At 32.9% G+C, this 56,893-nt stretch overlaps 4 protein-coding genes across 4 annotated transcripts; 1 reads left to right on the plus strand and 3 right to left on the minus strand.

Moving 5' to 3' along the window:
• Positions 1-523: 523 nt before the first annotated feature.
• On the plus strand, positions 524-2,004 carry LOC126657093 (uncharacterized). Its single transcript, XM_050351719.1, has 3 exons — positions 524-906; positions 994-1,498; positions 1,699-2,004. The coding sequence occupies exons 1-3, from the start codon at positions 524-526 to the stop codon at positions 2,002-2,004; spliced, it is 1,194 nt and encodes a 397-aa protein (XP_050207676.1).
• Positions 2,005-18,515: 16,511 nt separating this feature from the next.
• LOC126655609 (peptidyl-prolyl cis-trans isomerase FKBP62-like) lies at positions 18,516-22,814 on the minus strand. The gene is made up of 11 exons (XM_050349847.2): positions 22,499-22,814; positions 22,329-22,415; positions 20,856-21,116; positions 20,604-20,759; positions 20,322-20,516; positions 20,131-20,223; positions 19,746-20,044; positions 19,505-19,651; positions 19,278-19,405; positions 19,049-19,169; positions 18,516-18,787 (listed from the first exon to the last, which is right to left on the minus strand). The coding sequence occupies exons 1-11, from the start codon at positions 22,683-22,685 to the stop codon at positions 18,737-18,739; spliced, it is 1,725 nt and encodes a 574-aa protein (XP_050205804.1). The 5' UTR covers positions 22,686-22,814; the 3' UTR covers positions 18,516-18,736.
• Positions 22,815-27,212: 4,398 nt separating this feature from the next.
• LOC126657645 (FK506-binding protein 2-like) lies at positions 27,213-29,300 on the minus strand. The gene is made up of 6 exons (XM_050352356.2): positions 29,191-29,300; positions 29,038-29,087; positions 28,751-28,813; positions 28,136-28,226; positions 27,870-27,974; positions 27,213-27,488 (listed from the first exon to the last, which is right to left on the minus strand). The coding sequence occupies exons 1-6, from the start codon at positions 29,240-29,242 to the stop codon at positions 27,397-27,399; spliced, it is 453 nt and encodes a 150-aa protein (XP_050208313.1). The 5' UTR covers positions 29,243-29,300; the 3' UTR covers positions 27,213-27,396.
• Positions 29,301-49,328: 20,028 nt separating this feature from the next.
• LOC126657814 (pentatricopeptide repeat-containing protein At3g25210, mitochondrial) lies at positions 49,329-51,139 on the minus strand. Its single transcript, XM_050352597.2, has one exon. The coding sequence runs from the start codon at positions 51,066-51,068 to the stop codon at positions 49,917-49,919; it is 1,152 nt and encodes a 383-aa protein (XP_050208554.1). The 5' UTR covers positions 51,069-51,139; the 3' UTR covers positions 49,329-49,916.
• Between the last annotated feature and the right edge of the window lie 5,754 nt (positions 51,140-56,893).

The following is a 56,893-nucleotide window of genomic DNA, read 5'->3' on the forward strand; positions in this document are numbered from 1 at the left end:
TTCAATTTTTGTTTTAATTTATAATCAGTTAATTTATAAGCTGTTTAAACCTAAAATGACCTCGATTTTATTCCCACCGAATAAAATCGTAAACCTAGCCGTAGAGTTCCCGTCCCGTGTGTTCAAGCGATTGAATGACACGTGATTGTACAGTTTGTAAAGTTCGCAAAACTGGTCCTCCCGTAACTCGATCACGAAAATTATATATGTCTAGTAGCGGTAGAAAAATATTCGGTTGTTTTCCAGCGTTTGTTCTCCGGGTGGATGTATAGTATATGTTATGTAACGCTTATTCCTCGCGGAATATATAATTAGCGTTACACCACATATGCTAAGTATCGCACTGAAGGAGAACGACGCCGGAAGGCTGCCGAATATTTTTTCCGTTGCTAGGCATATATCGTGGCCGAGTTAAGGGGCGCCAGTTTTGCGAATGGGATAGGTCCATACCTTTAAAGAAGTCAATTACATTGACTTTGTTATTTCCGAGCGAAAACCCCTCCTAATTATCCGTGCTACAGAAATGGATACAGACCGAAGTTGGATGTATAGACGGCTCCAGGGCAGGTTGCTATACCCAGGCTTTACCGAGCGCGTGCAAGAGTTTGTTAATTTCGCTTTACGCCATCCCGCGTGTATGAGTGGGCCCCAGATTAAATGCCCTTGTCCTAAGACAAGATGTAAAAATACGGGTTATCGAGACGTCGAAACGGTGAAACTACACATTCTGCAGAAAGGGTTTGTGGCAGATTATCAAGTGTGGGTTTTTCATGGGGAGGGAAATGTTTTAAATCCCCGTCCCGTTGCACAGCTACCGGAGTATGACGTTGACATGGAAAATGAGGGGGGAGACGACTTCAGCTCCGTTCAGAGAATGGTTATCGATGTTGCCGGTCCAGAAGTAGTGTTCACGGAGGAGGAACCGAATAACGAAGCTAAACATTTTTATGATATGATGCGTGCGGCCGAAGAACCTGTATTCCCCGGTAATAGCAAACACTCTCCGTTATCTGCGGCTGTTAAAATGTTGGACATCAAATGTCGTCACAGTGGCTCAGTAGCTTTAGTAGATGATGTGACCGAATTTATACAAGAGCTACTCCCAGAGGAGAACAAGATGCCAAAGAACTTTGCTAAAATAAAGAAGATGGTTAGAGGTCTTGGGTTGCCGGTCGAAGTTATCGATTGCTGTTTGCGCAACTGCATGATTTACTGGGGGTCAGACGCGGATTTAACGCGATGTAAAATTTGCGATCACGAACGGTGGAAACCGCCCCCTAAAGGAAATTCTGTGAAAAGACGAGTTAACGTCCCTTATAGGAAAATGTTTTATTTTCCTATAACTCCGAGACTGCAGAGACTGTACGCTTCTAAAGCCACCGCCAAGCATATGACGTGGCACGCAGAACACAAAATGGTTGATGGAAAGATGTGTCACCCGTCAGACTCCCCAGCATGGAAATATTTTAGTGAATTGCATACAGAGTTTGCGGAAGAAGTTCGAAATATTAGACTAGGCCTGTGTACTGATGGGTTTCAACCATTTGGGCCTTCGGGCAGAATTATTCATCATGGCCAGTAATTTTGACACCCTACAATCTCCCCCCAGGGATGTGTATGAAAGATGAGTTCATGTTTTTAACTGTTATTGTCCCTGGGCCTCGAAATCCTAAACATCAAATGGATATTTTCCTGCAGCCGTTGATAGCTGAGCTGAACCACTTGTGGGAATTTGAAGTCCAGACATTTGATGTGCACAGGCGACAAAATTTCCAATTGAAAGCGGCACTTATGTGGACGATTAATGATTTTCCCGCTTATTCTATGTTATCTGGCTGGAGCACATCTGGGAGACTAGCTTGCCCACACTGCATGGAAAATACAGATGCTTTCACACTTAAAGGGAGTAGAAAACAGTCGTGGTTTGATTGCCACAGGAAGTTCTTGCCTCGTGGTCACATATACCGGCGTAATACCACTGATTTCCGAAAAGGAAAACCGTAAATAAAGAATTTAGTCGGCCGAAAACCGGTGAAGAATTGTTGGCAGAGGTGGACCATTTGGGTTTTATGAAGGCATATGAAATTGGGGCTGGGACAAATAATGCGGCGAAGTCGACAGATTATGGTTGGAATAAAAAAAGCATCTTCTGGGATTTGCCGTATTGGAAAACGAATCTCATTCGTCACAATCTCGATGTCATGCACATTGAGAAAAATGTATTCGACAACATTTTCAATACTGTACTAAATGTTCCCGGGAAAACAAAAGACCATGCAAAATCTAGAGAAGAGTTGAATGACATATGTGATCGGCCTGAGTTAGCAAAAGACCCGATTACTGGGAGATTTCCTAAGGCGCTGTATGCTTTGGATAAGGACGGAAAAAAAGCTTTACTTGAGTGGATTAAGTCAATAAGGTTTCCAGATGGCTACGCGTCCAACTTGTTCAGATGTGTCGATACAGTCGGTCTGAATATGCATGGAATGAAAAGTCACGACTGCCACATTTTTATGCAAAGACTTCTGCCAATCGCTCTCCGTGAGCTATTACCGAAGGAAGTGTGGGAGCCTTTAACAGAGTTGAGTATCTTCTTTCGTGAGTTAACTTCCACGTCTCTAACAGAGAAAGATCTAGATCGTATGAGGCTGGAAATCCCAAAGATATTATGCAAGCTGGAGCGTATTTTTCCGCCCAGCTTTTTTGACTCCATGGAACATCTACCTGTACATCTTCCGTACAAAGCTATGATTGCGGGTCCGGTTCAGTATCGCTGGATGTATCCATTTGAAAGGTAATGTCACTGAAGTTTCTCAATTCTGTGTATCAGTATATTAACATGTAATATATACTAATTATGACTTGTGGAATCAGATATTTTAGAAAACTGAAAAAAAAAGTCGGCAATAAAGGGAAGGTGGAAGGAAGCATCAGTAGCGGATACTTGAATGAAGAAACCGCAAAATTTGCAGCTTATTACTTTTCAGAAGGTGACCCAATGGTGCCTGAGCGGCTGCAAAGGAATGAAGTTTGTGACATTGAAGTCAACGACGATGTAGACAGACTATCTATTTTCAAGCCGCACGGGCAATCAGTGGGTGCGTGTCGCAAGAGATATCTTGAAGAAGCTGAGATTGTTGCTGCCCGGACATATGTTCTGTTGAATTGTTCATAAATTGAAAATTACAGAGAGTAAGCTTTAATACAGCTGTCAATGTAATACTCCCTCCGTCCCGTAAAGATAGAAAAAGTACCACCTTTTTTTGTCCCATAAAAATAGAAAAAGTGGAGTTAGTTAAGTCAAAAATTATCAAAATACCCCTAAATGCTTATCATAAAACATTAAATGCATATTTTGAAAAGATAAAAAAAAGGAGTTGTAAGTGCTATATTTAGTAAAGTGGCTTTGGAAAATATACATAACTAATTGATTACAAAGGGTAATTTAGACAAATTATCACAAGTTACCTATAAATAACTACTTTCTTAATTCTTGTAAAATGGGTGCTTTTTCTATCTTTACGGGACGGAGGGAGTAATAATAATTATTCAGGTTCTAATTATTGTTATCTTCTTCACTAAAGGGTCTCGAGGGCGAGTTGCGTAGAGGAAACCCCGAAATCAGCACCTCGCAAATTGAAGCGAAGTTCGAGAGTGACTTTGCCTTCTGGTTCGAACAATATGTAAGTATTTTACAAAATATTTTTTGATTTTGTTCAATAAAAAGTCTCGATTTATAATACACTTTAACGCTACAGGTGCAAGATCCAACTGTCTGTACCAATCCATTCATTCTTAGTCTCGCTAAAGGACCTCTTAGATCAGTCAGAACATTTAAGGGGTATCGTGTAAACGGATACAAGTTTCAGACTCAAGCTTATGGGTAGGAACAACTTACGATGAATAGTGGAGTGTGCGTGAAGGGAACTCAATATGTTGATAGCGAAAATGACTTTTATGGAGTTCTGACCGACATAATTGAGTTAGAGTATCCGGCGCTTCCAATGAAGACGACTGTCTTATTTAAATGCGAGTGGTTCGACCCAGCGCCAAATTCCGGCACAATTAGTAACAAAAAATATAACATGGTTGATATTAATAACAGAAAGAGATACAATAAGTATGAACCATTCATCTTAGCCGAACAGGCCGACCAAGTTAATTACCTGCCATATCCGAGTAAAAGAAGGGATAAATTACATTGGTGGGCAGTTTGTAGGATAAAGGCGCGATCGGAACTTGACATGCCCGATGGGATTATCTCGGCCTTTTAAGATGAGATAGAAGAAAATCCTCTCGTTGTTGCAACGGACGACAATCCGACATGTTTGGCTGATCAAAATGGAGTAGCTGAAGAAGATGCGTTGTTCGTGCCTCCTGAAGAAGAAACAGAATTAGATGAGTTCATCGCAATCTCATCAGACGAAGATGAAAGCGAAGAACTTTAGTTGTGTACAGTAGATTTTATGTATTAATTAGATTGTTTCTTAATTATACTTATGTTTCTGAATTATATTATTCAAGTGTACTTTTTGAATTTGAATTCATATTAATTATTTGTTATATGTTTCACGTATGAATGTATAATTCTTGATATAATATGTTGTATAGTTGTGGAACAATTAAGCTTGACATGTTTACAGGTATGAGAGGAAGAGGCTCAGGCAGAGATTCAGGCCGAGGACGCGGACGGGGTGACCCTACCGAGCCTGATGTCGAGGAGCAGCAGCAGGGGCAGGCTGAAGGACCTGTTCAGCCTCTGCAGCAGCGTGAGCCTGGTGAGCCAGCAGCTATTCTAGACGACCAGGGTAGGGCGATGGTTCGCCCGGACCGTAGCTGGTTACAGCATAATTTTTTAATTTTTGTATATTGTAATATGTAATTAAATGTGTATTGAAAGTAAATTATGCTTATTAAATCACAGGACATTGTTGCTGGACTCTGGGCCTGTTTCTAGGGCTATACGGGACATTTTCAGACAATGCTGGTTCGAGACTGGATCAGCATGGCGCTTTCTGACAGCGGACCAGAGAGAGTTCTATTTTCAAGAATATCATGTAATTAAATTTTTAGTTTCTTATATTTAAGTTGTGATTTTTGTGAATTAAATGCTAACTCGCATCTCATGTTATTACTTTTGCAGAAAAAGTTTTGGTAGGATACGTCGGCCTACAGCGAGGGGCTCATCAGACAGATCTTTATGACCTACGCAGCCACTCGGTACAAAGATAATATCCACAAAATGAAGAAGTTGAAAGCTAAGCACACATCTGTGAACCAGGAAATCTGGGACGCCTGGAATGCTTTTTGGGACACAGAGAAGGAGAAGAAAAAGTCAGAGACAGCCCGGGCAAACCGGATGAGCGAGCCGGCAGGTGCTGGTACTGGACCTGTCCGCCATACCGGGGGATCTCGCTCCGCAATCAAGCATATGGATGTGATGGTTTGTCTCTAAATTCAGTAATTAAAAACGTATTTGGTTTTAATTTAATACTAATGAAATTGTATTTTCTGACAGGCTAAGGAGCTCGGCCGGGAGCCGACTGCGACGGAGTTGTACAGTCGCCTTCACTCAACGAAGGCTGACAAGAAGCCGGTCGACAAGCGGGCTCAAGACATGACTGTAAGTCGCACATTGAAAGTTTATACGTATTAAATATATTAGATTTGAATGTTAAATTATATAAGTTGTTTGGACTTAACGTTTGTGTAATTAGATTAAAAGTATTTGTTGGTTGTGTTATATTGTAATTTATTTGCAGGACTTCCCTGAAAAATGGGTGATGTTGATATTATAGCGGAAATGCTGCCGAAATTTCGTTAGAAATTAGGATTATCTAATTTAATATATTTTTTTATTTGTTATAAAGCTAAATTAATATGTTTGTTTATAACTATTTTGTAGGATGCCATCGCTCAGAGGCTCGCTGCCGCGACATAGTCGCAGACCGGAGAGGGTAGCTCTGCAAGTCCAGCGGAGGTGAACGAGACACAGCTGTTTCTAGACATTGAGGGCGTCAACAAGAAGCACCGGGTGTACGGTCTGGGTTCGGCGAGCAGCAGATATGCAGGCCCGAGCAGCAGGACGCAGCAAGGCAGCTCTTCCAGGACGTCGCAGCAGACAGAAGAGGAGATTGATCGCCGTGTTCAGGCCGGCATTCAAGAGGGTCTGCGGGAGGTTGAGCAGAGGCTAGCAGAGAAGCAGAGACAAGAGTTGGCGGAGCAGCTGGCGGCTGCGCGGCGTGAGCAGCAGGAAAGCATGGCCCAGCTTATCCGTGAGGAGGTCGCGAGTCTGATGCCTACTCTTCCTGCAGAGTATCGATCACAGTTTCCCCCTCCTCCGCCAGACGGCGACGACACTACAGATTTGTAGTCTTGTTCTAGTTTACTTTTCGAACAAATTGTGGGTTTTTTCTTTCAGATGTTATATGTATACTTTAATATTACTTATATATATATTCAGTGTTTGTTTCAATTTATTGTGATTTATGAACGTATCAATGTTACTGTATTTAGTAGGTGTAAAACGACAGGAATAAACGTAAAAATCGGCTGAAAACAGCAAATTTCTGCCAAAAAAGCAGTGCAATTGGCGACGGAATAAATTAAATAGCGACGGATAATGGTGCCATTTCTGAGACAGAATTGGCACCATTCGCGACGGATTATAGTACGTCGCCACTTAGATAAAATAGCGACGGATATATCCGTCGCTAAGTGTGCCATTTCCGAGACAGAAATGGCACCATTAGCGACGGATATATCCGTCGCTATTTTATTTAATCCGTCGCCAATTTGTCTCAGGATCGGTCTCATCCTGAGACAAATTAGCGACAGATCTGGCAAAATTAGTGACGGATATTCTGTCGCTAATTTTGCCACGGAATTGAAGAATGGTCGCAAATTCTTTTGCGACCATTCTTGTGGCGACGGACAGAGTCCGTCGCTATTCCGTCGCTAACCCACGTTAGCGACGAAAATAGGGCCTTTAGCGACGGATAATTCCGTCGCTAAAAGGCTGTTTTCTAGTAGTGGAACGTTTTTAGAAGACTTCTTTAAACAAGATAATTATGATTATTAAAATATCATATTCGTTTTTTGAAAACCGAAGAGAAACAATTCTTAGAAACCAGGGTCTTACAAGAGCGATATCTCATATCCAGCACCGCCCTGTTTCTAATTATAATCACAACCAATTCCATTCATGGCAATTGGTTAAGTAAATCAAACGGATAAAAGGGCACAACTTTATAAAACTATGTACATGCATTATATCATATCAGAGTTAACAACAAAACACCGTTTGATACAAAACATTATTCTTAGTCTGACATCTACTGACTACTACAGCGCTACAAAGTAAAAGATGCTTCTGTACATACTTCAAAATATTATAGACTTCCGGAACAAGGATGGAAATCCAACCCTTCAAAATACTATTCACCTGAAAGGAAATTGTGAGGGGTCAGTATATGGGAATATACTAAGTGAGTTCATATAAATACCGTATAAAATTAACTAAAACATAAAATATCTTTGTATGCATCCAAATACCGAACCGAATGAAACCCTAAGTTCATTATGTTTCTTTATTAAATTTGTATTTCTTATTTATTCGATCAAAGCTTAATTATTAGGCCCAAGTCCCGGGATAGTTCCACCGAGTTAACTGGAGAGATACAGGTCCCGAGATAGTTCCACCGAGTTAAACCTCGTATCTCAATTGATGCAGTCCCGAGATAGTTCCACCGAGTTCAACTCACATCAATTATCTTGAAGGATATTCTTCATGTCTTAATATATTAATGAATATTATTTGTGTTTTATGTATATTCAGTTTATTACGACTGGTGTACACACAGTTCTATTGTTGCCCAATAGATAGCTCGTTTCATCGGATCTATATACGGGTTTTAAAACATTTAAATGCAATAATGGAATTTAAATAAATCATTTGATAAAACAAATGCAAGTATTAAAAATCGACAGTATAAATATAAACTCACAAAACACGCTATTCCAAAAACACCACGGTACTCAAACACCGTCAAGTTTCGCGAGCTCCCTGTCCTGTAGCTGCCTGCCTCGCCGGATCTATAATGATATCAAATCAAGAGACTCACTATAGAATCCTATTCTAAGATCGATTCTAGACTCAAAACACGACAAGACACAAAGCATAAACCGCCGTGCTTCAAACGTAATATTTTCCGATAAACGAATCATACTTCTTTCGCTTCTTAATACTTCTCGATTCAATTCTCCATATAGAATTTAGGTTTGCTTTACAAAACCAATTGATAATCATATTCTATCTCATTCCAAACTATTAGTCACATTTCACTCGTTTAACGTCTGAATTTCGCATTTTCGGAGTCCGGAAGTCGATATCGGGTTAAGCAATCGTCAAATTAGGTTTTCGGACGTCTTTCCCTTCAAAAATAGGGAAGTGCACGTGGTGCATCTCATTTGGGCACGTCGTGCCCCTGCACGACGTGCTCTGATTTTCGACCCTAAAACACAGGTTTAAACATTCCAAATCAATAGATTCATCAAATCATCAATCAAACTAGTCGGAAACGCAAGAAAACGCTTAAAACGAATCAAAAACGTAACTTCGATACGATCTCGCCGTAACTTTAATGTTTTAACTAAATATTCATCAAATAAACTCAAACAAACGGAGAAACGACATGCTTACCATGATTCACCACTGAAATACGATCGATTTGAGCTATAGAACGTTGAAAACGGACGAGAAACAGAGATCGAGCGACGAAAACGGTGAATTGACGAAAATGATAAGAAAATGATTTGATGTTAAGGTTTGAGGGTTCTGGATCCTTCATTCCTTAATGATGAAGGTTTTATATATTGGCTAATTTGTATTTTGGTCCTTGAAAGGCTTCAAAAGTTTCAATTTAGCCCAAAATTTATGCGCGTCCAAATTTTAAAAGGTCTCCGATTGACTTGGGATTTTTACCACAAATACTATAAAATATTTCACGGACTTTGGCGAAATAATTAGTATCTCGGGATTTATATTCTATTTTATATTAATTTTCTAATCTTTTCTCGCAAAGAGTCTTGAAAGATTCCGCGAAGAACTTATAGCCAGTTTTATGAGTATTTTAAAAGGTGATTTGAAGAGAAAAAATATATAATCGTTTTTGTTTTAAAGTGTGATGAAAAGATAAGCTTGTTATGGATTTTGGAGCAACCACTCCCATTCCCAGCGCCGATCTCGATGTCGTGAATCAGATCATGACATATTCCCATCCCATCCCCGCTTTTATGGGGAATCCTCATTCCGTCTCCATTTAATTATTAGGGATTAATCTATTCACTCCCCCTGGGAGCCCCGCATCCCTGTTTGATATTAATATAAATATTTAATACTCCCTCCATTCCTTATTACTTGTCGTTATAGAGATGGGTACACATATTAAGGAGGCAATAAATACATAAAAATATTCCTAAACTACCCTTTACAACGCAGTGTCAGTTACAGCTGTGTCAGTAACATTAATTACTAATTTTTCTCCATCATCCAAAATGTTAAAGCCGTCCGTCGGCAAACCTCTCTTGTCCACCGCCACCACCATAACTACTTCCATGTCCACCGCCACCATATCTACTTCCATGTCCACCAGCTATTCCTCCAAATTACTCTGCTGTAAATCACAAGCCTCGTTTACAATTAAAATGTCAACTTTCCAAACAAAGTTCCATGTCAATACTCAAATTTAACATAATTTTAACCAAATTAAACATGAACCCATAAACCAAAACAGAACAAAGATCAAAACCCATAAATCCAAATTCAAAAAGATTGAATCTTTAGAAAAAAAAAAGATAAAACAACACAAACCCAGTAACTAAAAACACTAACCAACATACAAGTTTGGTTAAAAGAGCACAAATCTCATGCAGAACATGATCAGGAAGTTAAGACTTAAGTGGATAAATTAATTTTCTTCTAAGGCAGGAGCAGTTCATACTTGGAACGAAAAAGCCACCTTGGAGTATCTTCTTTTGATGAATAGAGATAAAGGTTATTTTAGGCAAAAACTAGCTTTAATGTTTAAAACGTCATTTATTTGGGAATTTTTACAAAAGTCTAGAACGACATCTATTGTGGAATGGAGGGAGTAATTTTTATGAAACATTTGAAAAAAATATATGAATTATTCAATATCAATAATATTCTATAATTAAAAATTAAATTATTCTAAAAATTAATTATTTAAAATATTCAGCAATTTTAATTATTAAATTAAAATGCTTAAAATAAAATAAATAGTTTTCTAATTTTTTTCTCTTCACTTTGCATCAATTATGATTCCTCCTCCTGTAACATCAAATTAATATGCATTTAGGTTAATTCAATAACTTATTGCTTCAATATAAAAATAATTAAAAATAAGTTTATCTTGTCATTTGTATCATATTCTTCATAAAATGTCAATAGTCGGAATAGGTCGTTGAACAAGAATCCAAAAAATTGAATTAATAATTGAGAAAATTATGATAAATACTCCATTTTTAAAAATAATTTGATTTCTTATTTCAATAAGGAAAAAATAGAAAAAATATCTCACCATTTTAATGTTTTTATTTTTTTACTCTAAAACATGTTTATATTATAATTATACATACTATTTATTAATTTTTTACTCTAATTATATTTTTCTTACTCTCATATTATAGCTGTCATTTTTTAATATTTCCCTCTCTTTTTCTCTCTCCTCTTTCCTCTCTTCTCTTCTTCTTCTTCTTCTTCTTCTTCTTCTTCTTCTTCTTCTTCTTCTTCTTCTTCTTCTTCTTCTTCTTCTTCTTCTCTGCATCTTTTTTCTTCTTCTTTATTTCTTTTTTGCTTCTTTATTTTTTTCTTTGCTACGCCTCCGTCGCTGTCCCTTCACCACTCCACCGCCGTTCTTTCATCGCATTTTCGCCGTTCTTTCATCGCTCCGCCATTTTTTATATTTAATTTTGGCAATTTTCCCTCAACTTGTGGTGATTAATATGATTTGCTTTAATTTTCAGATCTAAATAAATTACTCTTGAATTTTCTCACTTTTAGATCTAAAAATTTGCATTAAAAACGATTTTATACACAAAAATTGATTTTCTGCAAAAAAAAAAAACAACTTTTGATTATCACATGAGTATCATCACTGCATTATCATGTAAGTATCATAACACTGCAGAGAATTTTTTTTTTTTAAAAAAACAGCCTCTGATTATCATGTTATTATCACTATATTATCATTTCGTTATCATAACACTGCAGAAAAAAAACCTCTGATTATCATGTTATTATCATAACATTATCATATAACACTACAGTGTGATAATTAGATGATAATGAAGTATGATAAGGTTATGATAATTGGATGATAATGTACATGAAAGTATCATCACAGTATCATCTAATAATCTACTACATACGATACTGACATGATAATAAGATGCCAATGCAATATGTTACATGCTAAGGTGAAGCTGTGATAATCATATGATAAGGTGATATAGCGATAATCATATGACAATGTGATTTTGTCTTATATTATCCAGCAGTATCATCACATTATCATATAATAAATTGCTACATACAATACTGATAATAACATGATAATAAGATGTCAATGCAATATGATACACTGATAATAACATGCTCAGGTGAAGCTGTGATAATCATATGATAATGTGATACTATGATTTTTTTATTTAGTTCATATAATTTTTGAATATGCTATTAATATAATAAGATATTTAAATAGTAACATATATTTTTAAATTAAAAAATATTTGATAATACTGAAATAAAGGAAAAAAAATATTTAATTTATTGGTAATGTGTAATCTGCATTTTTGTTAATTTAATAAATAAAGAAAAAAAAGAATAAAAAAATATTGAAGAACAAAAAAGGAATAAAAAATATTGAAGAATAAAAAAAGAATAAAGAAAAGAAATGACCAAAAGATTGATAAAAAGAGAACAAAAGAAATGTTGTCTGTATAAAATAAATAAGGCATGTGCAATTTGTCGGGGAAAGAGAAAGAAAGAAAGGGAGAGAAAAAGAGAGAGGAAAGAGATAGAGAGAGAAAAAGAGAGAGTTGACAGTGTTTAATTATCAGAGTAAAATCCTAACTATTAAAATATTGGGAGTATAATTTTGAAAGAGCAAAAATTATGATGTATTTTTATTAACTTTTCCTTATTAAGGTATAAAATCCTATTATTTTTATATTTTAGATAAATTCATAAATCTCTCTTAATAATTAACTTCAAACTAAGCATGTATTTGTACAAATAATAAACTAAAATTTATTTAACTCGAAATTAAATTATCCAAATATCTTTGCCAATTTTGTGCACACATTAAAGCTTTTATTGTGTTTGGATGAAGTCAATTACGATGTGGACTTACAAATCTGCCACTATACCTGTTCATGGGTTTGGGTACCCGGCCCGCCCGCCCAGGCCCGTCCTCTTAGGGCCGGGCTTGGACACCAATATTTAGTCCCAAGCCCGGCTTGGGCCTGAGCCCGAAAAAACCCTGCTTTTTGATGGGCGGGCTTGGGCTTTCAATATCATAAAAAATAAACGTAAGCCCGCCCAAACCCGGCCCGAGCCCGAAAAAAGAGTGTATTAGGGCCGGGTTTGGGTAGTATATTAAAAGGCCGAACCGGGCTTGGGCGGGCTTGGGCTTGCCTTTAAAAAAGTCAAGTCCGCCTAAGCCCGGCCCATGAACAGGTCTATCTGCCACTCGTACTAAAAGCTGATTATGAAGCTACAGTAGATACAGGAATGGCCAAAACATCTCTAGCAATCATTTGCAAAGTAAGGTATTTATATGCATTCTTTCACTAACTCAGTATATCAAAATCAATTTTTATGGGTATCATTCGTTCTTCCAAATAGTGATCTAACCCAATTTTAACATTTTCATTACTGGATTTAGATGCAATAAATAAGTCATATTTGCTCATAGGATTAACATCCTCAACATCAGTAACTGAAGACTGTGAAAATATCTCATATGAACTCTGAGAATCAAACCCATTATACCATAACATTTTGGATTTAGATGAATACTCAGCTAGCAAGACATAACAGAGCTTTTGAATCCTATCAATCTCCTTAATTGACCTAACAGCACCATAAATAAGAGGAAAATAATATTGTAACAGTTTGAGCTTATATCGAGGATCTAAGACAATTGTCATTCTCATAATACCATGAATCTGAGACCAATATTTATTAAATTTTTCTATCATTTTTGATGCCATAACCTCAATGTAATCAATCCCACAAGCAAGTCATCCCTTTAAAGCCATTCTAGTCTCACATATCTTGGGAAAATAAAAATTAACAGTAGGATATTTAGTCCTAGAAAATATCTTCACACTATGAAACAATTTCAATCTATCACAAATTTCTCTTGCCATTTCTCAATTTTTTTTCAACTGGTAAACATTTATAAAGAGGTTCTTGTTGCTTTAAACGACTAAAAACATTCTTATAGCAAATTACAACATTAAACATAAAAAATGTAGAGTTCCACCGAGTCTTACCATCTAATGCAAATTTTTCAATGCAAGCAATTTTTAATTGGCGAGTTATTTCTTCAAAAAAAAATTATTATCTTTTTGGTGTGGTTAACCAATAAGCAAAACTATCCGAATATTTTTCATATCAACACCTATAACCTCTAAACCATCTTTCACGATCAAATTTAAAATATGAGCACAACATTGCATATACAATAATCCACCATCTAACAAAAGTGAATCACTAAATAATTTTTCAAAAGTTCTAAAAGTGCATCATTTGTGGAACAATTATCTAGTGTTAATGTGGATTACTTTTGATCAACATTCCAATCTATTAAACAATCAATAAGCACATCACAAAGTACTTCGGAAGTATGAGGACAAGGAACGTAGATGAACCTAAAGATGTGAATTATGAAATAATCAATTCGACTTTGATGCCTTTCAATAGAAATAAAATTTACTTTATTTTTATATTTTTGATTAATTTTTAATATAAGTAAAAAGTATATAAATACATCTATGTAACTAATTGAATTGAATTTGCTCACAAAGTATAATGTATAGAAATAACTACCTGACAGTGCGACTTTGTAGAGTCCAAAAATCGGCAGTAAAATGTGTTATAATAGCCACATAGCCTTTCTTTTGACTGCTCGATGTCCACATGTATGTTGTAATAGAAAATCTACTACCCTTTTTTTCAAACAACTTCATTGTTTTTTATTTGTCAAACTCATAAATCTCCACTACATCACTTTTGACTGTATTTCGAGAAACTACCTTGAATAGAGGCTGAAGAGCACCAACAAACTTTTGAAATCCATAATGCTCAACAATTTGCAAAGAATGCTAATGTAAGATGATCATTGTAGCCAACTCCTTTCTTGCCATGTCTTGATCATAAGTATAAGTAATTAAGTACCCAATGAGACCTTTTCATCCATATTTGTGTTAGAGTTTAAGATTAGTTGCTTTATATCTTTTTTTTTTTTTTGCAATGGACAAACAACAAAGTAATCATGCAAATGTTTAGTTCCATTTTTTGGAACTAATTATGTTGTAAAAAAAGCATAAATAATAAATCCAAATAATCAGAATTCATAAGAATGAGAAGAATCCATATCTTCGTATGCATACGTTGGAGAGTAATCAACATCAAAATTAGGTAAGGAAGCAACAGACCAAACACATGTTTGAATTTGTTATGAGAAAGATCTTTAAGCTACACGCCAGAAAGATCGAGACTATTTTCCCAATTTAAATGAGCCGTCCCAAAAAAAATAGCTCGAAAGAAGTGAGAGAAGTCTTACCCTCACAATCTGAATTTTCTACTCGCATTCACTTTTAAAAGCGGATCATGGGGTACTGAACCGAGCTATAGACAAAGAAAAACTTAGATAGATAGAATAAGGCGCTCAGATATAAAAAAAAAAAGATGGCTACTTCATATAAATGATAACACATGAATTGAACTAATGTGATGGTTGAACTATTGGGGATAGCGCTAAAACATTTCAAGATGCTGCTGAAGCAATGGATCAAAAATGGAATGAAGCACAATTTACTATCAATTTGGAAAAGTAAAAAACTTCAAGAACCCTCTCTCAAATTTCAGAAAAAACTAAGAAAGCTAAAAATGTTCATTTAGCTGATGTGATAATGGAGATATCTCACTTAATTTCAAAATTTTGAGAAAGTAAGATAGATGTTTTTAGCTGTTAGGAAGCTAATAAAGGGTAACATGAAAGAGTTTTATTTGCTCATCAAATCTCTTTGTAATGATGAAAAAAAAATAGAATCGATTTCTTATTAAAAATAATAACTTTATTCTTATATTTGTGACCTATCTTTTATTTTAAAATATTTAGTTACTTCGGTCTGTACTATTATTGATGTTTTATTTTTTTTATTTTCAAGTTGATTATAGATATGAGTCTCAATATGAAATGAATTCTTTCTAACTCCCGCTTTTGGATACTCAATCCCAAACATTTTTTTTATGTCTAGAGATTTTATAAATTTTTGAATAAGTATGGGTGACTGAATTATTGTCTTAGCTACACAATTAAATTATAATAATTTCTTTTATTATTCTCTTTGTATAATTCATTCAAAATTTTTGTATTATCTAACTAAATGCGTATTGATCAAATTTGTTCTATTTTATCTTCTAGATTTTTTGTCTGATTTGCTGCCTTTATAAAACCTATATTGGGACATCGCTACCTCGTGGATGATTCACTAACTTTCAAATATCATTTTTAACTGAATTATAAAAATAAGTGTTATATTGAAAGCTGCAAATATAGGTTTATATCATCTGATAACATAGTGGTAGCACGTCATAGGGGCGAAGCAACCTCATTTGAACGGGATATCACCAAGTCAAGCGATTAAGAGGATCGGGCCGTGATACCATAGTAACGCGATAACACCATGGAAGCAGACATCAGAACAACATAGATATATCATGCTATTTTAGCACATATAAGAACCGAGGCTATCATGACGCAATATAAGCTGATGACTCGGACAGATTATGTACCGCAATAACATTTGATCCCAACAACTTCTTGGGACCATAGATGGGATTTGGCACATAAAGAATGTTTCTTGCATATTGCTTATTTAGCACAGCACTCGAGACACAATTAAAGGCTGCCACGTCAGCTAACCGTTGGGATCGAAGAAGAGACGAAATCTGCTATATCAGTGTTATGAGTAAAAATTAGGAGCTTTTCTATTGTTACCGATAGTATTGTATTTCTTTTTAGTTTGTCAAATCCGTACCTATAATTTTGTCCATGTTCTTGGAGTTGTAATGTTTTATGAACGGGTGATAGACTTCTATGCCACTCTTGTTGAGGCTTCCATATCCTCTCTCAAGATTAATCGTGAGTCAACTGCCATGTTAAATCCTCTGCTCATCAGTTTTGTGAGTATTTTAGTTTGCTTGATTACAACCCTCTTTGCCATTTATTTCCTTAAAATCAAGTCTGTTAGCACTAAAGAAGCAACTTTTTGTCTCTAATATACTTATGATTATGGACATTGCTATGGCTCCTCTTGGAATATTGAATGTTAGTTCAAATGGAAATTCCAATGATGCTTTGTTTGATATTTCAAATAATCTATGTTGGAGGATCGTAAATTGTTTTATGACGATAGAGGCTTAAGTTTCGATAGTGTTGGAAATGGAGACTCGACACAATCAGCAGTGACTAAACCTGCTCCAAAGAAAAGGAAACGAGGGATGTACATCTTTTTGGGGTGGGTGATTGAAGTTTCCTTCATTGTGCTTTTGGTACTGGTGATGGTGATTTTACCCAAAGAGGGTGATAGATACGGAAAAGTGATCGATGAAATTATCATGACACAAGTTGAGAGATTACAGCAAGGTTCTGAGTTAGCTCGATTGAGGCTGAATGAGATAGACCTGCCAGATTCAATTCTCTCTTTGGAAGGAAATTTTATACAAGCAAAAGAAAAAATGATGCTGAAAGTGAGCGTTCAATGGGGGATAATACTGCGCTCATGTCAATTCTCATCTGATAGAATTTGCTATTCCGACTGTCGTTAAACCAATGATGTCTTTGGATGCTATAATGGGGTTCCTAAAGCGGAGTTTTAAGGCAATTAGAGGCATTTGGAACCCAAGGGACAGGTCTTGAAGACATACTCAAGGAGTTGAAAAGGAAGGAGATGAAAAAGAAGAATGACATATTAGCACATTTGATGACATCTTCTGGGCCCTGTGAAAATCTTTTCAAGAAAGAGATTACAAAGTATGATCAAATATGTGAAAACAATTCTCAATATGTTGAAGCACAAGAACAATTGTTATCGCAAACTCAGACTCAAAATGATGACTTCTCTGCCACCTTAAATCTTAGACATTACATAGCATTCCGCAAGAAGTGTTATAAGCAGATACAAGTTGTTATAGCCAAATATCAAAACACAGAAGATAACATCAACGATGGGTTGAAGTTCGATATTACTCTGCATGATATAATGAACCATATGAAGCAGCAATACAATAATTATGCGATGACAAGAAGTGTCCAGTACCAGAAATTAATGGAAGCTGCACAGAGCCAAATGGGCAAGTTGATCTCTCAGGTTCGCAAAAACTTTGGTTCCTACATCTACCTTGTAAAAAAATCAGACCATGATTATGGTCAACTATTCCAAGCTGCTACCTGGGAATTTCAGCTTGATCTTTGCAGGCAATTTCATATATAAATCTTGTGGACAAAATTTCTTAAGGGGGAGGTATTATTATGAGTAAAAATTACGAGCTTTTCTATTGTTGTCGATAATATTGTATTATTTCAAGTTTATTAAGCTGTCAACTGGACGGGCATATACAGCCAAGACTCGCTCACTATATCTGCAATTGAAATCGTTGATGCTGACTTTCATGCTTATAGAATGAAATGAATTCTTTATTTTTCTCTTTAATTTCTCAAGATTCTTTTCTCCCCCATTTTCTTTATTCTACTTGAGCTCTCACCGGTGTCCGGCCTAACCTCCTCTATCTTTTCTTCTCTCTTTCGAGTGACATTTCAATATCCAAAAAAATAGTTTATAATTCATAGTTCAAAATCGAAGTTTCAAGATTGCTAATTTCTGGTCGGAATTTAGAATCCCATAATAGAATTGCATATAAATTATCAATCAAGCTTCAGTTTCATAGAATCAATATCTCATGAAATATCCATCTACTATATTTTCTTGTTTATTTCAATAACCAACCAAACATATATATGAGGCCAACAATGATGAGGTTCTTTCAATACAAGCTTATTAAGGGGGATGCTTTTCTTGCAAAAGAACAATTTATTGTAAGATTATCTAATGGCATAACATAAGACTACTCAGCTAATCAACCACCTAATGCGCAGTATACCTACTTGTAATACTAAATAGTGTCGATGCATCATGCAAGCTAAAGAGAAAATTGGGGCATTTACTTCGCGTTGTCACATTTCACACAATCGCTTTGCAAGAACATTCCATTATATCTGAAGTCTAACCTCAAATATTACCAAATAAATAACAAACATTTCTCAGAAATACAAAAAGGTAAAGCCACAATTTGTAAAGAGAAGAAACAAAGCTAGGATTTTGCTCCTCCATTTCCTAGTTGGTCATCAACGTCACTAGCTACTCATGCCTTGCTGTCTACGCTCATTGGCTCGGCTTCAGTCGATGCTGATTTCTACAAATGCAAAACAAACCAAAACGTTAGGTTTTAGCAAATAAGAGCAAAGATACAAGTAGGAACGCTAATTCAGCAACTCCGTTCAAATCCCTCAGAAGAATTATCTAGATCGCATAAAAGATCGAGTTCACAAGCTTAGGTATGATGATGGTAAACCATATAACTAGCTGCAGTTAGTTTCACCAGAAGACTTAACTTTCACCCCACCACAAAACATTTCCTATTTTCTAACTTTCCTGAGATAAAATGTATACTTACATCAGAGTCTAGAGGGCCAAGCTTATTCATCTTGGCAAACATATTGCCATAAAATTTGGCTTCTTTCTTATTGAACTCCCGCTTCTTCTCCTTCAAAGACTTGTACTCGAGCTTCACATCCCTGGTAAAAATCAAATATATACCATTGATGAGCTCCATAATATTAACATGTGCATCTTTAAGTCGTAGAGAAAATCATAAACTATTTCTTCATGTGAAAATGTCATACCTATTATCAGGCTCGATCTCAAGGGCCTTCTTAATGTCAAACTCGGCCAGATCTAAATCTGAGAGTTGGATGTATGCCTGGGCTCTTCTGTACAGAGCCTTTACATTTCTACTCTCCAACTCTAGCACCTGCAAATCACCCATATGAGTTCATATTATCAATATGGCAATTCGCAACCAAAGCCGTCAAATAAGTAACCACCACATGAATTATTGTGGTCAACTTACCTTGGTGCACAATTTTTCTGCCTCTTTGTATTGTTTCAGTTTTAGCCTGCAAGCAGCATAATTGAGGTTACAAGCAACCTTCAATGCTTTGGCCTGCTTTTTTTCCTCCTCGCTAAATGAAGTATCATACTCTATGTACTTAACAGCCTGTCCACAAAGCCATAAAATCAGACCAGTGACGACTACCAAACGCCAAGAAACAAGAAAATCACAAAAAAGAAAATCAAAAAGAGCAAATTACCTTGTCATATCTCTTTGAAGCCCGGTCATATTTGCCAGCCTTGAACAAAACATTGCCTTCTTCCTTCTTCCTACCAGCAGCTTCGATTTTCTCCTGGGTGTTCATATCCCATGATTCCTTTTCTTTCACAAAGGACACTAGCTCAACCTCATAATGAACAGTTGAGTTAGGAGGAACAACTGCCAAATCCTGCTTAGATTCCAACGAACCAAATGCATACTCCGGTGCAATGGTCACTAGTGCCACCTCACCCTTCTTCATAGCCGCTACAGCTCTATCAAGCCCCTCAATGACTTGTTCTGTCAATAAAGAACAGAGTCAGTATCGCATAAATGTTCAAATATCAATAGAGCATATAAGTTGAAGAAAAAAGACTTGTTTTTACCCTCATCTGTCTTGAACTCCAACAGATCTTCCTCATCATCATGGCCCTTCTTCAAAAACACTGTACCATCTTCCAATTTCCCAACCAATTTTACTGCAAGACATAGCAGAAGAACCCATTAGACACTGGCATCTTGGCCATTAGAAAACAGACACATTCCAATTGCATTACAATTGACATGTAGTACTAACCTTTGACAACTGAACCGTCATTTGGACGCTCATGTCCTTCACCCTCTTTAAGTATTTTCTTTATTACCTTCTTGTCATTAGTCACCTCTGTTACAGTCTTCCATGAAACCAATTCCAAGGTAATTTGAAGTGTGGCATTGGGTGGAATAGCACCTTGACCATCAGACACTGGCTTACCCTTCTCCCCAAATCCATCTGCCAAAAATTAAATCAATAAAGTGAGAACAATGCAACATAATATGTTGTAATAAACAAGACAAACTATAAAAAAATAAACGTTACATTGCGGCTTCACCGTCAGAAGACCCTTCTCTCCTTTCTTCATTGTCTTAACAGCCTTTGACAATGCCGGACAGAAATAACCCTCTTTCACAGTGAATTCCACTCCATCAGATTTGGCAACAGGAGTGCCATCCTCAAGCTGAGCTTCAAATTTAACTACAATAGGAATAATCAATGAACATAGTCAATAAACATGTTAAAGAAGGTTTCATCGTTATGCCAAACAAACTACAAGACTGAAGAACTAAATACCATGTACTTCATCAAGATCCTTGGGATTCTCCCATTTCTCTCCTTCAACAAGAATCTTCTTAAATATCCCACCATCCTTGCAGATATCCTTGACACTATTCCAGGACAGCAATTCCACATCAAACTGAAGAGTCGCATTGGGAGGAATAGTTGGTGGCGAGCCAGAAGCACCATAAGCCAGCTCAGGAGGAATGGTGAATATAGCATTTTCACTTTTCTTCATTGTCTTGATACCTAGGTCCCATCCTTTAATCACTTGGCCTGCAGTAAAAGTAGATGAAATACACACCACGAAATCATTTTTTCACCTAAAAGTAATATTCTTGTCGATAAGGAAATAAAATTCCAAGTTCAGTTGATGCATTTTGGAATTCAGAACACATATAATATGGATGCATTTTCATGCCAATACATTAATCACTCAAAATTTCCTAACGAACAGCAGCCAAGCAAATTTAAACTATAGCTTGATGAACTCACTTCAAAATCAAAAAACAGTCTAACATATGAATTTTAAGGATCAACAAACAGATCAGAGAAATAATGGAAATAACTAATTAACATCATACGACAAATAAAAGAACATTGAAAAGGTCGCTTAAATGTAAATATGAATGGATCAGCAATGAAGATTATGATCAAGGCAGGAAGGAAGAAAGGCGGCAACCAATGGATGCATTAATATAGGGAGAATTCTAGACATAACATTCAATATTAGAATGAAGCCCACGCCTTTTAGTTCAACCCCAAAGAAAAAATACAACTTTTTATTTTGTTTTCGGAGAGGTTGCGATAGTCAAATTGCAATTACTCAGACAAAGACAAGGGGCCCTCTCCTTTTAATTCCGGCTACATCCATAGCTAACCCGCCATTTATCTTCCTGCTCAAACCTTTTACTGTAATTACATCATATCCATAATAGCCAGATACTCAATAAACTCTAGTTTGAAAGAATAATGGACAGAATTCATATCTTCCAAATACTCAATAAACTCTAGTTTAACAAAATCAGTAATAAACCACGCAAAGAAAATGTCACGTTAAACATTAAAAAAAAAGCTCTAAGGTATCACACAATTCACCTTTTCAACTAAATTCTATTTACTTCTCAGCAGACTTTCTAAGCAGCTGTAACGGTAAATACAGTTTCAAAGATAGTTCAATAGCAGCTCGAGTGCAACTGAAAATAAGTAATGCCATTAAACGAAGAAGATAAACACAAGCACAGCTATCACCTCTATACTCCATAGTTAGAGTTAGCCATAAAATTCAGAACCAAAGTAGTTATACAACGCAATATCATTCGTGCAACAAACTCCTCAGCTGTCATATTGAAATATTTAATAATAAAAAATTAACAATAATTAAAATCTCCATCGCAGATGCTCATTGACTTGTTATAAAATAAGATTACACAACTATTGTCTGAGATAAACACTCTTTAATAATATAATGCAAAAAATGCTAGTTACCTTGTCCGAGAGTGAACTTAAAAGGCGTCCCTCTATCCCGACTAGAGTCGAACTGAGTTCCGTCGAGCAAAGTCCCAGTGTAATGAACTGAAAACACAAACAATCAAATGATCAGAATCACATCAAATTAAAATAAAATCAAATAAAATTCCGAATCATTAATATAATACCTTCAACTTCATCGCCGTTATCAGGAGTATCCCACCCGTCACCTTCCTTAAGAAGCTTCTTCTTCAATCCTTGAGTTCCGATCTCCTTCTCCTCGCCCACTTTCAGACCGGAGCTCACGTCGGGAAGATCCATGTCATCGTTCATCATCATTTCTTCGCCGGTCGGAATATCAAAATCGTCTTCCATTGAGTGATTTTTAGAGAGAGAGTGAACGGAAATGTTACGGAAATTGTTATCGAAGGCTTTCTTGAGCTAACGGAGTGTAAGAGTAGGGGGAATTTATAATGCGTGAGTGAAAGAGGCAAGAAATAAAAAAAGGTTCTAGAGGCTTCCAGCAGGGTTTTAAAGATGATGGGGTTTGAATAAAGGGTCGGGATGGTTCCAGAGAGTTGTTATCTGAGATTTAGTATGTTTATCTTACGGCTCATAATTTGAAGACAATTTGTGAAAAAATACTCCATTCTTTATTTTATTTGTAAATTATAATTTATACTTCCATTTTAAAATTTTATTTTTTGACTTTTTTATTTTAATATTTTTATTCATACTCTCAAAATTTATTTAAATTTGTTTTAAAAATTATTTAAACCGCTAGAAATTACTTTTTAAAAATTATTTTTAAAACAGTTATAAATTATATTTTAAGAAAAAAAATTAAAACCGTTTAAAAATATTTTTAAAATTTATTTGCACGAAGATAATTCAACACTCGAATCTTTAAATTTAATATTGAGTCATGTTTGGTCATGATACTTTAACCGGTTCAAATTCAAAAAGTGATAGAGTTTGCTTTGAAAATTATTAATATAAAATTATATATACTGATCTGGAGATTAAAAAAATTAAAACTTTCCTCGTAAATTAAATTGTTAGGAAAAACAATACGCAGACAGAAATAATAATTTATTGATAGTATAAACAATAAATAAAAATAGTAAATTCAATTAAAATAGAAAATGTAACTAAAACGAGTCGAGTCACGTGTATCACACGCTTTCCTTAAAACAGATTTTCCCTCACCGTATGTGAATTGCAATTGTTTCCCAAGATAAAACGAAACGCAACAACACTGAAGCGTTGTTCTCAACGAACCAGAATTATCGTCCGAACTCTATCACAAATAATGAAAATTTTGGAGAGGAAAATTAAAAAAAAATTGGATGATCTTTTTACATTGAAATTGATGGCTTTATATAGCCATCAAAATTCCATAACATGCATCTCCTTTATAATAAAGGAGACATGTTACAAAATTTAAATAGCAAGTTTTAAATAACAAGTTACAAAATTTAAATTGATAAGTTAAAAAATAAAAAATAAACCGGGTGTTATGTAATTTAAAAAGAAAATTAAAAATGCAAAATAAAACTTGCACGAGGCTAGTTTTATCGTTGCATTCGTGTGTACTGATCGAGCGCACACCCATTATCCCTTGAAATTGGATGATTGAATTGTGAGCCCTTAGGCTCACTAGCTTGTAACTAAGCTAATGAATAATTCAATATAAACCATATTAAGTGAAGTTTCCCAACCAATGTGGGAATGGATAATTTCCTTTTCAAATTCATTTTTCAAGGTGTGACTTTTGAGCATCAATTCTCATTCACCCTTTGAACTATTTTGAGCATATAATATACGGTTTTGATCTACTCATGGTAGATAATACAAAACCACCAAGATCCGATACTTTCGGATAGTAGGTCCATCTCAAAATTAAACATTAAAATGACAAATAATTATGTCTTTTTAACTCCCATGTTTAATATTTTCCAACAATCCCCCACATGAATGAAATTGATGAAGTAGAAAACCGACACGGATAGAGTTCAACGGTCGGATATAGCATAGGATAAGTAGGTGTTATCCTTTGAACCTTCACTCGAGAGAATATACTTAGCTTATTGGTGGAATAGTAAATTTGATTATCCTTGAACTATTTTAACCGTTTGTGTAAACGGCAATATATCTCACACAATATTCTTCCTAACATAATTTGGTTCTTATGGTTATGTTCATTTTGGCCATGAATCATCTACCTGGTTCTGTAAGAGTTTCTGAAGAATTGAGCCTTTAACAATTCTTCTCTAAAACGGCCCCACTTCTCTCTCACATAGGTGATTTCTTATTTGAGTATTCATATGAGTAACCCGCATTACTCTACTCATTCGAATCCCAATGAATTCGATATAAGAATCATTAAAAGCTAATAGCTTATCCTTTCCCTACAGGTTTCACTGTTTTGCATCATAGGAATAGGTTGGGGTAACCCCCACAGTGATCGTAATGGGTCTTTACAATTTACGTTGTTCCTTCGAACCTAGATCTTGCGATCTCCAGTCAACTAGGTTGGGTTTCTATTGTATTGATCCGTTTTACTATAGGCTTTAATCCCATTCCCCCCGATGATTTATAAACTAACTCTCGATTTAACACTTTGGTTAGCGGATCCACAATATTATCCTTTGACTTTACATAGTCAATAGTAATAATTCCAGTTGAGAGTAGTTGTCTAATGGTATTATGTCTGCGTCGTATATGTCGAGACTTACCATTATACACAAAGTTTTGTGCCCGACCAATAGCTGATTGGCTATCGCAATGTATACATATTGCTGGCACTGGCTTCGGCCACTTCGGAATATCCTCTAAGAACTGACGGAGCCATTCGGCTTCCTCTCCAGATTTATCCAACGCAATAAACTCAGATGCCATAGTGGATCTGGCAATTACAGTTTGTTTTGAGGATTTCCAAGACACTGCTGCCCCTGCTAGTGTGAACACGTGTTCACTCCAATTCTTCCAAAACCCATTCGGTCGAGACTTTTTTTCCACTAGATTTAGTGGATATTTATAGACACCTCTTTTTTAGAGATAGAAAAATGATAAAAGACTGAAGCGTTCATCAATTTTCAGAGACACTCATTCAGATAACGAATTAGCAATCTGCTGTTAGAATTCAAACGGACCATATCAATGCACATCGACAAATTTGAAGGATTTAAGCGTAATCTATCATAGTTAGCCCATAAAAATCCAAAGAAATTGTGATAAAAGTATAAAAAATTGAATTAATTATAATGTCTTAAAAGTTTATAGGCTGATTTGTAGGTTTGATGGACTAAATTGGCCAAAATCAAACATAAGTAACCTTGAAAGCCCTTTTTAGCACTTTCAAGGACTAAAACATCCTTTTTGCCGCCTTATTCATGGCATACTGATTAATACAAATTTAATTGATAATTAAAAGATCGAGTTTTAACTTAATCCTAACACATAACTCTAATTCTAATTCAACCACTATAAACAATATTATTATGAACCCTAAAAAGTGGTGGCAATTAAATTAAGCACAGAGATATACACATAATTGAAAAAAGAATATAAACCCTAATTTTTGTACACTCTTAGTTGAACCACACACACACACAATTCAATCACTTATACTGATCAAATAGAGCTTCTACGCTTTGATCAATCAAAAACACGTTGTTGCACTTTGATTTAGGATGAATTTTACATCCGGATAACTAGAATACGACCATAGGACTCAAAATGGTACTTGGTCCTCACGTCAAAGCTTCATTCGATGGGTATACTCTTTTGTGTGGCTTGGCACTTCTACCGAACATCCTACACGTGATCACCTTTTTCAACGATAACTTTACTAAATCGCCCTTATACGTAGGACATATTCCCCGTTTTGATTTCTCTATGAATGGAACATACCAAATGAAGAAGTTATAGAAGACGAGACACATAGTCTCTAGGGAGCCAACTATGCGAGCTCTCTTCGATTTGAAACCTCCTCGTAGGACTGATCTATAAGACTAATGGAATATAAGGCTATTTTTCCAACTACTTATCTCGCCAATTAGGGCATAGTCGAGGAAAACTTTGCACGTGATAGCATCGGTCACATTTAGTATACTCATCGTTGCGTAGAATATAGAGACATGGCCTCTTGGATCACCTTTCCCGTTATATGTTGGCAGAATTGGCAACTTCATGCTGGTTGGGATAGTTCTGCCATTATTTTTGCTATGAGAGGCGACCCCTTCAACTTGAGTTTCCTATATATCTAGCTCTTATGCCTTGAATTTCTTTAAAGTGAGCTATTCTCTTTCAGATATTTCTCTGCTACATATGTTACTTTACTTCCATAAGATATCTTGAAAACCAAAAATCCGAAATAGAGTAAAATTGAAAAAATTGCTACACCAAGGTGGAATTGAAAACCAAAATCAAAATCAAAATTTTTTCAACCCATTAACTTTACTTTAAACTCTATCATTATGTGAGGTTATAAAAGTAATAAAACTAAATTGAGGTATACTATGAAAATAAATTTTAAAAAAAGAGCCATTTCTATAAAAAGTGAAAAGTTAGGTCATTAATATAAAATTTTGAAATTTTAGTGATTTGGTGTAATTTTCTATTTATTTATTTTGTTCAATCCGGTTTTTGGGTTCAGTTTATAGAAGTGAACTGAAATATTTTTATTTTCTTATATTAATTTCAATCCTAAACCAAATCAAAGTTGAAGATTCGTTTCGCCTTTTGCACACATTCCACATGCAAAATACCCAAATAGACCAAGTATTTGATCCATTGCAAACAAATTGTTGCTGGCAGTTGTTAGCACCCAAGTCGCTTCCTTCTGTTTGCTTTCCCAGGACTGCAACCATACAGAATTAGCTAAATGCACATCATCACTTCTGAACAACTCCAAGATTTTCATTAACAAACGAAAGCCTGGTTAATCGAGGGAGAGAAACATCTGAAATCTAAAACTTAAACAACCAAAACATTCACTTTTGTTGATTTGTAAAGTGAAAAAATGCGACCAGGAAGATTATAACGAGTAAAAAAACTGACTAGCCACTGCCCTAACTAGTGACTAGAGGTCACTGTCACTTGTTGTATCTTCTCCATTTGATGGTTTCCCATTAACTGCTACAAGCTCTGTTTCAAATATCAGCGTAGCTCCACCTGAAATTGTCGAAACACATCATATTGAGTTAATGACAACTTTAGATATATTATATCGGTAAAAATTATATCTCCAAAAATATATTATACAGTTCAGCTCTGTAAAATGACTGAAATAGTACAAGACTATAATTTATAACTACAAAATAATGCATCGCCATCCCAAGACCCACAGTTCAGGATTTTAACAAAGCGTTCAGTCAAAGATTGAATTAAACGATCTCTTGATCAATTAGAACATATACATCTTGTTTTCAACGATGTCAAACACTAGACTACTTTACTTACCACAAGGCATCTAATCAGTAATCACCACGCTTTAGAAAGTAAATTTGATAGCAAGCTAAGAAACTAAATACATATTATGATATAGTCCATTACCAGGAATCTTAGGTGGAGAACCTTGAGCACCATAACCAAGTTTGGCAGGGATTTTTAGCTTTCTTTTCTCACCCACACACATTCCTAAGAGTCCTTGGTCCCATCCTGCAATAGTGAAATTTACGTGTCAATGATCTTGTTGATTACATTTTGCAAGAGCAGTAGTGTACTTTCAATAGCTATTTATATATGCATCACTGTATGGGATCAAGTACACAAGACTCAAGTTCGTGAAAGCACCGAGTAGGTTTCAGTGCATCACATACCTTTGATGACTTGGCCTCCACCAAGCTCAAATTCAATTGGATCGCCCCTTTCAAAGCTGGAATCAAAAACAGTTCCATCAGTGAGTTTTCCCTGCAAATTGAGAACCGCAGATGATGTAAGTCAAGAAACGCGACTGCAGAAATGGAATTAATTAGGCTTTGGTGTAAGATAGAATGGAAATAAATAGGAAAAGAAAATGATAGAGAGATACAAAGAAAGTAGTCAATTAAGTAGAACATAAATGCAAGTGTATGATAAAATCTTTTGACCTATCATCGATAAACAGAAAACAAATGATATTGACCATTTAGCATGTGCCTCAATAAGTCTTTTCCCTTCAAAAATGCTTATGTTCAAGAAAGAACTATGGAGTCGATGACCATCAGTTTCCGACTCGGTCAATTACTACATTGTCTAGAGCTAGAAAGCATTTCCAGTTCAAAGACTACAACAAACTACATTAAAGCTAATAAAGCTTTGAAAGGTTGAATTTTATCAATCTAGTCATCGCAAAAGTAACTTCATCATTCTAAAACGATACCTAGTAACCGCAAACTAGATACAGACATAATTACACAAATTAACAATCCAACTAAAGCTGCAATCACACTTACTCGGTAGTGAACTTTAATTTTATCCCCCTTATGAGCTTGGATCTCACAAGATTCAGGCCTATGCTGCAATAGTAAACACGAGACAGAATGCAGTTAATTAAGATACAGTAAAACCGCCGTTAGAAGCGACAAATAGGTTCTGATAAATGAAGCTCAAAATTAAACCCTAAAAATGTATCCGAAATTAAAAAAATAATGCAATATTTTAAATAAATCATAGCCTCATCAACACAACATTAGAGCAGTAAATATGAGATGGGTAAATTAAAAAATGAACTAAATTATACCGTAACACCAATCTGTAACTCAGTTACATCGCCTGATTTCTTTGCTGAAACTGAGAAAATGAAAAAAAAAACAGAATATGAAGAACTGGCAATTACTAACTAAACGAATTAGATCAAGTAAATGTGAAGCAAATAAAATAATTAAGTGATTACCGAAAGCAAACAAGGCTATGAAAAGCAAAATTGATGCAGAAATGAGCTTCATCTTTGCAGAAAATTTGTGTGTTGATTGGGATGGAGATGATATATATAGTTCAACTATGAAACTTTATAAACGGATCTCATATGCGAGATAATACCATGAATTGTTGACTGAAAATTGGGAGTAGGCCTGGAAGTGTTATTCATGGGCCAGGCCCATAAATTGATGGCACCGACGACTTTTCATTGACCAACAGTCCACTATCCAAGGGCTAAACTAGTTATCAAAATACAATCAGACATTTTCATTTATAAAATAAAAGAGGTATTCGCAAAATAAATCTTAACGTTTCAACTATATATCGATTTAATTTCAATATTCAGCACGTTATAAAATAAATCCCAACTTTTTCTATTTTTACATTTTGTAGCCTCAACTAATTTTTCGGCAATTTTGTCATCTTTTTTAGGCTATAAAGTGTAAGAACACAAAATGTTATCATTTTATTTGTAACATTTTTAGAATGTTAGGATTTAATATATCAATATATGTTTCTAATATGGCTGTCGCGTATGTAAAAATTTGCCGGAAAATAGTTTGGGCTACAAAATGCAAAAAAATGGAATGATTATGACTTGTTTTGTAATGTTTTGAATATTGGGATTAAACCGTTACAAAATTGAAATGGTATAATTTGTTTTTCCAATATCCCAAAAAAAAGCAGTAAAATTATTTTCGGGCATAACCTTTGAATCATCCAGCCTACCAACGAAAAAACTGATTTCTTCAAAGATGGGGGACGAATCTCCACTATGAAGAATCTGAAAGCATGAGTTTTACGGCCTCATAGCTTAACAACAACTGAATAAATTGAAAACCAAGAACAACAGTCAAAAAGAATGTCAGAAGGAGGTTTTCACACGTTCATTTGACAATCAAGTTAGTATTTTATGGAAGAAAGAAAAGATAATAAAAAGATAAGTGAATGTGAGAATAGATAAAGAAATATCTTAGGACTTGTCATAAGATGGTTCATATAGGTGACCCTCTTACCATGAGATCTTTGATTTTCATATTGATGAGGTGTTCCTCCTAGATTTTAGGCCGAGTTGGCCTTTCTATCATGGATGAAAGAAGTTTATGTTAAACGTGGATGGCGAGGGAATATGCCTCTATCAGAGAATCTTCCGCTGTCCCTATGTTAATGTGCCATATATGATTATCCCTTATATACTACATGACTTACATGTGTCTTGATTGTAAAGGGTGTGATCGTCATAGAATTTCTTGTGTTATTGATCTCTAGGCCTGAGATATAGTTAACATGTATCTCGGTATTTCCTGATGATTGTTTCTTTGGCTTGTGGATCTCCCTAGAATGAGGTTTGTGTTTTTCGAGCTTTAGCATTGGTTTGGGTTTATGAGTCGGCCCTAGTATATTGTTTGACTTAGTTAGATTTAAAATTTCACTTAGTTACATAATATACTATAATATACCATTTTATTCTCAACATTACGGGTCAAGTTTCATTTTTGAAAAATGTTGTGTTTACTTTTCTTTCTCATTTTTAACATTTCCATTTTCATAAATGCAGACTCTTAGGTAATGTATTAATTAAATCCAACCATACTCCTTCATTTTCTTCAAAATTAAAAAGTTTTCGCCGATCCACCGGTTGCCATTTCTGTTCTTCTTCTGTTGCCACTGTCATTCTTCCTCTGTTGCCACCGCCGTTGTTTTTGTGTTTTTGTTTCACTTTCAGCCGTGTTCTATTTTTATCTTCCTATCGCTGTTTTCTTTGCCGCTGGTTGTTTCTTCAAATTGGGGATGAAATTGTTGAAGCGGAGGATAAGGAGATAAGGCAGTGAGGAGGCGGAGGAGGATGGTAAAGATGGTCATGATTAGGGTTTTGACTGCACAAAGTTCGCCGGAACAGCCGCGATCAAAAATGACATAAGAGGCACAATAGACAAACGATCTACCGGCCGCCGTTGTTCTCATCTTCTGCTCACCGATTATTTTATTTCTCACAAAAATGAAATAATAATTTTCTATTGAATTCTCAGATGCCGCTCATACAACAACAAATTCTCGCCGGTCGTTTAACTGTAGTTGTTGTTTTTGTTGTTGGCATGGTCGTGGCTGTTGTCTTTTTATTTTAATTGGGATTAGCAATGATGTAAGTTTATTTGGTTTAATTGATAGGTGTAGATTGATGTTGATTAATCAATGGTTTATCTTGGATAAAATGTTGGTTGTCCTACAATGATGCTTTTAATTTTCTAATGTAATTTTTTTTTCACTAGTGTATCTGTAATGGTTTGTTGGTTAACCAGTGGTTTACTAACACCAACAATTTTTTTTTATATTGTTAGTAAACGTTTGGTTAATCGTTGGTAAACCTGTAATAAAGTTCATTTTGAATTTATTGTTAATGGATCGTGAGTAAACCATTGCCAAACTTGAATTGTGTATTTTAAACAAACTGTACTTTTAAAAAAAATTAATATAGGATAACGTTAGTCAACCGTGAGTAAATCGCTGATAAATTTATAGTTAATTAATTTTTAGTATAGCGTTAATAAATTTTTAGTAAACTTAAATTATGCATTTAAAACATAAATTATCTTTTAATTTATCGTTAGTAATTTGTTAGTATACCACTTGTTAACCAAAATCGTATTTTTTAGATTAAAAAAATATTTTTGAGAATAACAAAAAATATTTTTGCAAAAAGAAAGTACAAATTATATTTTTCATAAACAAACTTTGACGTTGTATTTTCAAAAATATTTTAACCTTTTATAGATACTTATCTAAAGAGGTATTAAAAAATTTGACGTTCCCCTAGTACGTTATCAATACCCGAGCCCATACACTCAATCAGTTCAAAAGTATTCATAATCTTATATGTTTAAATTGATGTTTAAACATCCCGATCTTGTTTAAATGATTTGAATGTTTGAAATTTAATGTCCAAATCAAATTAAAATTGTTTCAATCGACACCGTGTACTCCAAATTAATTTAAAGGCTAATAACAATTCAATTTAATCTCAGATAATTAATGACATCAAAATCATAAGTTGCTATAAAAAATAAATATATGTGTCATTAAAGATGATAAACATCTAAAATCAATTTTATTTACATTTGGCTCCAGTTTTATATTTTATCGTTAATGTTATAAAAATTTCAATTATGTGAGTACAAAATCTTTTTTTGTTTTCATACAAAAAGAATAAAATTTAAATTATTTTGTTATTTATAAGAAATCGACCACTATATGTTAACTTTCTGTCATGTGCTTGTAATGATAGTCATTTGAGCTATATGTTAAGGTTGCGTTTGGTTCAAATCAATCCCAAATTTTTTTGGAAGTCAATTGAAATTCTGCATATTTTGTGTTTGTTTTATTTATAGAATTTATTTGAAATTTTATATTATATTTTAAAATGAATCACACGGAGGTAAACATATTTTGTTATATTGACTAAAATAACCTCATTTTTTGTAAAGAAATATCTAATATCCTTTCATCTTCATCTAACACTCTGGACAAATTTTAGATTTCAAAATTTCTTTCTCTCGCAATATGAAAATCTCCTAAGCTACAATCTCTTCAACCATCTTCATCGATTTTGTTATCTTCATCGATTTCACATCCTACAACAAAGTAAGGTACAAATTTTATGGGTTTGTGTGGATTTATTTGGTTTGTTTAGATCAGATGTTAAAAAATTATTTATTTGTTGTTTCTATTTATCCTATTTCACTAATTATATAGATCTGATGAATTAGCTTGATGGTTCTTAGATTTAATCATTATAATTTATGGGTATAGATGTGAACACTATATGTTTAATGTTATGTTTAAAAGAAATTTGCAGTTAGCTATTTTTATGGTAATTTTTTAAGTTTTAGATCTTTTTTTTTCATAAATTTGTCCTTAATTTTGTTAAATTGAAAGAAAAAAGTCCAAATATGAAAAATATTTATTTACTTATCTTTTGGATTAACCACTTATATGAAATCTTATTTTGTTTTTAAAATATATATGCATAGGATCTGTTTGATTTTTAAATTGATTATGGAACATAGATATTTAGTGTGTAATATTATATTTTTGTGGTATGTGGTCTGTGTTCTGTGATTTTGTAGTGTAAGATATACTTAGATGTGTATTTTATATGTTAGGCTATTAACTGTTTTGCTACTCCAATGTCAAGAAATATGAGGAATCCACAAAGGAATGCAATAGCTACTTTTGATGGATATGCTTATTATTTAGCCTTTTTAATTCACATTTGTCGATTTATGGAGAGGCCATTGACATATTCTTATACTAGGAGACAACTTGTTCGACAAGAGCTAATGTGGCAAATAGAAAATAACCCAGATTCTAAAAATGTCATATGTGTAAGGCCTGGTGCATTTAAAGCATTAGTCAACATTTCAAAACAAAAAAAAATTCTTAGAGATACTAGATTTAGTACCGTTGTGGAACAAGTTGTAAATTTTTTTGCACATTTTATCTCATAATATAAAGGTCAGTGTTGTTAACCTTTTCTTTCATTGGAGTGGGAAAACTATAAGCCGTCATTTTCACCAAGTTCTTAGAGCAATAATATCTTTAGAAGATGAATATCTAGTGCAACCAGATGGTTCTGTAATTCCTTCAGATATAATGAATTGTTGAGGAAGACTTTATCCTTTTTCAGGTTAGTAAGTAATTTGGATGTATAACTATTACAAAAATATAACTAGTATTCTTATAAGCTTTACTTATATAAGAATTGTGTCGGTGCTATTGATGGCACTCATATTCGGGTTAAAGTTTCAAAAGGAGATGTGACGAGATATAGAGAAAGAAAAGGAGTATCAACAATGAATATTCTTCCTGCCTGTACTTTTGACGTGAAATATACCTATGTTCTACCGGGTTGGGAAGGGTCGGCTTCAGACTCAAAGATACTTGAAACTATTTTAATTAGAGAAGATAATTTGAATGTTCCTAATAATAATTTCTATAATACTCTATTTCTAATTCTAATTCTCTATCTTCAGTTAGTTGAATATTAAATCAAAGCTTCTAATTTATGTATAGGTAAGTTTTATCTAGTGGATGATGGCTATTCTTTAAAGTCTGGATTTATTACTCATTTAGAAGCACTAGATACCATCTAAAGGAGTATTTTCATCGTCCTCTTGAGTATTCAAAAGAACTTTTTAATCAACGACACGCTGCTTTGCGTAATGCGGTTGGAAGGGCTTTTAGAGTATTGAAAAAAAGATTTCCTATTATAGCTAGTGGAGCAGAGGAAAAATATGATATTGATACACTTACTAATATCGTACTTGCTTGTTGTATTCTACACAACTTTCTTATGATGTATGACCCAGATGAAGATATTTTACGTGAAGTTGATAATGAGATAATACAATTTGAAGATCAGGTGATTGGAACTGAGCATGTTAATAGAAATGTTGATGCAAAAGAAGAAGAGAGGATAATAAATAACATAGTCACATACATATGGTCAGACTATATCTTTAGACCCTAAGATTCTAGTTTGATTTTAATTTCGTTTTGTATGTTTCTAAACTCTAAAGTTTTAAAATTATGCAATTTTTTTTATTTTAAGTTTATTTGTTTTTTTTTTTTGTTTATCTTTAATCTCAACTATATTAAAATTGAATCATTTAGTTAATATATGTTATGTCAACTGTACGCACTAATTATTTGGCATGTGCAAGGTTAGTTTATGTGATTATGAATAATTAGATACTTCTTGACAATGTCTGCTTGGGGTTTACATATTACTGTATTTTCTATCTAATATATGCTCATTATTCTTATTTTGGGGAATTACCATGTTTACAGATACTAGAATTCTCCTTCAACCAACAACATTATTTTCAATTTTTAGCTGATTTTCTTGCTGTTTTTGTTATGATTTTTAGTTTTTGTTCAATTTATTTTTGATTTGTTTTATCTGCAATAGCTTATTTAAGATGATTTACTTAAATAGCTATTTGAATTGATTTGTGATTGGAGTTTTGCTGATGCACAACTTATTTTTTTTCCCTCATTTGATCTGGAATTGCTCACTGAAATTAGGCAATTGAGTTGCTATTTCTAACGACTCATGGCTTGGAGTGCAGAGCTTATATTTCAATGTTCACCATTAAATTTTCATGAAAATAATTTATTTTTCTTTCTTGATTATAGGACATCTCCAGTTCAAGGAAAAACTGCATTTTTATTGGATTGTGCATCATAATATAATCATGTTTAGCTTTCTTTAAATCTCATTTTCTACTAATGCTCTACTGAGTGATAGTTGTGCATTGTACTAATTGGTAGTTATTGGCAAAACAAATTAAACATTTGAAGTGTCTTTGGCCGATCACGATAAGTTGTTGCAACCTTATAGGATTTAAGGCTCCATTTGTTTAAATTTAACTTTTGTGCTCTTTGTTTGCTTAGCCTATGAAATTATTATATTGTTGAAGATGATGTGTCTTTATAGTTATGACTTTAGTTTATGAGGTGTATTTAGGTTTATTTCTTTGTTTGTCTAATTTGGTAGAACTATTAATTTTTTGTCTAATTTTTGTAGCAAACAAGTTTATTTATTTATTTTGTCTAATTTTAATAGAACCATTGTTGTGTTGGAATGTGAAATGGGTAGCATGGTTGCGTAAATGAATGGCTTGTTTTCTTTTTGATATGGAAGTAAATTTTGACTTGCAAAGGGCCATTCATACCACATTTTATTTTATGTAATCTAGCTTTTATATTATTCTAAGTAGATGGCTATGTCAGTGGATGATGAAGTAGAAGTTATTAGAAATTGTTTCAAAGCAACTGAAAAGTATCTTCAGTGGCTTTGAACTTTTGAAATAAGAAAAAATAATTAAAGGAAATAAGGATGAAAGACAATTCAATAAAACTGCTTGGGAAAATGTTGTTGTTGCACTTAATGTGGAGTTTCAGAAGATTCGAAAGAAAATTGGCAAAGCAAAAGCTATCAATAGATTGAAGACTATCACAAAGCTAATGAATTATGCAATTGAACTTTTAAATAAAAAAAGTGGATTTGGTTGGAATGATGTCACCAAAAAATTGAAATTGTACCAAGTGTTTGGGATAGTGTAATTCAGGTAATTACTCATCTCAAGAATTGTTACATTTAATTTTACTTTGAATTATGAAGTTAAGTTATTCAGTGATATTTTGTATTCTATGATTGGATATGAACTTGCTGAAATTGCTTTGAACCTTAGAGCTTTGAAAATTTAGATGTCATGACTTGCTTTTCTCTTGCCCTTTGTCTTCATTATTACTGCTCCTGTTACCCTTGAAGGTACCAACAAGTACTCTTTGTCTCCGTTTGGTAATGGATCTCTATTTTATTTACATCGTGATTTGATTCAATTTTATGTCTTATGTCATATGTTAATGTTGTAATGTAAATGCAGCACAATTTATACTTATTATGAACATTGCCATGATTGGAATGTTATGTTGAATCTTTTCTTTTTGATCTTATTTTATAAATAATTTAATGCTTCAAGTTCAACGTTGCTTGTTTCTTTCATTCCTTCAATTAATATTTATTACAGGCTAAAGGTCAATATTTTTTTGGTGCGCGATAAAGAACTTTATTTATTGGATGCTGCTCGTGAGCTTTTCGAGAAGGATCAACAAATAGAAAAGGTGCTGTAACTGCAAAGGAAAGAGTTCGTAAGTGGCGAGCTTAACAAAATTCTAATTTTGAGGATATTAGCGAGGTGAAAATGAGTGATGACATACTTTTGGATCAACAAGATCCTTTGAATCAATCTGTCCCACGATCATCAACTCATGATAGTATTTCTTTGGCGGATCAACCATTAAAACTACCTTCCACAGGGGGCTAAATATAGAAGAATCACATCTGATATCATTGCTAATGAGCTTATAGAGGTTACATCTTCAATGAAAGATATTGCTCAGGCCATTACAACTAATAGTCAAAAGATATACACAGCAAATGAGATCACAACAGAGTTGAAAAAATTTAGGATTGGACAAATGGGAAGTAATGGAATGTCTCGACTTTTTGAAGGATCGTGAGTGTCTGGTTGAAAGATCTTTCGCATGTGATGATGATATCAAACTTGCTTGGTTGAGGAAGAAAATGGAGGATCATAACCTTATTTGATGTTAACACTTGAAGTTTAGTTTATAACTGAGTACTAGTTAGTTAATATTACGTATCATTTTATAAATTTATGGTCTGTTTGGTTCGCCAAAAAAAGGGGAGAATGGGAATGAGAAAGGAAATGATTCTCATTATTTGTGTTTGTTTTGTCATAGTGTACTAGGGAATGAGAATGTGATTACCCTTTTAATGGGAATCACTCATTCCCCCTACCCCATGGGAATGGACTTTTAGGAATGAGAATCAAAATTTAACAAAATATTTTAATAATAAATACTCAATATAAAATTATTAAAAAAATTATTTTAAAATATTTATTTTAAAATATTTACTTGAAATAATAAAAAAAAAATTATTTTTTTTATTTTGTTTCAATAATTTTTTAATTTCTTAAAAGAAATTAAAAAAATTTAAATTTTTTATTATTTTTTTATTATTTTTTATTTTTTATATAATTTTTTTTATATAAAAACAATGAAAAAGTATTTTTTTATTAAATTTTACCTATTCCCATTCCCACACTAATTTTGAACCAAACAAAAAAATGAAAACAATCATTTCGATTCTCATTCCTTCTCATTTCCATTTCTATTCCAATTCCGATTCCCAACCTTAAATCAAACGGCTCCTTAGGTTTATTAATAGTTATGAGTACTGATATATAAAGTACTATTATTTTATTAGATTATTCTAATGAAGGTTTTTAGTTACTGTTTTGAAGGTTTTTAATTATTGTTTTGTTTTATGTTAAAAGAATTTTGTGTTGTCTGTGTGCTATATGATCATTTTTACAATGTCCAAAATTAACTAGTGTTACTTAAATGTTGTTACTCTATATTTAATATAAGGCTTAATTACTTAAAAAAACCTCACTTTATAATATTTTTTCGTTTATACCCTGACCTAGAAAGAAATTTATTTGTACCCTTTTTTTAATTTTTCGTTTTCAACTCTACCCTAAAGCACTAAATTGAACTTTTTTTATTTAAAAAAAGTTTAAAATAGTTCTTCATTTTTTAACCTATATTCTAATTAGACTTCAATATTATTAATAGCACAAAAATACCTTTGTTTTTACAAAATTAAACTTATAATAATTATTTAATTTATATTAACTATAAATAATTATTAAACACAAAACCGTAAAATTATATAATTTTTTTTGAAAAAAAATCGGATTCACATGGAAGGAGGAGCACAGATCTGCTCCTTCTTCATGTGAAGGATGACCAGATCTGTGGAGCAGGTTTGCTCCTCCTTTTCGAAGGATCCGGAAAAAAATAAAAAAAAATTAGTTTCTTTGTAAAAAAATCTGTAGCGGTGTATAAATTGGAAGAGTACGGTGTTTTGTCGGAAATATTTTTTAATTTATTTAGTTTTTTAATAAAAAATTTATATGTAATTAATTTTTTGAATTTATTTAAATATTTTTAAAGATGAAGGACTTATTTTGTATTTTTTCAAACAGAAAAAAGATGATATAACCCTTCTATTTAATTATTTTTAATGTTTTCATCCTTTAATTAATAAAATTGTCAAAAAATAAAATTTTGGGGTACAGTTGAAAACGAAAAATTAAAAAATGGTACAAATGAACTTTTTTCCAGGTCAAGGTATAAAGGAAATAATATTTTAAGGTGGGATTTTTTTTATGTAATTAGGCCTTAATATAATAAAATTATGTGAATTTATAAAATAATAATAAATAAAGTCGGACTTTATCCATATGTGTAAAAATATAATAATTTAAAAATATACTAGTAAATAATGTATGAAATTCTAAAAATAATAAATAAAAGAAAACCTTAATAAATATAAAAAGGAAATAATAAGAATAAAGGGTATTTCTGGAAAACAAGCATTCTAATCGAATATAAAATTTTACCAAACACAATATATATTTGATTCATTTCATTTCATTTAAAAGGAATTCTACCTTTAAATCCTTAGGATAAGAAACATAAAAATTCATTTATAAATGAAATTCAAATGAAATAAATTCTGTAGTAGAACTGAACCAAACAATACCTAAGTATGTGTCGTGTTATGCATCTCACATTTATTTTAGTATTTATTTTTATTTGTTACTTCATTTTTGATTTTTTCAGATTAATTTAAGACTTATTATAAATATGACATATGACGTTGTATTGTAAAAAATTGTTCTAACAAAGTTAAAATTTAATAAAAATAAATTATTTGAGCGAATCATTCCAGCTTTAAAATTTTCTTGTACAATGTAAGTTACAATATACATCCAAGATGAAACCCTATCCGCATTCTCTTCTCTTTTCTCTCTAACAAACCCTAGTTGCCTAGATTTTTTTTTCTTCGACAGCCGTCAATAGCTTAATTTTTCTATTGACGGTAGCCACTCCTTTTATTTATATTATTTTAATTTCATAGAATATAATAAATAGCCAATTCATTTTCATTTTTCTGACGAATTAAAATTTATCACGAAGCGCAATTCAATTATCAAGAAGCGACGATAAATTGAAGATCTTTCAGTAACAAAATGGATCCATCTATGAGCTATACTAGTTTTATTTATTTTTTATTGTTTGTCTTTTTTATGAATGTTTTACTTTGTCCTTTCATTAAGAAAGTTTTGTTGTCTTTTTTCTGTAAAAGGTTTGTTGTCTCCTTTTTAGAAGGAGTTGTCGTCTCTTTTTTAGAAGGAGTTATATCAATTGTTGATTGAATCGGATGTTGTGAATTTGCGGGTGTTTGGAGAAGTTTGAACGAAAAGTGATTGAAGAATGCACTTAATTCGCGAAACAATTAGTAATTTATTTTTATTCGTAAGTAAGGTCTGCGAATCAGGCAGCATGTTGTCTGTTCCATGTCAGGTCATCAGGTTTAATTTTTAAATTATCCCGAGTTTCTTACAAATGTAACTATTTCATATTCAATTTAATGAGATCCGATGAAGTCAAAAAAAAAATATACATCCAAGATAAAATATGAGATATGTTGATTCCATTTCAATCATAGTGACTAACTTACCATAAGTCTGAGCAAAAACAACAGAATTGGAAAACGCGGCGGCGTTTTCATTATCAATAATCTTTTAAAAAAGGGAAAAGGTGCAAAAATGACCCTAATGTATAGCCCGCGTCTCATGTTGGCACCTTATGTATTTCGGATTTCAAATATGACCCTAACGTCATGAAAAAGTATCAAAAATGATCCTTCTGTTAACATTTACGTTTAACGCCGTACACATTTCTGTTTAACGGCGTCTATTTTTTGTGTTTTTTTGATACTTTTTCACAACGTTAGGGTCATATTTGAGATCCGAAATACATGAAGTGCCAACAAGAGACACGTGGTATACATGAGGGTCATTTTTATACCTTTTTCCTTTAAAAAAAGTAATAAAAAATTAGGGAAAAATTGAAAACTAACAAAAAAGGGAAAATTACTCCCACAAATACGAATGTCTCATATTAATTGGGGTCAATACTTAATTAACTTCCTAAACCTTTTTTAGCACTTATTTTTTCAATTCTTTCTCACCCAACACGTGTTTTTCAAAAACATAAATTCTCAAACTCAACCATCTCTTCTCAGATCAATCATGTTTTAATCCAGAATTCTCATATCAAGCTGGAAAATTTATTGAGTCTGGCTGCACCGCTGCAAATGGAGACGAGATAACGAGCTACAGTAGCTTGATACCCATGATCTCCATAGACGAAATTGTCTTTTTTCATATTCAAATCGTGTCTTTTTTCTTTTCCAAATTTAATTTTAATTTTTCAATTTCCTGTGATTTAAAGAAAAAAAACCCAGATATTGTTGTTGTTTTTCTTTTCTGCTAATGCTGCTATTATTTTTTGCTTTTGTTTTAATTTTTCCTTGCTGCTATTGCTGTTTTTTTTACTGCTACTGTTGTTTTTTGCCTTTGATAAATCTATATACTCTATGAATATTATCAGTACATTTACTGTACGTATTCTATATTTTAAATCCTTTAGAATTGGCAACAATAACATTTATAATATATAATAATGGAAAATGAAATGATAAGTGAGACTTCATAAATTTTCAGTTGTAAGAAATTATAATATAATAAAAATAGATGCTAGAATTTCAAATAATTTGTGAAGTGAAATTTCAAACCATCAGTAATTTTCATCCTTTACATGTTATTATCGTTATTATTTTTCATATGTTCAGTATACTTTCAATGTATATATTGTATATATTAGAACATACTATTGTATATTTTCTGTATGTTTGTATTGTAATTGAATTTTTTTTTCAAAGCTCTAATTGCATAATTTATGATTGATTACTTATGCTTGTAATAATATTGTATCTTTTATGTATATTTTTTGTATGCTTAATGTTTTTTTATTCGAAAATAAAATCAATATCAATTATCAGCGTTAGGAACTGCAACATAATACCAACAACACCATAATTATCTAATTAATTACTAAAATAAAATAAACACGTCACTAATTAAGTTTAAAGTAGTAATATGTACAAATTGCTATATGAACTAATTTTATTTTAGATGATTATAGTGTTTTAGCATACTTTTTGTTTGTTTTATATAGACTGTAGTTACATAATCTGTGATTGATTGATAGTTGACATTTAAACAATAAAAAGTACAATCGCATGTTTTTTTCTACTGCAGTTTTGTTATATACTTTATGTATATTTTGTGTATTCTTTCAAATATTAAAATTCTCTATTGGTACTAGGGGTGAGCATCGGTCGGTTCGATTCGGTTCGGTTTTAGAATAGCCATAACCGACCATATCGAATTTAATAGAATTGGGCACCGAACCGTTTGTTTTTTGACCATAAACCGAAATATTTTTTTACCCGAAAATTTCGGTCGGTTCGGTTTGGTATCGGTTATTTAAATCGGTTTGCGCCATTAAAAAAAGTCTATTAAATTTAAGGGCTGATATACTTAAAAGCCTTGTCAAAAAAATTGAAACTATAAATAATAGAAACATCCATTCTCATTCATCCAAAATTGAAGGCAATAATACATACATTAATATACAAACTAATCTAAACTAAATAAATTACAAACTTTGAAAATTTGCTAAATACAAAATGGTATAAATAGAAAAATTAGAAGCCAAATTACAAACCCTGAATGAATCAATAACTAAATAAATTACAGACCCTGAATGAATCAATAATTAAACCTTTACATTCATCCAACTTCAACTGTAATATCAAAAAGCAAGTTATATATTACACTCATCCAAAAATGAAATAATAGTTAAAAGTTAGCAAAAAAATATAACTAAATTATGCCACTGCCAATTATAGCATTCAAAAAAGAGCCATTTGCAGCAGATTGGGAGCATTAATGACGAATCAGAGAATTCCGAATCATTTTCTGAATTGAAACCGATTTAAAGTAATTGTAAAACTGAAAGTTGAAGCAGTAGTTTATATTAACAATCTTGCACTTGAAAATACAGCAAGTAAAGTATCATTTTAAAGGCAGAAAATGATTTTGTTAAAAAAACAGGGGCTCAGATTTAATGTTTTTAAATCTTTATAAGGCGATGTAATCCGCACGGTGGCTAACAAAGAGCCTCATCATGCAAATATGTCAAGGCATTATGTTTCAGATTATATGAAGTGGTGGAAGCTTCATCATAGCCCAAAAACTCAAACTAAAAAGCAAGTACAAAAACAGACTTAAAGAAATTGAAAAGTTGAAAGTTCAAGTAGTTCAATTTAACAAACTTGAACTATAAAAATGCAGCAACAGCAAGCAAGTATTTACATTTTAAAGTCAGAAAATGACATTTTTAAAAAACCAGTGGCTTAGAGTTAAGGTTTTCAAATCACGATAAGGCGATGTAATCCGCACGGTGGCTAAAAAAGAGCCTCATCATGCAAATAAATCTAAGCCTTATGTATCAAAATTTTGAAGTGGTGGAAGCTTCATCATAGCCAAAAAAACTCAAACTTAAAAGAAATAAAAAGTTGAAACCAAAACAGACAGTTTAGTAGCAAATTGAAAAGTTAAAAGCCTTTAAAATAGATAGTTTTGAAGTAATGTACAAGTAAAACAACAAAGTAAAGCATTTTGAAGTTTAAAAGCAATTTAAAACTCAAACTAAAACACTACAAGCCAATACTAGTTAAAATAAATGTAAAGACATATAAGTTAAATCAAAACCTTTGTGCTTCCACCACCATGTATTTCCAGTTAGGGACAGGGTCAGTCCAGGCAGCATTAGGCATTTAGCAACAGGCAGCATTAGGCAACATCAGCAAAAATTGGCTTCCACACCAAGTTGCCACACAAAAACAAAAAGCAGCAAGAGTCCAACTTCTTAGTTGGGCAACTCTGCAATAAGAACAAACACAGCAGATTCTATTATTAGATATTTGAAGCAAATAAAGAAAACATTTCATTAATTAAAAAAAAAAGCAAAGTTGAAGCACATAACCTTGCTCAAATGGTTCCAATTCATCCAGGCACTCTTCAATCACCAAAGGGAAAGATTCTGCTCTAAGCCAATCCTGAGTGCACACCAGCGCTTCCACCAATCTTGGAGTTAAAGAACTCCTAAAGCAGTCCCGTACTCTTCCAGAAGTACTGAAAGCTGATTCAGAGGCAATAGTAGAGATAGGGACAACAAGAATATCTCGAGCCATCCTCGAAAGGATTGGAAATCTCCCTGAGTTTAGCTTCCACCACTTCAAAATATTGAATGCATCATCATTCTCAACCGTAGCTTCACTCAGATACACTTCCAGCTCAGATTTCCTACTACCACTTTCTATACTCTTATTCTGAATATCAAATTTGGCCTTCATAAGGGACATATGTTTCTTTGCAGGTGGTGGCAGGACTGTTGTTTGAGCAGAAACACCCTCTGCAGATTGACTAAGACTAACATATGCAGATGAAGTAGCATTCACAGAGGCCTTTCGATACTCAAGAAACAGACTTGTTAACTTATCATTCACAGTTTCAAACAATTTTGGACCTTAATCAGAACCAAATAAACTAGATAAAGCAAACATCAGATGTTTCATTTTGTTGGTAGGATCAAAGACATGTGAAAAAAATAATCAGAACATTCATCTTCTGAGGATCACCCCAGTATTTGTTAAACTTATCCCTCATTTTTCTGCCCATTTGCACAATTTCTATGTCCTCATTAACAAGCATTTCATCCAACATAATAGAAAGGTCACAAATTTCTTGAAAATGCATGTTGGATGTAACATACAAAGAACTAGAAATTCTTAATATTGTGACATAGAAATAAGATAGACAAGTTGCAAATTTCTTAACAGTTTCCCAATCAAAAAAATTAGGAATGCTTTCAATCATATCAGACCTAAAATTCTCATCAGATGCTTCATAACTCTCAAAAACAGACTGAAATAAGCAAGCAGTGTCAAGCATAAGGTAAGTGGAGTTCCACCTGGTTGCCACATCAAGACAGAGGGACTTTTTGGTGCCAAGTTTAGCATCAGCAATAAGGTCTTTAAATTTTTTAAGTCTAGATGGACTGTTCCTAATGTAACGGACATAATCTCTAACTTTCTTAACAGAGCTACTCATTTCTTTCAAGCCATCAGATACAACCAAATTAATGATATGTGCAATACATCTCATATGCAAATATTCACATCTTGACACATCAGTCCCCCAAGAAATCAATTTTTTCTTAAATGCAGCAATTGCAGTGTTATTATTACCAGCATTATCCATAGTCACTGTGAAAACATTTTTAAGACCCCAGCCTAGCAAGCAATTTTCAAGTGTTTTACTTATGTAATCCCCTTTATGCCCACAAACAGGTACAAGATTAATGATTCTTTTATGAAGCAGCCAATCATTATCTATCCAATGGCAAGTAACACACATATAACTAACATGTTGAATACTAGTCCATGTGTCTGTTGTGATACTAACTCTTTGGCTTCCACTTTTCAAAGTATTTTTCAAATTCAACCTTTCATCAAGAAACATTTGATAGCGATCTCGGTTAACAGTCCATCTAGAAGGAATATGAAACCTAGGGCATGCAACACTCATTAGTTTCTTAAGCCCCATACCCTCAACAAACTTAAAAGGTAGCTCATCAATGATTAACATATAAGACAGTGCTTTCCTAATGTCTTCCTGATTAAATTTCCAAGTCCCCAATTGTCCCTTCCCCTCATTTTCAGCAGGACATGCATCAACATGTTGTAGAGTTAACAAGGCTTGTCTGGTATCTTTACTATGAGGGTTCTTAAGGCATGACAGAATATGGGATCTCAGGGTAGAAGTCCCATTAATTTTAGTATCAGAGTAATAAGTCTTTGCACAATACAAGCATTAGACAAGATTAATTTTCCATTTTCATCAACAATGCGCTCAAAGTGATCCCAAACTTTAGATCTAACACTAACTTGCTTACGTTTTTTATCAACTGGTTTAGCTCCAATAGCATCAGGATTATCAACTTCTTGTTGCTGCTGAGAAGGATCAGATGAGCCCTCACCAACAGCAACATGTTGATGCTGCTGAGTAGAAGGGGGTAACTCAGGAGATGAGCCAACAACCCCCTCAACACCAACACCAGCAACTCCAAGTTGCTCAAGGTTCGACATCTGTGTGAGAAAAGAATGGCATTTAATCAAAAAATCATTTACAGACTTAGAGTGCAAATAAATAGCTTCCAAACCACTTTAAATTTTCAAGTTTTTACCATTTGATTCATCATAAATGAATAACAGTGAGATACAGGACCAAAGATTTGCATATAACAATTGCAAAGGCATCAAAAAACATGAAACAACATGCCAGTAACTAGCTTCCAACCACTTTAAATTTTAGGTTTTTACCATTTGATTCATCAAACAACAATTACAGTGAAGCACAGACCAATAGACCATGTATATACAAAACTAGTGAGGCGTCAAGAAACAAACCAATCTCATATTGAGGCATCAACAAACAAAAATTGCCAAACCAACATATAGAAACCAACATTTCAATACATCAAGATTACAAGGAATGAAGAACATACCAGTAGATGCAAACCAAACAGCAGGTAAGCAAATTAGTATTTAGGTTTTGGATCAAGTGGGTCTCAATCTCAGATTTGATCACTCATTCACTTAGTGAGTGATTCAAAGGGTCCAGGGGCTTCCACCACAAAAGATTCACTCATTCACTAAGTGAGTGAATCTTTTAACGTTTTCAGAAACATGCCAAGAAGACAAAACAACAGAACAATTTGTCAGTTTACATTCATATATTAAGAACATAAACAACAATCTGAAAAATTAAAACCCTAAATACTAATTACCTGCTCTTGTAAAATCAAAGCCAAAGCCAAAAGGGTTTCCAGAAATCCCCAGTTCAGAACATGGAATGAAAGAAAGAAAGAAACCAATCAGTTACAGATTAAATGAAAAAATCATAACAGATATAAGAACTGGAATAAACTGAAAAATGGATATCAATTATTTACCTGATAATCGCATGCAAATCAATTAATCCCACGTTTTGAACATGAAAAGGGAAAAAATTATTATCAAATAGGGCAGAAATCAAAACCCTAAAAAATAAAAGTGAAATTAAACCTCTACAATAGAGGATAATCGAAGCTATACTCACATAATCTTTGATAAACTCAGTAAGATAGTGAGACTTTAAGAGATTATCAGATTAATCTCTTTTTCAATCGAATCGAAGGTTTAAATCCTTCATTTCCTTCGATTCAAAGCACAAAATAGTTGATGAAAATGGATTAGGACTAAACGAAGATTGTATTGTGTAATATCTAAGGTTCAATCAGTGAGAAAGTGAGAGAATAGAGAGAATTAGGGTTCGAGGGTTAGGGTTTTCAGAGCGTTTTTGAGAGAGAATCGAGAGAGAGAGAGAGGTTGCGCATAGGAAATAAGGGGATCAAATAGTTTAGGGTTAGAATTTTTTAACGGAGTTTATATATGTTGAGTGTTGCGCTGCCGTTTTAGGGCATATTAGGGTAAGGGTTAAAACGACGTAGTTTAGGTATATTCGGTTGGTTCGGTTATTCGGTCTGTTCGGTTTCTGAAACCCTCAAACCAAATCATTAACCGAAATCCAAACTTCCCCTAATATAAAACCAAACCAATCCGCAATCCTCAAATACCCGAGAACCACACTGAATTTTGGTTCGGTTCGGTCCGGTTTCACGGTTTGGTTCGGTTTCTGCTCACCCCTAATTGGTACATCTTGTGTACAGTGTTGTTTTATACTTTTTGTATATTTGTTGTATATTGGTACATCTTGCATTGCTTTTATTATTGTTTTCAATGTTTTTTTTCTATTGTTTACAGTTTTGTTATATACTTTATATATACTTTGTGTATTCTTTCAGATATTAAAATTCTCTATTGGTACAATCTTGTGTACAGTGTCGTTGTATACTTTTTGTATATTTGTTGTATATTGGTACATCTTACGTTGCTTTTATTATCGTTTTCAATTTTTTTGTATACCATATGTATATTCTTTGTATACTTATTGTGTTTTTCTTTCTTAATGACCAGAAACGGAATCAATATCAGTATCATCCATTATAATGGAAAAATCAGACTATTTTTCCACCTTACGGGAAACTTGCTTCAGGAAGGCCTAAAAAATATAAAAGGTAATGAAATGAACAATAGAAAAAAAGAAGGGTATGTGCAGGGAAGGAAGGGAAGTGTAAATATTTACCTTTCCTTTATTTGTTAAGAGAATTATAAAGGAGTGTAATGGAAAGGAAAGTTAGATACTCTAATTACATATCTATCCTTTTTGTTGTTTGCTATAAATTTAAGAAAAATTGTTAACCAATTGATTGTTTTTTTTTTGTCATAATTATATAACAATAAAAATTATAATAAACATAACATTCATTCTATAAAAAAATTATACATGTAAAATATAATAAAATCACAAATCACAAATAATAAAATGTAAGTATAAAATAATCTGTTTATAAAACACAAACAATTAGCCTACTAAAAAATTTCTCAACAATTTTTTTTAATAAAAACCACAAAAGTATAAAAAAAAATTACAAAAAATATAAATATATGGATACACAAAATAATAATAATAAGACAACAACAATAATTAAACAAATAATCACGGCAATAAAATTAATAAACAAACATTTTTATAACAATTAAAAGATTAATAAAATAGCAATACATATCTTATGAAGGTGTGAGGAATCAAAGAAAATAAAGAAGAAATAAGCTGTGTTGTTATGTGCTGGGTAGGAATGAAATGAACAAAAAAAATAGTTGGTGAAAGTGGTAGTTGAAATAAGGATAAAATAGTCATAGATATTTATTAGATCATTAAAATTGTTTCACTCTTCCTTACACCACAATTTGGGGAGTAAGAAAATTGTCCAAAATTCAACGTGGACTATGGATCTTAAAGTACAACTCATATAATCATTAATAAATTCATTATTACTAATTTATTGTCTTAACACATTATAATCATCGACTATGGATCTAAAAGCCTGCAGCCTACAGGATGGAGTACTATTTTATTAATGGATTTTTACATAACCTCAATTCTGTTATTAGGGTATTATTGAAACTCAAATTTGAGGTATTAGTTTCTATGTAATAATCAGATTGAATATGAAAATTTTGATATTTTATTGAGTGTGTCTCAAGTTTAAATAATGAAGCTCAATCTAGCTCCAATCAAGTTTCCAATTCTGATTTAACAGTACCCATCAAACTCTCAGAGCAAACGTGATGTTTCACCCCTAGTTCAATTGGTGCAGTCTGAAATTCAACTTCATTACACTGTAACCTTAGTTCGATGCAGTGTTCAACTTCAAAATCTTACAAGAGAAACTCAAAACAAGTTAGCCCACAAATGCAGTTGACAGTGCCTCCCGCTATTCCGCATATAAATAAAACTTATCAAACAACCAAAATGAAAAACGGCAGAAAGACATTTTTATAAAAATTATACATAAAGAGTTTCGGAATTTCATATACATTTCAAGAAAAAAAAAATGAAATGCATAAACATATGAATTGAAAAATTTCAGTGCAACACAGGTCTTTCGATTGCAGAGAAAGTTTTTGTTATTCACTGCCATTACAATTCATCACTGATGTAACAAATCCAATCTCCTCCCCACTGTGGTTTAAGCTCATTTGAATCTTCATGAACTTCAACACCGCAACCTATCTGAAGCACCATTTGATGGCAACATTAAGCTCGCATATAAGGGTAAAGCACCGCCCGCCAGCTACCTGCACTTTCTACGGCACTATCCCCAAAAATTCATATGTCCAGCATCTGTTAGCCAGAGCAGTTACAAATCGATTCTGGCGTACTCAGACGACCATATCGAGTTTCTGTCAAACATTAATATACATCCGGCAGCTGGTAAACAAAGGATGCTGCATCCAATTCAACTGAATCTCCACATTCTGCTTGTCGTACAGTAACTCAAATCCAAAAAAATTCAAATCGACAAACAAGCGAATGAACTCATCAAATAGAGAATGAAACTCTAATCTCGATTACCAAAATGCAGAGCATTCAACAAAGTCTTATAACTCTTCTGGCTCATCAGCAAATCCCTCTTTCTAAACTCCTCAAGTAACTCAAAAGCTTCGTCGCTCTTCCCTTCTCCACAAAACCCTTCTAAAACAGTCTTATAAGTCAACAAATCAGGCGACATCGAATTCCCCAACATATCAAACACAATCTCAATCGCCTCACCAAACTTCAAATCCATCGCAAGACTACAAACCAAAACCATATAAACACCCCCGGAAGGCACCAATTCTTTCTTCTTCATTTCCTTATAAAACCCTAAACCCTGACCCACCCGTCCTTTCTCACACAACCCTTTTACAATATACCCATAAGTATACGCATTCGGCTCACATCCATACAACCCCATTTCACGAAAAACCCTAATCGCCTCATCGACTTCACGACACATAGAAAACGCCTTAATAATCATATTCAAAGTATAAGTATCAGGAATCACACCAAAGGCTTTCATTTGCTTTGTCAATGACTTAACAGCATGTAAATACACATAACAAACATGTAACTTATTAAACCTCCTAAGCAAAGCATTCAACAGCATTGCATAGCTCTCAAGAGTAGGCTTACAATCATCCGATTTCGCCATTTTTTTATAAACATCAAATGCGCGATTAAACAGTAATTTTCGACTACAACAGAAACGAATCATGGAATTGAACAGATGCACATCCATTTCGCAAGCCCCCGCAATTACCTCTTCGACTAGGGTTTCGGCGTGGCGAAAACGCTTGCCGTCAGTGAGGATTTTGATGATGGTGAAGTATGTGAGATGGCTGTGCTTGTAATTGCGTTGCTGGGCGGTCCAGCGGAATATGTCGAAGGCGAGATCGGGGTCTGATTGTGCACGGAGGGCGGTGGTGACGTCGGCGGGAGTGAAGCCGGGTTTGAGGTTTTGGGTCCAGGTTTCGAACTGGGTTTCGAGTGGGGTTTTGGTTCGGGTTCTGATTGGGAGGTTAGGAGAGTGTTCTGCTGGGGAGAGTTGGGGGTTTTGAGTGTTGGGTGAAGAGGAGATAAAGCGGAGACAGAGCGGTGACGGTGGTGAACGGAGAGGTTTTGAGTTGTGGAAAGTGGAGGTGAGCAGGCGACGGAAGGTTACCGGCGTCATTAGCGAAATGAATGCAAATTCTTCCAACCAAAAAATGCAAAATAAAATTCTCAAAAAAAAAAAAAAAAATACAAAGTAACAAAAGAAAGAGGGATAGATGCAAATTGAACAAAGGATCATTTTACCCCCAAACTTGGCACAACTATCAAAACGTCCAAAATAGAAATACCTGATCACTTTTATCCTGAACTTGACAGAACCGGTACAAAAACACCCATATGCTGACGTGTCACCTTAAATGGAGAGTGAGTTTCTAATTAATCATTATTTACTATAATTACTCAAAATTAAATATTTAATTCATCATAATTAAATTCTAATTAACCTAGGATCTTTTTTAGACTTTTTTTGAAATTTTTTTATTTTTTTTCACAACTCCGGCTAGCCGGAGAAGGGAGCTGGTGCTCCTCTTCTCATATGAGGAGCAGCAGCTCTGCTCCTTGCCAAAACGAGGACATATCCGCTCCTCGTTTTGACGAGGAACATGATGAACAGAACCATCTAGATCTGTTCATCGTTTTGATGAACGATTTGTTCATCAAAAGATGAACAGAGCCATCGTGAAATAAACTGTTCATCTTTTAATGAACAAAATGTTTTATCAAATTGATGAACAGACCCACGAGGGTTTGTTCATCAAGTTTTTGATGAACAGACTCATGGGTCTATTTATCAAGACCCATTGGTCTATTCATCAAAATCATGGGCCAATTTAATTTTTTTTTAAAAATAAATTTTTTTGGTTAAAAATTTAAAAGTTTTAATATTTCTATTGAAAATTTAGTTTGGGAGTTAGTTTGTCTTATATATAAAATTTAAGCGTTAATTTGTTATATAAAGTTTTAAATTAAAGGGATTAAATTGTTTTTTTTAAATGATTAGGTATTAATTTAAAATGTTTTAAAAAATTAGGATCATTTTGAACCTTTTTTTTTATCAAAAACCACCTTAAAAAAACCGAAACCACTATCAAAACCGGAGAATGAATCTCACTCTCTTAAGTGAGAGTGGGGAGGGGGGTTTTACGTGGGTATGTTCATCAATTTGATGAACACAGATTTTCCATCAAGTTTTTAATGAACAAACTCATGGGTCTGTTCATCAAGACCCATGGGTCTGTTCATCAAGACCCATGGGTCTGTTCATCAAGACCCATGGGCCTGTTTAGGTTTTAAAAAAAAAATTGTTAAAAATTTAAAAAATTTAATATTTCTATTAAAAATTTAGTTTGGGAGTTAGTTTGTCAAATATATAAAATTTAGGGGTTAATTTGTTATATAAAGTTTTAAATTAAAGGGATTAAATTGTTTTTTTATTGATTATGTATTAATTTAAAATGTTTTAAAAAAATTAGGACCATTTTGAACCTTTTTCTATCAAAAACCACCTTAAAAAAAATCGAAACCACTATTAAAACCGGAGAGTGTATCTCACTCTCTTAAGTGGGGAGGGGGTTTTGTACCGATTTTACCAAGTCCAGGGTAACAGTAAACTCATTTTGTTAATTTTGATGTTTTTGATACTTTTCACCAAGTTGAGGGGTAAAGAGATCCTTTGTTCGATACAAATTAGTGACCAACAAAGGCTAAATTCACCCCAACTTGGCACGAAATATCAAAATAGTCTAAGTTGGCTAAACGGATTCAAAAAAATACTAATAACAACGAAAATCAGTAAAAACACCCTTCCGGCACCAAAAGAGAGGGATAATTTGATCTAATTAATTAAACTTAATTCTAATTAGCTAAAAAATGCAAAAATCACAAGTGACAAAAGAAAAAAGGATGAATATAAAATAGTAACGAACAAAGACTAAACTCATTCTCTCAAAGCCTCAACTTGTCACGAAATATCAAAATGGTCTAAGTTCGTCATAGAGAATCAAAAACACTGATAGTAACGAAAATCGGTCAAAAAACCCTTCTGTCACAAAAGAGATTGAGATGGATTATTTAATCTAATTAGTCATATTTAATTCTAATTAACTTTAATTAAAATCTTAATTAATCCTAATTAATTAAAACTAGAGGTGGCAAATGGGTGTTTTTGGGCGGGTTTGGATGAGCTTCTTTGGGTTTGGGCAGTTTTGGTTTGGGTAATTTTGCGTTGGGTTGGGTCATGAAAACCCAAAATTACCCAAAATAGAAAGTAAGATACTTGAAATCTATATTTGAGATAAAAAGTACAAAATAAAAAAAATCAAATTGATTTTTTTTTAAAGAAAATTACTTTTCAGAAACAAATATTTTCCGGGAAAAAATAAATTTTCGGAAAAAAATATTTTTCCAGAAAAAAATAAATTTTTGAAAAAATAAATTTCCGGAAAAAAATGAATTTTCGGAAAAAAATTCATTGAAAAAAATAATTTATGGAAATTTTTTTTAAAAAAAAATAAATTATACAACTTATAAATATTATTTTAAAAATTCAAATACTCTTCAAATTGAAATTTGTTTGAACTTGATTTCATCCATTGGCTCATTCTTATAACCCCATTTTAGCCCAAAATATTTTGCTAAAATGGGTTGGGTTAAAAATTACCCAAGCTTTTTGGGTTTTTTACTCAAATAACCAACAATCATGTTTGATTTACTTTTATACCAACACATATTTGACATTTTAAAACTATCATGCAAGGGAGAAATTATTACTTTTATACCATCCATATAAATAAAACCCTAATAACACAAACTCTCATAATTACAATTATTTTCTCTCTCCTTTCTCTTTCAATTCACCTTCCACACAAATCTCGGATTTGTTCTTCGCACCAATCCGCCTCCGGCGCCGTTCCATTTTTGCCGTTTTGCCTCCGCTGTTTCGCCTCCGCCCCGCCATCTTTCTTTTATCATTTTGATTTCAGATCTGAAGTTTTTAATTCTTTTTTTTTTTTCATTTTCAGATCTGTAATTTGTTTATTTTATATTGTTGTTTTCACCATTAAACATGTATAAAGATTATCTTTAAAGAATCTAATACTCATTTCATGTAATGTAGAATAATTTTATGATTTTATGGAATAAAATTCTGTTATTTATGCATTTTTCTTGTGTTTCTGCGTTTTTCTGCAGAACGATTTGTTGATGATGATTAATTGCTTAATTATTATAATGTTACAGTGTTGTTGATTTTATGTTGACTTTATGTTGATATCAACTGATTTTTTTTTACATTGACAACTAAGATAATATTGTCTGTGAAATAAACTAAAAAAATTAAATTAAATTAAGTTGAGACTACATAATGATATGATAGCATCGGGAAAGAAAACATATAATGATGTTGCATTATTGTAATGTTACAATATTGATATGGTGTTGATTTTCGGTTGATATTTTGTTGATTTTAGCATCGGTGAAGACAATAATGATGTTAAATTATTGTAATGTTACAATGTTGATCTTATGTTGATATAGTGTTGACATGGTGTTGATTTTGGTATTGGTAAAAAATATAAATAATAATTTTGAATTATTATAATATTACAAATTTGAATTTATGTTGATATTATGTTGATTTTGTGTTGGTATTTTAGATTGGAAATATAATTTATTAATCTTTGGTTAATTTAATGTTGATTTTATATTGATATATATATATATATATATATATATATATATATATATATATATATATATAAATTAAATATATAATAAATAATAAATTTTGATTAATTATTAGCAAAAATAAAAGTAAATAAATATTAAAAATAAAAATTAGTGTTAAAAAAATTTTACAAAATTAATACTATCCATTTTATTAAATGTTATTATGTTGATATTGTGTTGATATTAAAACTGATCAAAAAATAATATCAAAAAAAAAACTGACAAAAATGTTAACAATAAATAATGTACACATGTTGATTTTATATTGATTTTGTATTGATTTTGAGTTGATATTTGATTAATTTTAATGACAAATAGTATACACATGTTGATTTTGTGTTGATCTTCAATTAATTTTAGAGATATGCGCATGTTAATTTTAGGTTGACATCGAGTTGATTTTGCGTTGATTTTAATTAATATAGCCTAAATAATTGTACATCAATAAAATTCAACGTTGATTTTATAATAAAATTTTTACGTAGAACATAATATAAGGAGCAAAAAAACCAACCAAATTTCAAAAATACCGAAATGAATTTAGTACATTTTAATAAATTAACACTCTAGAAAATGAAAGTTGTAAAAAAATAGCTGAATAACAATAGCATATGGTTATGTAGGGAATTCCATAACGTTTATCGAGAAAAAAAACACAAAGAGATCAATCATTCAAACAAATATGTGCACTCCACATTCCATCATGCTGCTTTTCAAATAAACATCTATTCTGCAAACTTAGAGGAGGCATTTATTTCACAGACAATATTATCTTGTTTGTCAATGTTAAAATAAAAAAAAATCAGTTGATATCAACATAATATCAACATAAAGTCAACATAAAATCAACAACACTGTAACATTACAATAATTCAGCAATCAATCATCATCTACAAATCGTTCTGCAGAAGAAAAAAAACGCAGAAATATAACAAAACACAAAAAAATGCAGAGATAACAGAATTTTATTACATAAAATCACAAAATTATTCTACATAACATGAAATAAGTATTAGATTCTTTAAAGATACTCTTTATACATGTTTAATGGTGAATAAACAGTAAAAGATAAATTTACAGATATGAAAATGAAAAAAAAGAACAAAATTTTTTAGATCTAAAATCAAAAAGAGAAAAGAAAGATGGCGCGGCGAGACAAAGGTGGAACGACGGAGGCGAAACGACGGAGATGGAACAGCAAAAACGGAACGGCGGAGGCGGAATAGCGGAGGCGGAACGGCAGAAGCGAAGGAATACAAACGTGGAGAGACTCTGCTGGACTCGTGGAGAAGAAGAAGGAGCCGCCAAAATTCAAGAGAAAAAGAAGAAACAGGAGAAAAGTAAGAATCAAAGAAATTAGGTTACAATTTTAATTTTGGATGGTATGAAATGTAAACTTTGGCTTTGGACTGTATAAAAGTAAACTTGAGCCAATTTTCAGTATATTGGATAAAAAGCCCAAATTTTTTTTGGGTGCAAATGAGCTGTACTTTTTTGGGCAGATTGGGTTGGATGCTTGGGTTAGGCATCTATTTGCCACCTCTAATTAAAACTCTAATTAATAAAAAGTGAAGGACTTTCTATGTGCTTCTGTTTTCCAACTTCTCTGAACCTAAAAACTAATGTCGTCCTTTTCAGCCGCCATCAACGCCCCTTATCGACGCATCACACTCTTTCTGCATCTGTTTTCTAATAATTGCGAAATTACTCCTTTTTAAAAATTATTTGAAATTGTTTTATAAATAGTTTTAAAAAATATAAATTTAAAAACGTTTTACATTTTTTTGAAACTGTATTAAAAACAATTTTTTAAAACAGTTTCAAATTATTTTTTAAGAAATCATTTGAAACCCCATTAAGAATTCTTTAAAACAGTTTATACAACAATTCTATATTGTGTCTTTTTAAAAACCGTTTGAAATTCAATTAGAATGTCTTTTGAACGATTTATAAAACAAGTTTAAATTGTATTTTTTTTTAAAATCGTTTGGAATTGTTTGAAATTATTTAAAATTACAGAATATAAAAATAAAAATCAACAAATTTTAAGATACGACTAAAACAAGGGTTGAATTTTGTAAATAATTTTTTATTTTTTTGGATGATCATCAGTCGACGGCCAACAGACCACCGCCCGGACACCATTGACCATCCAAGATGATGAATTAAAAAAATAAAAGGGGTATTTTCAAAACAAATCCCGACGTTTCATTTTTT

The sequence above is a fragment of the Mercurialis annua genome, linkage group LG7 (genome assembly GCF_937616625.2).
Source record: "Mercurialis annua linkage group LG7, ddMerAnnu1.2, whole genome shotgun sequence".
In the NCBI taxonomy this organism is placed as follows: domain Eukaryota; kingdom Viridiplantae; phylum Streptophyta; class Magnoliopsida; order Malpighiales; family Euphorbiaceae; genus Mercurialis; species Mercurialis annua.

Excerpts from the sequence above, each read along its gene's own strand:
- LOC126657093 (XM_050351719.1), top strand. The coding sequence starts at position 524 with ATGGATACAGACCGAAGTTGGATGTATAGACGGCTCCAGGGCAGGTTG. Across the intron at positions 907-993 it reads GTTGCCGGTCCAGAAGTAGT|CAAACACTCTCCGTTATCTG; the intron begins GTTCACGGAGGA and ends CCCCGGTAATAG. Across the intron at positions 1,499-1,698 it reads ATACAGAGTTTGCGGAAGAA|CCGTTGATAGCTGAGCTGAA; the intron begins GTTCGAAATATT and ends ATTTTCCTGCAG.
- LOC126655609 (XM_050349847.2), bottom strand. The coding sequence starts at position 22,685 with ATGGAAGACGATTTTGATATTCCGACCGGCGAAGAAATGATGATGAAC. Across the intron at positions 22,416-22,498 it reads TAACGGCGATGAAGTTGAAG|TTCATTACACTGGGACTTTG; the intron begins GTATTATATTAA and ends TTGTGTTTTCAG. Across the intron at positions 19,652-19,745 it reads CTTCAAAGAGATATGACAAG|GCTGTTAAGTACATAGAGTA; the intron begins GTAATTTGCTCT and ends CTTTGTGGACAG.
- LOC126657645 (XM_050352356.2), bottom strand. The coding sequence starts at position 29,242 with ATGAAGCTCATTTCTGCATCAATTTTGCTTTTCATAGCCTTGTTTGCT. Across the intron at positions 28,814-29,037 it reads AGTTACAGATTGGTGTTACG|CATAGGCCTGAATCTTGTGA; the intron begins GTATAATTTAGT and ends TTACTATTGCAG. Across the intron at positions 28,227-28,750 it reads AAATTAAAGTTCACTACCGA|GGAAAACTCACTGATGGAAC; the intron begins GTAAGTGTGATT and ends CTCAATTTGCAG.
- LOC126657814 (XM_050352597.2), bottom strand. The coding sequence starts at position 51,068 with ATGACGCCGGTAACCTTCCGTCGCCTGCTCACCTCCACTTTCCACAAC.